Raw genomic sequence first — 72,089 nt, forward strand, 5'->3', positions numbered from 1 at the left:
TTACCTGCTCCAGGCAGCATCTCCGGCGGCTGCACCTCCCGTTCTCCGCGGTGGTGGTGGCGGTGGCAGGATCATCATCTCACATCTTCCTCGGCGGCGGCTCCATGTTCCGTCCTCCTCTGCGCGGCGCTGCTGTGACCTCTGCACAGTGAGCGCACGGCAGCACGTCGGGGCGGGGAGCTGATTACAGCTCCTCTGACCCCGGAAGTGCCGGCACGCTCACAGTTTCATTTATATTCGCGTGTTATAGACGCGACTATAAATGACTGCGGCGCCCCCTCCCTCCTCCAAAAAGGCGCCGGATTTAATAAAGAGTTTGGAGGAGGGAGGAAGATTTAAAATTTTTTTTTTTTTTTTTTTAAGTTTTGGTTTGGGCGCCGCCCCCCTAGAAGGCGCCGCCCCGGGCACGTGCCCTCAAGTACCTAATGGCAAATACGGCCCTGGCTAGGAGATTAATCTGTGCAAGTGTCGGCTGAGGTGAGAATGGAGCCAACTTTACAACAGGAGGCAGAAGCAGATACAAGAGGCCAGCGGAGGGGCCGGGGAGGAGCCAAAGTCTATACCCACAATCCCGCCCCAATACATTATTCCCGAACTTCAAATGCGGCTTAAACAACAACCACCATGCAGATTTCTTTACTAAGGCCAAAACGAGCAGTTAAAAATACAAAAGTGGTGCACATGTTTCTATTATACTTTTTCTCGCATTGTTCCACTCTTGGTTTTGGCTTACAAATAACTCACTAAATACTCAACATGTGCACATGGTATAAGACTATGTTCCCATGATGAGGTTTTGTTGAGTTTTTGATGTTGAGAATCTCTGCACCATTTCAGCACGTATTTGGTAAGTTAGGTTACTTGCATTTTTGTGTGCATTTTTTATTACAAGCGTTTTATTCTGTTTTTTTTGTCTCTGGTTAGGATGTCATGTTTTAAACACGTTTGCATTTTTTACCTACATTTTTCTGCATCTTATGCAAGTGTATGGGGATAATCTGCACATAAAACTTAGCGTAGCTGAAAAACAAATTGACATGTGGTAGATTTATAGCACGCACAGCAGGTCAGTATACGCTGAGTAAAAAAGAAGCACAGTGGGCAGGAGATTTCTATAAATCCCATCCACTTTGCTGCAACTGTAAAGCCAGGGTCAGATGAGCATATGACTTTGGATGCGAGATGCTAATGACACGGCTCAAACTCTGCTGCGAGCGTGAGCCAAGTGTCATTATATTGTGATCTGATTCCCTCGCACATGAGAATTGGATCACAGGGGCAAAGAAGATGGAGAGATTGGCCAGTTCCACATTTTCTGTCTGAGCGGACTGTACTGATGTCATCCGAGTGCAGTCCGATGTGTCAAACGCACCTATAGAACTATATGGGTGTGAGTGATCCAAAATACGCTGCAATTTTTCTCTCATGACTAGGGCTGAGCGGATTCGGACTGTAAAAGTCCGGATCCGCGCGGTTTCAATGATATCTAGGTGCCAGACCCGGGCGCGGGATTTCGGGTGCACGATTCGGATTCGGCAAATAAAGTAAAAATAAACAAAACAACAAATAAGTGTCAGTTTCATACTTACCGAGACTCGGTGTCATGGTGGCACACTGCTTCCGGGTCGCGCTTTCACTTCCTGTACTGTGCACGCAATCACACAGCTGTCCGTGTTTTCCCCGCCCAACAGCCTTCCTCTCATCTGTGATTGGCTACTGGCTGATGCGCCCCCCAGCCTGTGACAGTCTCTGCTGCAGTCATCGCTTATCGCGGCTCAGGCTACACTCAGAGTTGGCAGTCTTCTCTATGGCTGTTCACTCTGAGATATAGCAGTGCTGGTTGTGTCGTCGTGGGACGTCGTGTGGATTACGCCGGAGCTGGAGGGCTGTGTTGGGGGTTAATAAAGTGGTGAAGGAGGGCGTGTTTTGTATTTTATTTCAAATAAAGAATTTTTCTCTGTGTCTTGTTTATTTACTGTTACTTACAGGTTTGTGTGATGCAGGTATCTGATAGACGCCTGTGCCATCACAAACCTAGGGTTTAGTAGCAGCTGTGCGCCGCTCTTAACCCCTGCTATTGCCCTGATTGGCACTGCATCAGGCCATCGGGAAGACCTGGTAATGCAGTGGGATTTTCACATCTAATAGATGCGGCAATACTGGGCGCCTGCGGGCTAAGAATATACCAGCCCCCAGCCGGTATTATCATGGCTGGGGATGAAAACTGTTTTTTTTTAAATTATTTATTTAAATAAAAATAAGCTGCATGCGAGGGACTCCTGCGAGTCTGACATCGCAGCACAGCCGCACACTTCTGACATCAGCATGCATGTGTTTCTAGGTACATGCACGCTCATGTTCAGAGAATGGCAGGCTGCAAAAAAAAAATTCCCTGCCAGCAGGTGGAAATTTGATGCTGAAATCTAGTGCAGACTATTTCAGCATCAAATGTGCACCTCCTGGCAAAACAACGCTGCAAAAATTGCAGAAAAATAACCACGGCAAAAAAACGCTGCAAAAATGCGTCAAAACACTGCAGTTTTTTGCCAGGAGGTGTAGATTGGATGCAGAAATATGGTGTAAAAATTTCAGCACCAAATTTGTATCCCTTGGCCCAGAAAAAAAATAAAAAAATTCTGCCAGCAGGTGGAAATTTGGTGCTGAAATCTGGTGCAGACAATTTCAGCACCAAATGTGCACTTGCTGGCAAAAAAACACGGCAAAAATTGCGGAAAAATAACCACGGCAAAAACTGCTACAAAAACCGTGGCAAACAAAATGCGTTAAAGCACCACAGTTTTTTGCCAGGAGGTGTAGATTGGATGCAGGAATATGGTGTAAAAATTTCAGCACAAAATCTGCATCTCTTGGCCAAACAAAACTGCGATTTTTCTGCTAGGAGATGCAGGTCTGTGAACTCAGTGACCTCCACCTGAGGTCAGGTTACCTGCGATCACAGGTGAAGGACCGTGGGAACCTCCAGCTGTGACCGCAAATGACCTGAGTGACGTCACCACTCATTGCACAGCTCATTCATTTGTCTGGAGCTCACAGAGAGCGGTCGTGCTCCATGGCCTCTCTCTGTGATATTCAAATGTAGCAGAGCTGAAGCGGCGTGGGACCACCTGTGGATTACGTCAGACCTGGAGGGCTGTGTTGGGGGTTAATAAAGTAGTGAAGGAGGGGGTGTTTGTATTTTATTCCAAATAAAGAATTTTTCTCCGTGTCTTGTTTATTTACATTCACTTACAGGTTTGTGATGCAGGTATCTGATAGACACCTGTGCCATCACAAACCTAGGGTTTAGTAGCAGCTCTCATTACCCCGATTGGCATCACATCAGGCCACCGGGAAGAGCCGGTATCACACCGGGATTGTCACATCTAATAGATGCGGCAATACAAGCCACATGCGGTTTCACCAGAATCACACAGGCGAGGGACTCGCGCGAGTCTGCCATGGCATCACTCTGCAAAGCCTCGCACATGTGACTGGATACACAGCACAGACACAGCCCGACAGCTGGGGCTGCAGCCGCGAGCTATATCTGTGCTGCCGATTGTTAATTTTTTACCTCCATGCTGACCGGCAGACACTTGCACTGCATTCCCCACCCACCGGCCATCCTGGCGCCTGTAATTGGTTGCAGTCAGCTGACACGCTGCTGTGGCGCCCATGACCTGGTCAGGCACCACTGAGTACTGCACCCATGCTGGGGGCAGTACAACACAGGTAATCCAGAAGGCTGACTGGGGTGTGGACACACAGGCGCATAGTAACAAGGTCTCCCACATTGACCTTTGCAGGGACCCCTGGGGAATCCAGGATGGGGCGTGGCCTCCATCTCCACTCAAGGGGTGTGGTAGAGAGTCTGGTTGCTAAGTTGTGGAGGCAGGCACAGAGGGGAGGGAGTAGTAAGCCGAGTCAGTCACTGAAGCTGAGGGAGAGAGAGCAGTTGCAAGGAGGCTCCCTGCAGCTGTCACTAGTCAGACACCGCAGGTGCAGTGGTTACTGGCGGGAGGGAACGGTCACTTGGAAGTGCCGCCCGAAAACTATCCGAGGCCGGAGCGCACAGGGGTGGCTGAGTACGGGGACTGCCAGGTGAACCAGGCCCGCACGGGGTTACAGGTCCCCAGAGCAGGGGCCCATTCAGTTGGCCTGCTCAACCTGCAGGTGAGGGCACTTCATGCCCTTTGTCAACCAAAACACAGAGTCCGCAGCCACATAGCAACGAGAGGGCCCATAGGTGACAAGAGGCAAGCAGCCGGAGTTTCCTGGTCCAGGCTACAAGCAAACGGGCCGAAAAGGGGAGAACAGGCGGAAGCAACTTCCCTGGGTGACCCCGTAGGACTACAAGTCTGGGTCACCACAAAAACAAGAGGGCTAGGAAGGTGAGTTAGTAGCCACCCCCTAAGTCAGCCTGAAGGAGCCTGGTTCCCTACTTGGAGCATCACAGCATCACCCGGGTTAACTCACCACTGCCACCAGAAGTGAGTAAAAAACCCTGAAAGACATTCCTGCTGTGCGTGTGAGTTCTTCTGCGACCTGTGGTTCCACCCACCTACATCGGGCCCTGGAGCCAGCCTCACTCTCGTGAGGCCATCACATCTAACTGCACCTACCATCAGCCCTAGGCGTCCCTTAAACTGCAGTGGCGGTTGCCCTGACCGCAATATCGAGAGTGGCGTCACGAATCCATAGAAGTCAACCTACCTGTGACCAGAAGGACCAAGGACGCGCCGTCCCTGAAGACCCTGAGACGACCTGAAGGTAACGGGGCCAGGGGGCGGCACACTGCCACTCAGGGTGGGGGCGCGTCTAGCTGCAACCAATTACACGCGCCGGTGGGCGGGCACAACAATGAATTGAATTGTCGACTCCGGAAGGTAAAAGTGTGAGCCAGAAGGAGTGTGCCGCCATGACAGCGCCTCGGTAAGTATACCGCGCTCACTCCTACCCGCCCTATCCCCTTCACAAACGTTTTTAATCTTCGGATTCCGGTCCCCATTGACTTATATGGGCACCGGATTCCGGAGCGGATCAGACTCTTTTTAACATCTGACAGTGATCCACCGGTCTCGGATTTTTGGGCGTTCGATCAGCTCTACTCATGCGATTTGTCACGGGAAAAAAATCGTAGATTTGCTCTGCTTTATTGAATAACATTGGAGCAAGTGCAATGCGAGTTTTTCTTGCGTTGGACACATCCAACTCATACGGTTGTCTGACCTGTTCTAAGACGATGTAGTTTGGACACAGTGAAAATATGTAGCATCAAAAATTCACCGTGGGCACACAGTCTAAGGGTGGCTTTACACGCTGCGACATCGCTAGCCGATGCTAGCGATGGCGAGCGTGATAGCACCCGCCCCTATCGTTATGCCGATATTTGGTGATCGCTGCCGCAGCGAACATTATCGCTACGGCAGCGTCACACGCACTTACCTGGTCGTCGTCGTCGCTGTGACTGCCGAACAATCCCTCCCTCAAGGGGGAGGGACGTTCAGCATCACAGCGACGTCACCGCGACGTCCCTAAGCGGCCGGCCAATCAAAGCGGAGGGGCGGAGAAAAGCGGGACGAACATCCCGCCCACCTTCTTCCTTCCTCATTGCTGGCGTGTGGCAGGTAAGGAGAGGTTCCTCGTTCCTGCGGCGTCACACGTAGCAATGTGTTCTCCCGCAGGGACGAGGAACAACTTCGCACACACGACAGCAGCGATAATTGGGAGCGGACCCCCATGTCAACGAGGAGCGATTTTGGACGTTTTTGCAACGATCCAAAATCGCTCCTAGAAGTCACACACAACGAGATCGCTACAGCGACCGGATGTGCGTCAAAAAATTCGTGACCCCCAACGAGATCGCTGTAGCGAAATCGTAGCGTGTAAAGCCCGCTTAAGGCTATGTTCCCATGATGAGGTCTCAGTGAGTTTTTGATGTTGTAAATTTACTGCACTTATTAAGTAAATTAGGTTACTTGCATATGTAGAGCCCCTTAGGTCATCAGAGAGCTACAAGGTACTGCATCCCTACCAGGATGCAGGGCCTACCCCCTAGGGACCCAGAAGACCAGTGCCGGTAACAACCAAACACTCCAGATAATCCCTGTTTTTCCCTAAATACGCCCATAGAATGGTACCAGGCTGGGGTTGGACAAATGGATGGCCGCCTAGAGGTGGAGCCAATTCAATCCACTAGACGACCAGGTGGGAGGGGCAGATAGTGGACAGACAGTGTGAAAGACAGTAGTTAGTAGGTGACACTGAAGGAGAAAGGAAGGACTGTCAAGAGTGTAACAGTAACCTGAGGGCCCAGGTGGTTAGTTTCTGGTGGAGTACAGTGGGGTACTCCCGAAACTACGAACCAATGTGGTACAGAATCCTATGTCAGGCAAATGCTCCAGGCAGACCTAATAAAATCTGCACAGTGAGGGACCATCAAGGACCTCACTGACCTTGAAGTTCTGGACACAGTAGCAACGGGAGAACCGGGGACAGGACCAGAGACTCCAACCCCACAGGGTTCATGCTACCGTCATACGAACTGCTGTAGAAGACAACCAGGATGGGACCCCCAGCCGCTCCAAGCCACGGGGACCCACCAACCAAAGAGAGGTGCAAGGGAGAGAAGCCACCAGGTCACTAAACCGGCACGACCAGTTACCAGCTTACTGTGAGTAAAGGAACCAGTTGCACTGCAACCCCTTGTGTGGCCTACCTTCTTTCAACACCCTTCTACGTCACCTATCCTCTGGGGCCTGGCCCTGCTTGCGGAGGGCCTAACATCCAGGCTCCATCCCTATAGCCGCAAAGCCGCAAGTGGCGTCACATGTGAACTTTATTCAAACATCCCCTGTACATACAGTCATGGCCAAAAGTTTTGAGAATGACACCACAATTATATTTTCACATGATCTGTTGCCCTCTGGTTTTTAATTGTGTTTGTCTGATGTTTACATCACATACAGAAATATAATTGCAATCATATTATGAGTACCAAAAGGTTATATTGACAGTTAGAATGAGTTAATGCAGCAAGTCAATATTTGCAGTGTTGACCCTTCTTCTTCAGGACCTCTGCAATTCTCCCTGGCATGCTCTCAATCAACTTCTGGACCAAATCCTGACTGATAGCTGTCCATTCTTGCATAAGCAATGCTTGCATTTTGCCAGAATTTGTTGGTTATTGTTTGTCCACCCGTCTCTTGACCCAGGGCACGGAACCGGGCAACGGCCACCAAAGTGACATTCTTCCCAGTTACACCACCCAGAACCGAGTACCTTATAATCCTGGGCTACACAGCTTTCTCCTGCAGTCACAAAGAGGACTGAACTTGACCCGGTCAAACGGGTGACGTGTGCCTTAAAGACTGTATTTTATGGACTGGGTTTTACTGCTTGAAATCCGCCGCCATTTTGGTAGAAAAAGTAACTGCTCCACATCAGTGAGAAAGGCCTGAAAAGGAAGCCCTGCCCCCTGGGAGTGTCAAGTATGTAAAACAAAACTGGAAGCAGGGAGTCCAGAGGCCCTGCCACAGAATGCCTCCAGGACTGTATCAAGAAGCACTATGTCCACCCCAGGGGATTGTGCCAGTGAACCGGGTCACCCAGGGACCTGGACCGCCGAGAGGCTAGAGGTGGAGGTCCAGCAGCTGAGCTGGACTCTGCATGCGCAGCAACTCCAGCGCATCAAGGAATGGTGAGCAGAGATGATGGGAGTGGTGGCGAATATCCGGGCCCAAGAGAAAGGAGCGCCGCTTGTCCAGGATGCACCAACCAGGCTGCAGGAGTCCAACCTCCACCAGGCTGTATCAACGCCTGACCCCGTGAGACCAGAAACGGTCACATCACCTTCTCCGCTGGAGAAGGACCAAGCTGCACCACCGTCCGACTCAGTGATGACAGCCCATATTACAGCGTCATCACGAGCCACGGAGGAGGCTACCGCCATCGCTGATGACTACTCCCAGGTACTGTGCCCAGTCGCTGTCGGGGACTCCGGCAGCAAGCTACCCTGAACCAGGTAGCGGGAGAGCAGCAGTCGTCACCTGGGAGTGGGCGTGAGTTGAGGAGGACACCCATGGGGTATGCCAGGCCATCATTACAAAGCAGGCTGGGGAGCAGGAGCAGCAGGAAGCCCGGCGGGTGCAGACGTAGGCCAGAGAGCTCCAGGAGAAGCAGCTCCTGCGGCTTGCCAGCTACCGAGCACGGGGCCTGCTGTACCAGGGAGTGGTGAAGCACTTCAGCATCAAATGGGGATGGGGTTTCATTGCAGAGCCCGGCCTGAAGGAGTGAGTCTTCATCTCCCGCCAGGATGTGAGACCCCATCTCCCCAGAGGACACCCTGACTGGGATCTGCATATAGTCGACAAAGTCACCTACACCCGGCACTATGGAAAGCGGGGCTGGTACGCCCTAGATGTGGAGGTCGTTGCAGAGAAACCAGCCCCCGCTCCCACTTCAGCACCACTCCCTCAGCTACCACCAGGAGGCAGTACAGGTGCATGGGACCAGTGTACCCAGACTGTGAGTGCTGATCCCAGGAGGCCAAGTGAACCAGATGGCCCCTTTCCAACACCCTGGAAGCTATGACTTGTTGTGCTACCAGCTGTTTGTTTGATAGTTCAAGTTAATGATGTTTGCTGAAAATGTTGACTTTTGCATTTACCAGTTTTCAAATTTTATATAAAAATGGACCCAGGCTGCATTACTGGCAGTAGCCAAAAACTCTAACATGTAAATAATTGCACCAGTTGTGCATCACCAGAGTACAACCAGTAGACACTGTTTAACACCAGTTGAAATGTTAAAGTCTGAATCTTTCCTGCGTGGGAAGACTGTTTCTGTTATGTTATGTGTGCACAATAAAAAGTGTTAACCTGTATCACTATGCAGCCCAAGGACGTGCTGGAATTTACCAAGGGGGAATGTAGTGCTCCTGAGGCCATCAGAGAGCTACAAGGTACTGCATTCCCACCAGGATGCAGGCCTGCCACCTAGGGATGCAGAAGACCAGTGACAGTAACAACCAAACACTCCAGATAATCCCTGTTTTTCCCCAAATACCCCCCATAAAATGGTACCAGGCTAGGGTTGGATTAATGGATGGCTGCCTAGAGGTGGAGCCAATGCAGTCCACTAGACGACCAGGTGGGAGGGTCAGACAGTGTGAGAGACAGTAGTTAGTAGGTGACAGTGAAGGAGAAAGGAAGGACTGTCAAGAGTGTAAAAGTGACCTGACGGCCCTAGTGGTTAGTTGCTGGTAGAGTATGGTGGGGTACTCCTGGAACTACACACCAAAAGGGTACAAAATCCTAGGTCAGGCAAACACTCCAGGCAGACCTGATAAAATCTGCACAGTGAGGGGACCATCAAGGACCTCACTGACCTTGAAGTTCGGGACACAGTAGCAACGGGAGAACCGGGGACAGGACCAGAGACTCCAACCCCACAGGGTTCATGCTACTGTTATACAGACTTCTGTAGAAGACAACCAGGAGGGGACCCCCAGCTGCTCCAAGCCTCGGGGACCCACCAACCCACCAACCAAAGAGAGGTGCAGGAGAAAGAAGCCACCAGGTCACTAAACCGGCACTGGAACTATGAGGACCTGTGGTTAAGACCAGCCAACCTTGGGTGACCAGTTACCAGTTTACTGTGAGTAAAGGAACCAGTTACACTGCAACCCCTTGTGTGGCCTACATTTTCAACACCCGTCTACCTCACCTATCCTCTGGGCCTGGCCCCGCTTGCGGAGAGCCTAACATCCAGGCTGCCACTAACACCAGCCCCAATAGTGAACATTGTGCAGCAGCGGCTCCATCCCTATAGCCGCAAACCACAAGTGGCGTCACGTATAATCTTTCTTCAACAATCCCCTGTACATATTCCCCTTTTCAAAAAGCACCCAGGGCACGGAACTGGACAACGGCCACCAACGGGACATTCTCCCCAGTTACACCGCCCGGGACAGAGTACTTCATAACCGTGGGCGACACACATTTTTTTATTACATGTTTGAATGCTTTAGTTTCTGATATTGGACTGACAAACCTTATTTTGCATATCACATGCAGTTTTTACCTGCAGATTTACCGAATTTAATGTGATTCTATAGGGAAAATTCGCACTTAAACCTCCGTGTACTCTCAAGAGAAATTGACATGTTGTGGATTTAAAACACGCCCGCAAGTCAGTTTACACAGCGTAAAAAAGAAGCACAGTGGGCAGGGGATTCCTATAAATTCTATCGCCTTTGCTGGTACGTTCCCATTATCAGGATCAGTTGAGTTTTTGACACTGCAGAATTTCTGCACCATCTTCGCACCTTATGCTCGCTTTACACGCTGCAATATATCTTACAATGTGTCGGCGGGGTCACGTCGTAAGTGACGCACATTCGGCATTGTAACTTACATTGTAGTGTGTGACAGGTACGTGCGATTGCGATTGAACGGTAAAATGTTCATCGCACGCACGTCGTTCATTCCTCATGGATTGAACGTCAGGTTGTTCATCGTACCCGGGGTAGCGCACATCGCAGTGTGTGACGCCCTGGGAACGATGAACAGCTCTTACCAGCGTCCTGCGGCTCCGGGCCCACAATGCGGAAGGAAGGAGGTGGGCGGGATGTTTACGTCCCGCTCAGCTCTGCCCCTCCGCTTCTATTGGCCGGCTGCCGCATGACGTCGATGTGACCCCGAACGTCCCTCCCACTCCAGGAAGTGGACGTTCGCCGCCCACATCGAGGTCGTATGGACGGGTAAGTACGTGTGATGGGGGTTAATCGTATGTGCGGCATGTTCAACAAATTGAACGTGCCGCACATGCGATGGGGGCGTTGCAAATTGTATACGATATTGTATGCAAAATTGCAACGTGTAAAGCACGTTTTAGTCTACTTGTGTTTTTGTCATTGCATTTTTTAAGCTGCTTTTTTTCTTCTTTGATGCGAAGTTTTTTCTGTTTGGTGTGTCATCCTTTAAATAAAGCTATTTTGTTTTGAAACTTACTGGTATTGTGCGTTCCCACCACATAAATGCACCAAAAATATGTGTGCTGTTTACCTGTGTTTTTTCTGCATCTAATGCAAGTCTAGGGGGAAAATTGGCACAGAAAATTGAGAGTACCGCAAGAGATATGGACATCTTGCGGATTTTATAAACGCACTTCAGGTCACTTGCCACAGCGTAAAAAAGAAGCACAGTGAAAATGAGATTTCTATTAATCCCATCCATTTTGCTTCTACTGTGTTTTGGATGCAGCGAAAATACGCAGCGTCAAAAACACAAGCAATGCTGATCATGGGCACGTACCCTTAGATGCTGCGCTTTTGATGCAGCAAAAACTCATTATGGGCACACTGCCTAAAGGTATCAATTTAATCAGTATAACAGTGACATTATAGCCATGGCTTTATTACATGCAAAATCGTGATGACGAGTTCTCTTTAAAAGGAACCTGTCACCAGGTTTTTCCCTTATGAGCTGCGGCCACCACCAGTAAGCTCTTATATACAGCTTTCTAGAATGCTGTACATAAGTGCCCAGGCCGCGCTGTATAACATAAAAAAACACCTTTATAATACTCACTTAGGGGGCGGTCCAGACTGATGGTTGTTGCTGGTCGTGAGTCTGGCATCTCCTCCATCTTGTGCGATCACCATCCTCCTTCTCTTCAGCTCAGCGTGGATGATGTGTCCAACGTCATCCACACTGGCCAACATTGCGCTCCTGTGCATGCGCACTTCGATCTGCCCGCTGAGCTCTTTAACCTTTCCGTGTATCTGCACATTACAGTACTTTGATTTGCACTCAGCAGGGCAGATCAAAGTGTGCTTGCGCGGGACCGCAAGGCTGGTCTGTGTGGATGACATAGGACATGTCATCGACACTAAGCTGGGAAGGAGGATGGCGGTAGCAGCAGAGAGGAGGCCCTGTACCTGCGACCCCCATCGGACTGGACCACCGCCTAGGTGAGTATTATAAAAGTGTTTCTTAGTTTATGCAGAGTGGCACGGACTCTTATATACAGTATTCTAGAATGCTGTATATAAGGGCTTACTAGTGGTGACCGCAGCTCATAAAGGAAAAACTGGTGACAGATTCTTTTTAAAGAAAACCTACTAATACAATGTTAAAAGATAAAGAGGCAATAAGATGGTGCTACAATATAGATTAAATTTATACTACTTGATGGTTCTTCTTTAATCAGCATTTAAAGTTTTCTAGTAATTGGACTTTGTTGCATAGCTTCGGGACTCTGCATTTTAATGACCTGTCTCAAGTTTTAAATTTTGCTGATTTTCCAACTGCTCTTCAATAAAAATGGAATTGTAAAGCAATTGTAACGTGTCAACTTTATTTGAGTGATGTGACTACAGTTTAGTACACTTTCACAGATAGGTGACCGTATGGTGCATTCAGAGGCTGAATTAAATGTCCATGTGCTGTTCATATGTAAAACAGGTAGCATATGGACAGGACAAGGACGAACTGAAGTCAATGTGGTAGTTCACACTAATGTTTTTACACACGAATAGTGATGAGTAACCCCGAACTGTAAAGTTCAGAGTTTGTACTGAACATTGGGTGTTCGGGTCTTGGACTAGAACACAGGTGTAAAAAAATAAAATAAATCCGTATCCGAGATTGACATTTGGGTGCTGCTCCATTTTACAGCACACAAGTGATTTATATAGCTTTCAAAGTCCAGGTCCAACTTCGGGTCCCGAACCGAACTTTTTTTTTTTTTCTAAAAAGTCCCGTGAAGCCGAATATCTACGGGTCCACTAATCACTACATGTTCTGTATGTAAAAAAAAAAAAAAAAATAAATAAAATTGATGCATGCACTGATTTGATCCTTGCTCCTGATCAGATTCAACTACAACCCCTGGCAAAAATTAAGGACTCACCTGGCTCTGAGGTTGTTCATTCAGTTGTTTACTTTTGTTTAAAAAAAAAGCAGATCACAGACATGGCACAAAACTAAAGTCATTTCAAATATCAACTTTCTGGCTTTAAGAAACACTAAAAAAATCATGAAAACATAATGTGCTAACCAGTAACGGTTACTTTTCAAAACCAAACAAGGGGAAAAAATTATGGAATCACTCAATTCTGAGGTAAAAATAATGTAATCACCCTGTAAAATTTTATTCCCAAAACTAACACCCTGCATCAAATAAGATTTGCTCGTTAGTCTGCGTCTAAAAAGGAGTGATCACACCTTGGAGAGCTGTTGCACCAAGTGGACTGACATGAATCATGGCTCCAACACAAGAGATGTCAATTGAAACAAAGGACAGGATTATCAAACTCTTAAAGAGGGTAAATCATCATGCAATGTTGCAAAAGATGTTGGTTTTTCACAGTCAGCTGTCTAAAAACTGGACCAAATACAAACAACATGGGAAGGTTGTTAAAGGGAAAAATACTGGTAGACCAAGGAAGACATCAAAGGGTCAAGACAGGAAACTTAAAGCAATATGTCTCCAAAACAGGAAATACACAACAAAGCAAATGAGGAACGAATGGGAGGAAACCGGAGTGAATGTCTGTGACCGAACTGTAAGAAATCGTCTAAAGGAAATGGGATTTACATACAGAAAAGCTAAACAAAAGCCATCATTAATACCTAAACAGAAAAAAAAGGTTACAATTGGCTAAGGAAAAGCAATCGTGGACTGTGGATGACTGGATGATAGTCATATTCAGTGATGAATCGCGAATCTGCATTAGGCAAGGTGATGATGCTGGAACTTTTGTTTGGTGTAGTTCCAATGAGATTTATAAAGATGACTGCCTGAAGAGAAGATGTAAATTTCCACAGTCATTGATTATATGGGGCTGCATGTCAGGTAAAGGCACTGGGGAGATGGCTGTCATTACATCTTCAATAAATGCCCAAATTTACATTGAAATTTTGGACACTTTTCTTATCCCATCAATTGAAAGGATGTTTGGGGATGATTAAATCATTTATCAAGATGATAATGCATCCTGCCATAGAGCAAAAACTGTGAAAACATTCCTTGAAAGAAGACACATAAGGTCAATGTCATGGCCTGCAAATAGTCCGGATCTCAATCCAATTGAAAATCTTTGGTGGAAGTTGAAGAAAATGGTCCATAACAAGGCTCCAACCTGCAAAGCTGATCTGGCAACAGCAATCAGAGAAAGTTGGAGCCAGATTGATGATGAGTACGGATTGTCACTCATTAAAGGGGGCTTTACACGCTACGAACTCGTTGGGGTCACGGAATTGGTGACGCACATCCGGCCGCATTAGCGATGCCGTTGCGTGTGACACCGATGAGCGATTTTGCATCGTTGCAAAAACGTGCAAAATCGCTCATCGGTGACATGGGGGTCCATTCTCAAAAATCGTTACTACAGCAGTAACGAGGTTGTTCCTCGTTCCTGTGGCAGCACACATCGCTCCGTGTGGCACCGCAGGAACGAGGAAGCTCTCCTTACCTGCCTCCCGGCCGCTATGCGGTAGGAAGGAGGTGGGCGGGATGTTACAGCGGGACGCTCAGCCCTGCCCCTCCGCTGCTATTGGGCGGCCGCTCAGTGACGTCGCTGTGACGCCGCACGGACCGCCCCCTTAGAAAGGAGACGGTTCACCGGTCAGAGCGACGTCGCTGGGCAGGTAAGTATGTGTGACGGGTCTGGGTGATGTTGTGCGGCACGGGCAGCGATTTGCCCGTGTCGCGCAACAGATGGGGCGGGTACCCACACTAGCGATATCGGGATAGATATCGCAGTGTGTAAAGCCGGCTTAAGTCCATGCCTCAGAGACTGCAAGCTGTTATAAAAGCCAGAGCTGGTGCAACAAAATACTAGTGATGTATTGGAGTGTTTTGTTTGTTTGTTTTTCATGATTCCAGAATTTTTACCTCAGAATTGAGTGATTCCATAATTTTTCACCCTATTTGGTCTTGAAAAGTAACAGTTACTGGCTAGCACATTATCTTTTCATGATTTTGTTTTTTGTGTTTCTTAAAGCCAGAAAGTTGACATTTGATATGACTTTAGTTTTGTGCCATATCTGTGATCTGCTTTTTTTAAACAAAAGTAAACAACTGAATGAACATCCTCAGAGCCAGGTGAGTCCATAATTTTTGCCAGGGGTTGTATTATAAGTAAAGGGTGCAACACCCCCCCCCCCCCCCCAAAAAAAGAAAACCAAATAAAACATGTGTAACCATTTCTATGTCATGAAATTTTCACAAATCCGTTACACTTAAGATAGGAAACAATTATTAATCAAAGTGTTAATGTAAAACCTTGATGCCAGATATGAATGGGGCACAGACATGAAAACAGACGTATGGATGCAATACGGATGAGAAAAACATATATACAGAAGTGGGGAAAAACAAAAATGTTTGGGGTATTTTTTTTTTCAGGACAAACCCCCCCCCAAAACCAGACTATTTTGCAAACGCTTGTCTAACTCTGCCGTAAGACTTGTGTGCGCTTTCACGTTCTAAACAGATTCTCTGGAAAAAAAAACGCCTGCAGCCAAAAATGGCAAATTGGAACATTGGGGCCACTGGTCTTTGTTGTGCAGCCTTTGCCATGTTACTTGGGCACAAGTGAGATCCTGTTAGTCTCTGACCTTTGCCGCCAGATACCTTCTGGTTCGGTTTGCAGATGGAAATACACCTTTATCCTTTTGCTACTGGTAGTCTGTCTTCTTTTTAGCAGCTTCTGAGGCATCAATATGAGGATGTTTTGTGTGTGAATATAATAGCAGGTCTGCTAAGCAGAAGATGTAATGCCCAATAGTCCAAAGATTAATAGAAATACAGCAGGGACTAAAACTTAACTTTTACTGATGGCTAGATAAAATCAATAATAATAACAATAATAGTAAAGTGCTAGTGCATAAAGTGTTCAAACAACAAAATGCCACATGGCAACGCATAGGCTTGATCTCACCCAAGCTTCATCCATGAGCTGGACTGCACATCGGTCCCAAAATGAGAGGTCACAGGCCGGAAGGATAAGGTGGAAGGGTATACTACAAACCCTGTCGTGCCCCGTGAATAAACTTCCGCCCTGACAAGGGCAGCACCCAAATAGAATGTCTGCCCCACAACCAAAAAACAAACAAATAGTTCCTCCCGACGCGTTTGCCTCTCAGTAGTGAGAGTTCCTCAGGGGAGACGGAGGAAAAAATTGGGAAAGATCGACCTGCAGTGGCAGGGATCAGCACAGGCCAAAAAGGTGATGGACCTATGTGTGCTGGGCAAATTGTGTGTGACCTTCTTCACTCGTTACGTCAATGCTGGGGGTTTTTTTCTGCTGCTTTTTAGCTGCACCATTATATGTAATAACAATTTTATCTTTTTTTCTTGCTGTTTTCCTTTTTTTTCTTACCACTGAAAAGCTTTTATTCTACATTTCAAAACGCACAGTTCAACAATGTCTTTGGAAGCACTTTGTTCATGAGCTTTCAAGAAAATATATCCACTTTGGTTGGACACCTAAATACAAAAACACATTTTATATTACATGGGAACATGGGCCTAAAGAAACCTCATCTCCAAGAACTCCTCATGTTGGCCATCAACTCTCTCATACCACTGTTTTCCCCTCACCCATGACAGCACCACGTGAGAGAGGGATCCGCCCAGCAAGGACAGGAAACCATTCTGAATAAAAGGGCGGTACCTCTCCCCTTCGTCAGTTGGTTTCCTGTCCTTGATGGGAGACCCCTGTTCTGAGAACCGGCGGTAAAGAAGAAGAAAAGAAAAGAAAAGTCGCATACTTACCCAGCCCCGTCCGGTGTCTGGAAGAGCAGGGTGAGTCCTTTAGCACCGTTCTTCGGGGCTGGAAGCGCCGTCCACCTGCCCGGGGGGGTCCTGGTGTCCGTGCGGGAGCGGGCGGCAGGAACCGCTGGGGGGCTCCCGGTCCGCCGCTCCTTTCCCCCCGCCCTGCGCTCCATGCTGCTGGGAACTTCCGGGTGCGTGCACACACGACGGGCACGCTGGGAGATGGAGGCGGGCCTTCCGATGACGTCACCGGATGAAGATGGCGGCGCCCATGCAACGCTGCGGTGCATGCGGCCTGCCATTCCGGTTTACAGGCACTCCTGGCCGTGCACCGTGGGGAGCGGGGAGGAGCCTCACCTGGGACCGGAAGGCAGAGGATTTGGTGTAAAAACGACTCTCCTGGCGCTGTCAGAGGCTGGTACCTGGGCTCTGCAATGGACACGGATGAGCAGCAGCGCTCTCCCGTGCGTCGTCAGCAGGGCAGGAAAACGGATGACCGGAGCGACACTGGTCAGACGGGCCGTGGCAGCCATGACAGCAGATCCTCCCATGACTCTACAGCTCCTGTGAGGCTTGTGGATGTTCCGAAACAGCCTTCAAAACCGGTATCCTTCATTCCATTTAACGGCTTGGAATTTGAAAGGTCGCTGTTGAGGAGCAAAGGTTTTTCCCCTGACCTTATTTCTACTTTGTTGAAAAGCCGAAAGCCTGTTACCACCAAAATATATGGGAGAGTGTGGCAAAAATTCCTGCAGTTCTCTGATGGTCTCTTGGGTCCGGAGGCTCCTGTTGAGTGCATTTTAGAATTCCTTCAGAAGGGGTTTGATCTGGGGTTAGAGGTGAACACTCTCAAGGTTCAGGTCTCTGCCTTGGGGGCCCTGTACAATTGTAACCTGGCGGCCAACAAGTGGATTAAACGATTTATTATGGCTAGTGGTAGGACTAGGCCAGTGGTCATACCAAAGGTTCCTCCCTGGGACCTGAACTTGGTCTTGGATGCCCTCACGGGACCCCCCTTTGAACCCCTGACTAAGCTTTCCCTGAAATTGCTTACCCTGAAAACCGTATTGCTAGTCACATTAACCTCGGCACGGCGGATCAGTGATTTGCAGGCCCTGTCAGTTGTGCAGCCTTACACTCAGGTCCTTGAGGATAGAGTCATCTTGCGACCGGACCCAGCGTATCTCCCGAAGGTCGCTTCTCATTTTCATAGAACGCAAGAAATAGTCCTGTCTCATTCTGCAGCCGTCCCACTAATGAGGGGGAACGTAGATTTCACACCCTAGATGTACGCAGGGCCCACCCTACACTATCTTTCGGTCACACAGGCAGTGAGGAAGACACAGTCGTTATTCATCTCCTTTCAGGGTAGTACCAAGGGTCAGGGGGTGTCCAAGAGTACTATCGCTAGGTGGATTAGGGAGGCCATTACTTTAGCCTACTCCTCCAGTGGAGCGCCTGTTCCGGAGAACATCTGGGCCCATTCCACCAGAGCGGTGTCTACCTCCTGGGCTGAACGTGCACAGGTATCTATTGAACAAATTTGAAGGGCCGCTACCTGGTCCTCACAATCTACTTTTTTCCGGCACTATCGGTTGGACCTATCCTCCTCGGCTGCGCTTTCGTTTGGTAGACGGGTGCTTGAGGCGGTGGTCCCTCCCTAAATGGGTTTCTCTGGAAATCTCTCACGTGGTGCTGTCATGGGTGAGGGGAAAACACAATGGTTACTTACCAGTAGCCGATTTTTCCAGAACCCATGACAGCACCCTTATATTCCCTCCCTTTCTCATCCTTGGTGTGCACTTTTTCGGTGTGCTTGTGGGTGTTTAGTGGTGGTGGAGTAAGTTCTAACGATTGTTGGAGGTCCTCTCATTCTCGGTAATCAACTGACAAAGGGGAGAAGTACCGCCCTTTTATTCAGAATGGTTTCCTGTCCTTGCTGGGTGGATCCCTCTCTCACGTGGTGCTGTCATGGGTTCTGGAAAAACCGGCTACCGGTAAGTAACCGTTGTGTTTTTCACTCACAGCCATTAGGAGTAGGTGAATTGCAGAGGTGAAAAAAAAGAAAGCACTGAAAAATGCTTGTGAAATATACAGTATGTCACAAAAGTGAGTACGCCCCACACATTTTTTTGTAAATATTTGAGTATCTTTTCATGGGACAAAACTTAAGATATGACACTTTGATCCAATGTAAAGTAGTCAGTGTACAGCTTGTATAACAGTGTAAATTTGGTGCCCTCTAAACAGCACACAGGCATAAATGTCTAAACTGTTGGCAACAAAAGTGCGTACACCCTTAAGTGAAAATGGCCAAATTGTGCCCAATTAGCTGTTTTTTTTTTTCCCTGGCGTCATGCAACTAATGAGTCTTAGAGTCTCAGGTGTGAATGAAGAGCGGGTGTGTTAAATTTGGTGCTATTGCTCACACACTCTCATACTGGTCACTGGAAGTCCAACATCGCACCTCATAACAAAGAATTCTCTGAGGATCTTTAAAAAAAAAAAAAAAAAAAAATTATGAATTGTTGCTCTACATAAAGATGGTCTAGGAAATAAGAAGATTGCCAACACCCTGGAACCTGCAGCAAGGTGGCGAAGACCATACAGTGGTTTAACAAGACCGGTTACACTCAGAACAGGCTTCGCCATTGTCGAACAAAAGTTAAGTGCACGTGCTCAGCATCATATCCAGAGGTTGTCTTGTCAAAATAAATGTATGAATGCTGTCTGCATTGCTGAAGAGGTTAAAGGGGTGAGGGGTCCACCAATGCTCAGATCATATGCGGCACACCAATTTGTCTGAATGGTTGTCGCCCCAGAATGAAGCCTCTTCTAAAAGATGGTTCACAAGACAGCCCGCAAACAGTTTGCTGAAGACAAGCAAACTAAGGACATAGATTACTGGAACTATGTCCTGTATTCTGATGAGACAAAGAGAAAACCTTTTTTTGGTTCAGATGGTGTCAAGCATGGGGTCTGCAACCAGGTGATGAGTACAAAGACAAGTATGTCTTACCTACAGTCAAGCATGGTGATGGGAGTGTCATGGTTTGGTGCTGCTGGCTGTGGAGACCTACAGTTAAGTGAGGGAACCATGAATGGCACTGTGACATATTGAAGCAGAGCATGATACCCTTCCTTTAGAAACTGGGCTGCAGGGCAGTATTCCAACAGGATAACGACCCCAAACATCTCCAAGATGACCACTGCCTTGCTAAAGATCCTGAGGGTAAAGGTGCTGGAGTGTACAAGCATGTCTCCAAACCTAAACCATATTGAGTATCTGTGGGGCATCCTCATATGGGAGGTGGAGGAGTGCAAGGTCTCCAAGATCCACCAACTCCGTGATGGCTTCATGGAAAGTGGAAGAGGATTCCAGTGGCTCCTGTGAACTACATGCCCAAAAGAGTTATGGCAGTGGTTGAAAATAATTGTGGCCACAAAATTTGGGCACAATTTGGCCATTTCAGTAAGGGGTGTACTCACTATTATTGCCAGCGATTTTGACATTAATAGCTGTATGTTGAATTATTTAGATGGCACACCAGACGTTTTCACTGTTATACAAGCTGTACACTGACTAGGACTACTCTACATTCTATCAACGTGGTATATATATTCAGTGTCTTCTAAGAAAAGAGAAAAAAACTTTTTTACAAAAAATGTGAGTCGTGTACTCGCTTTTGTGATATACCGTATATATATCATACACAACCTATATAACGCTCAATAAGTCTTGAAAAAAAAACCCCAAAACTTTTTGGGGTGAGATTCTGATTATTGAACTGTATTAAGCTAGGAATAGATTGTAGTTTATTAGTAACATTTTATTACACACTTAATTTGCCATCTATTGTATATTTACAGAGGAAACTGTGGTAAAAAAAAAAAAAAAAAAAATATATAAATAATTCCGGCAGCCCCAGGTCTAACCACTTAGGCCGGTTTCACATTTGCGTCGTTTTGACAGAAACGGAATCCAGCACAGATGCAGTACAGTTCATGTACAGTGGAAGCGCAACACCATGTAGACACATGCGGTTGTGTATGAAGAACACAACCGCATGGTGTCGCGCTTCCACTGTAAATAAATGAGCTGTACTGCATCTGTGCTGGATTCTGTTTTCCGTCAAAATGCAGCAAATGTGAAACCGGCCTTAGAAGTTAGGTCCCCAGTTGCATCTTACCAATTAAACTACATCTTATGGAGCCAGCTTCAAATCGCTGCAAACCAAGGCATGTATAACAGCTATCGCCCACCTTATGCGGGTCATTCTACGCTCCTGAGCCTACGCCATATATCGAGATGCAACATGTGATACTTTCCAGTTGTGACGTACATGTGCACTAATAAGATACATCATCGAAAAGGGTTATCCAGGATTAGAAAGGAAAAAAAAAAAAAACACCTTTCTTCCAGAAATTGTGCCACACCTGTTCACATGTTGTGGTATGATATATAAACAAGCCCCTGAAGAGAATGGGACAGAGTGGCAGTAAAACCATAGACATACACTGAGGAAAGCTTGAGTACAAAGTCAAAAAGCGTTGCCATTTGTGACTGCTGAATTTGAAAAAAGTAAAAATAAATTCTGATAGACGATAAAGAAAATGAGTGCCGATCTTCTATTGTTGCTATCCCGTGAATAGGCGACATCTCATTTTCACTAAGCAGATTGGTTTGGTTTTCCACAGAAGCCAGTATTTCATTTGGCCCCTACAGAAGTTAATTGCCCACCCATGGTAAAGTTTTATCTAATGGTTTTTATCTATTGCTGGAAAGGTTACAAAGTAAAATCAGATTCATATGTTTTTCATTGTTTTATTCTTCAATCAACCCCTCAGGCAATAAATTAAACATTTTAAATATCAGAAAACATATATACAATATACAGCTGCCCTCATACAGAATAAAATAATCCACTTTAAAATGATGACAGGATATTTACAATAAAAATTATAGAAATACAATATTGCATTGATTTTAGAATTCACCCTTCCAGTGGAAAAGACTATCCTCCCCCTCCCTCCCACACGAACGCCAGCCAACATGTTATGATGCATATTAGATTCCTCTACTTTAAGGTTGTGGGAAAACAAAACAAAGACCACAAGTAGAAGATTACATTGTCTAAAACTAAACTCTCTCTATGATACTTCTTGGTAATAAATGGACAATTCATATAAACAATGCTACTTCATGGATGGTACAGGTGAGAAATTCAGAAGTTGTATTTGCTAAATAATGTATTATTGGGGTTATCCACTAGTGAAAAACCTGTTCTAATAGCTAAAGTGCCCCACATAAAATATAAAAGTCTATACCTACATAGACTGGGACCGCTTCCCTTATGTTGGTGCTGTCTCTCCTGACTATAAAATCACATTGTTATGCCAGATGACCAATCACTTGTCACTGATTAGCTGCAGCCGTCACTCTTCAATCAGACTGGATTTCCATTCTGACAATCTTGAAAGGCTGCAGCTGATCAGCAAATGCCGATTGGCTGTTGCTGACACATGACCATTAGGATACACAGAACCAACAGAGGAGTTGAGGCACTGGTCCAGGAGGTAGGTGTATAGATAGATTCTATATGTGGATCTCTTTAGCTGTGAAACTGCTGAGCAGTAGGAGACAAGCCCTTTAATGATTAGACAGGGAGCCCTTTTTCATTTTTATATACAACCATGCAAGTGTTGCATTCAGATTTTTTTTTGGGTGGGAGGGGGAATGGGTGAGACATTTTGTCTATGAATTTTGTGAAACTTGCATGTAGTTCAGATGCTCAGTCCCCTTGAAGTAATACATAGGCTTAGAAGTAACTACACTCATTTTTGAAAGAAAGTGTAAACTTTTAGAATTTGAAACAAAACCTTATATATATATATATATATATATATTATAATTGTGGTCTGCTAAAATGAAATGTGTGACTCACGGGTAACCTATGCCATCATACTTTGAGAATCATTTGGATAACTAACTCCACAGGAACTTGATAATTTCAAAAACTAGCACGTCTTTATATATGGAAGGCAGTGCCTAAGCCACCTAGTCTCATCTCTCGTTCACTGAGGGGACTGCTAGAGTAATGGAAACCCATGAGCAGATTAGTGTATTTACTTGCGACTGTTGTTCTTTGAGAAGAAAATATACATGCTAGATGTTTCCAGTTGGATTAGTTAGGCAATTGTTTCAGAATATGGGGGGGTGACCACCAAAATATTTATTACAATGATACATCCGCCCATTATGAGGACTTTATATTGCTGCTACCTAGCTGTTCAGTATAGTTGTAACTGCAGAAACTGTCACCACAGTGGAAGTAGAGCTGTAATGGCTTCTCAATTATAAAGGCTTTCATTAGAACTGGAATGAATGATTAATGACTTGTTAATTGTACAATTTAGACGCTTCCTCTGGCATTTCCGAGATGAATTCGGAGTTATATTTATCAGCTTACTGAAAACAATGCTGTCAAAATGAAAGCAATATTCATAGTGAAATAAGAAGACAAAATTTTGTGAAACGTCACGGAAATGTTCCCCACTAAGTTACAGGCGCTAGCCACAACAGAAAGAAGTTTCTGGCTTTCTGACTCAACATAAACCATTAGATTTCAAACATACAAATCTTAGGAGGTGATAAAAGAGAAATATTACTTCTAATAGTGAAGGTGACAACTTTGACCTTAGGTCTTGAAATTTTAGTGTGAGGTTTACATCAGTTATTAAGTGCCGTGTAAAACCTGCTCCAAAACAAAAGTAATAAAATGTGTTTTTTTTTGTTCTTTTTTAAAAACAATACTGCTTGAAGAAAAATGCAACTAATTAAACACGAAATGCAAGGTTAGGAACTGTTTATAACAGGCAAAAACGTTACAGAAATAGTTGATTAAAATAGAAAAAAAGCGCCAATTGATTAAAAATAGAAAAAAAAACAAAACATTGAAATCTATTTTGTGCAGAATTACCCACTGAAATGAGAAAATGGTCCTGTATAAGTCACCATGTATGAATTACACATGCCACAGCATGATGATCAAGGAGTTAACATATGTGTATGAGTGCGTAAAATTGTGCAATTTGTTATTTATTTTTTTTAGACTATAATCTTCAGTTAGTTTTTAGAATTATACATTTGCTGGCCCTATAAATAATATACAAAAGGTGGAGACTAATAGGGCATCCAAAAAGATGCCCAATTAATATAGGCCAAAACGAATGAGACAGTTGGTTTAAAATGTGACTATACCGAATAGATAATTACAGGTCTGACAATGTCGGACACATGCCAATACTGAACCTGGTAGAAACTATGGGGACATCATTTTTGTACATGGTCAACCTGCTTGCCCTTGCCAAGATAGGTATCAGAAGGGTCATGAATACCGAGATCACTCCTACATTATCGTAACCAAGAATGTTTAATCTGCCATATACAGTGTAAAGTAGGAAGGGGTCATACCTAACACTATGTTGTACAGCTTGCTATAAGTTTCAATGCAACACAACCAGTATACTGCAAACTTATGTCATGAGACTATTAAATATAGTGCCATATTTAAATCCCAACAAATACCTTGGGTATCTGGGTAAAACACTCAAAACATTAACATTTATCTTCTTCAGTAAGAAATTCTATAATGGTGCCTAAATAACGCCATTCTACACAACAGTGAATTGCTGCCATCTCACGTCCAGGGATGAAGGATAATGCCAAGAGTTCAATCTAACCTTTTCTTGTGCTCTTGATTAGATTATGTAGTTAAAAAAAAAAAGTTGCTTTTTTTTCCCTTTTATTGCATTTTGATACCTTGGAGGACAAAGTTTTCAAATACAAAACATTTAAAAATTGTAGTTGGAGGGGAGGAAAAAAAAAAAAAAAAAAAAAATTTAAATAAAAAAATAGGCACTTTGGGAAAACTCAAAATTTCCCAAACTTTCTTACTTAAAACGTAAAGCTGCCCTGAAGCCACTTTGTAATAAAAAAAAGTAATAAATACAAAGTTGAACATGAAATATCAATGTTTATATATATAAATATTTATAAAAGCAAAAATAAGAGAAGGGGAACAAATAAAATCTACAAATAAAAAGCAAAAACACTACAAGCTCAAATGGCTTTGGAGATGGAAAACTTAAATTATTATTGCTTATTGGGTTTTACCCTTTGATTATTTCAGAATTTACATTTTCTTTGATGAAAGTTCAGCTTTTTATAGAAAAGATGTTTTGGCTTAAAATAGCCAACATTATTGGGTAAAGTCAGTTGCTTTACTTTCCACACTTAGCAACTGGGCGAAGTTGTGATGGGACTATGAAGATAAGGAAGGTTGCTGGTAGCCGCTACTGATACTGGAAAGCTGAAGACAAAAGGAGATGTGGGCGAAGAGGAATTTTTACTGCGTTCTAATAGAGTAGCCGAAGGGCTAGCAGCTTCTGTAGCGCACGTAGTGGTCAAGACCTGAGATTCAAACTGTAACAACTGTCCCATGAAACTGAAGTTCGGAGAGATTATGCTCCTGCGCTGTTTCACAAACTCAAAGGCTTCTTCCAGCTTTACTCTTTTCTTCATCATTAAGTAGGCCAAACAAATTGTGGCAGAACGAGAAATGCCAGCTTGGCAATGCACAAGTACACGTCCATGATTCGTTTTCACTGAATCTGAAAAACAAAATAAAAAAAAAAATTAAATCATTGGCAAAAACAACCGGCAATGAGCTGACCTTTTCCAATAAACTTTTCTATGAATTTTCTTTGTAGACATTCATTAAAATATTAAGAAATGTTTAGCAGCATTGGTGTAGCAACCATATTAAACATTAACAGTGAAAGGAATTTTGTTATTTTGAAGGGACTTTTACTAATCAATCTCCTGCACTTTACTATACACTTACAGCAAATTCCTTTATGAACTTGTAATCTATCATATTTAGATAGCAGTTTGCAATAAGAGATTAAGTATATACACTATTTACATTTTCTACATATGTTACACAATTGTATTTTTAATTTACAAAATAGAAAAATCTTTTCGTAGATGGTACTTCAAATAAACACATTCTATGAAACTGAGGGAATTGCTCCCATTTCTGTCTATAATTGATGACTTAATAAATTTAAAACAGAAAAAAAAAAAAAAATCTTATTGTAGCAAATTGAAAACAATTTTTATAAAAAACACTTACCAATATATTTTATTGCTTCCATGAACCAAGAGCTAATATCCGCTTTATGATTATCCTCTACCGGTATGCATTTATACTGAAAGTGACCTTCAAAATGGTTTGGACAATCGGAAGATACATTCAGTAAGGCCGTGATACCTAAGGCATCCAACATGTCTCTTCGAGCAGCGTGATATGCACTGCCAAGGTAAAGGAAGGGCAAGATCTCCACTGGACCACCCTGTTCCAAAACAGATAAAAAAAAAATAGAATATTAATGAGATCTCAGTCAACCATGTTGCCTATAAAAGTCATTAAGGTTTCCTTAAATTGTTCCTGACATGCTAAGCAACATGAAACCTAAACGAGAATAATTCAAGCAAATAGTCTTCTACCCTACAGAAAATACAGGAGTACTACTGGCTATACACATTAAATAGCAGTTGGCTATTCGGCGGATAACGCTCTTCCAAATTCCTCAAAACACAGGAATACTTGGCTGAGCGCCAATAAAAAGGCTAGAACAGATTAATTATAACTGCATGAATCTTACATATGTCACAAAACTTGTGAAGGAATAGTTAGGAGGCCCCCTATACACATAAGAAGGTTGGCTGATGCCATCCAAATCAGGGTGTTCTTCCGCCTTCTAATTCGTATAGGGTCCTTAACCCCTTCACCCCCGGGAGATCTTCAGTTTTGTTTCTTTTTTTTTGCTCTCCTTCAGAGAGCCGTAAATATTTTTTCGTCAATCTTGCCATATAAGGGCTTATTTTTTGTGGGACAAGTTGTACTTTTAAATGAAACTATGAGTTTTACCATATAGTGTACTGGAAAACTGCAAACAAATTCTAAGTGCGGAAAAATTGTGATCGCACAATTGTTTTTGGGATATTTTATTCACTGAGCTCACTATATGGTAAAAACTGATGTGTCTGCGTGATGCCTCAGGTCACTACGAGTTTGTAGACACCAAACATGTATAGGTCTACTTTTATTTAAAGGGGAAAAAAAAAAACAAAAAAAAACCAAGTTTGTCCAAAAAAAAAAAGTGGCATTCTTTTTGCGCCATTTTCCAAAACCCCGTGCTTTCACATGTTTCGAAATCTGGAGCTCAGTGACTGCTTACTTTTTGCATCTTGAGCTGACGTTAACGGTACCATTTTTGCACAGATGCTACCTTTTGATCGACTGTTATTGCATTTTGAGCAAAATTTTCGGTGACTAAAAATAAATTAATTTTGGGGTTTGGAATTTGTTTGCGGCTATGCAGTTTACCAATCAGGTTAATTGATTTTTTTAATATTTTGATAGATCGGGCGCTGCTGAACGTGGAGATACCAAATGTGTATATCTTTTTAACCCCTTAATTTTCAGTGGAGCAAATGGGGCGGGGGTGTGATTTGAACTTAGGTTTTTGTAACTTTTTTTTTTTACTTCATTTTATTTTTTTACTAGCACTCCTAGGGGACTATAAGAATCAGCAGTCTGATTGCTTGTGCATTTCTGTAGATCACAGCTGATATCTGCTGAAATGCTGCTGTCCTCTCACACAGCGCTCTGTCGGCAGAGAGAGGAAGTGACTCATGATAGCTACAGGCATCCTCACATGACCCTATGCTACCATGGCAACCATCGACTCAAGGTGATCACGTCACACGACTTCTGATGGCAGCCGGTGAGTGCACGCTTACAGAGCTGGGCATGTTTATTGGGCTGTCACAATTTGACAGCCCGATGTAAAGGGTTAACAGTTGCGGGAGGATCGCAAATCCACTCGAGCCTGGAAGGCACACATATTAGCTGTTCAAATCAGCCGGCACAAATTACCCTGACACGATCCATGACGTACCCAATACGTCATGTATCATGAAGAGGTTGTCTACTACTTTAACATTGATAGCCTATTCTTAGGATAGTTAATCAATGTCTGATCAGCCGGGGTTAGACACCCGACACCCCTGCTAATCAGCTGTTATGTGACGATAGCAGGCATTCGGAAATGCTTAGGTTTTTGTATATAGTGGCCACAGCCAGGTACTGAACATTTACCTCCTATTGATTTGAATTGAAGGCAGATGTGCAGCACTAGGCCGCTGCTGCCATCAGAAGACTGGGCAGGACCAGAACTGAGCATTTCCGGCCACCTGATACTGCTGCTGGGACTGTGAGCAGCTGATCGGCGGGGGTGCTGGACCCTGGCCAATCAAACATGACCTATCCTAAGGATAGGCCATCAATGTTAAAGTAGTGGATACTTTAAGTATTTTGTCTATTTAGCAGACATGAACTACAGCTCTATGGATGTAAAAGGTGTTCAGTGTATTCCATTTTTACCATTTCACAATTTTTAGTTTTAACAATTCCATTAAATGTGCAGAACATTTGTGCATACGGTACTTAATTATTCATCATGGTTACCTGATCATGTAGTGGTGTTGTACATGAACTGCAGCTCATTTCAGCATGTTCAATGCTGGTGGAGGCAGGTAGTGAAATACTGTTTATGGATTTGGATTTTGCACAGAACTCTGGATATTCAGAATGAAATCTCTCATATCCTCCTACAACAAGGAAAGAGGGGGAAAAAAAAAAAAAAGCGTAAATAGATATTGCAATTCAGAGGGAACCAAACTGGATGAGTCAATACAGGTTTATTGCATAGAAATAGCAGAAACTGAAACAGCGTTCAGTACCAAGATTATCTAATGACAAACAGAGCTCTAATGTTAGTCATGAATGAAGGGTAAATGATCTTAGAAAGGTTGAACTGCATAAACCTGCGTCTCTCCTTTTTAAAGCACCACACCAAGGTTTGTTTTGTTTTTTTTCCCCCCAGCGCTCGAGTGGCACTTTAAAATCTAAGTTCCTACCCCTGATTTTATACTGGCTCTCCAATGGTTTCACCCTTTTTCAGTGGCTGGTCGCACGGTGCAACGTTTTGCCCTAAACTTATGATTGACTGGAAGTCAGAAGTTGCATCACAAGTTTCCAAGGAGTCTAGAAGAAAGCCAGAAAGAGGGTCTTCGAGATGTACTGATTTGTAACCTCCAGCGCGCCATGAAATACTGGAGCTGCCGGCAGGTCACAAATCATCATAGACTGACTAGAGCAACAGAGCAACACTGGAAAATGATGAAGATGGCGGCAGGTGAGTATAAGACAGGGGGCTACACTCAAAGCATCACTCCAGCGATGAGATAAAAACCAAACGCTGGAGTGCTGCATTACAGTAACCTTATTTAATGACAAAATTATACTACCAAAATACAATATGAAGCCAAAAGGTCAGGTATTTTTTGAAAGCTGCATAAGAGCATGAGAGGGAAACAAAAAATAAAAAAAAAAAAAAAAAATAAAAAAAATCACAAACTAGAGTTATGGAAAAAAGGTAAACCGTATTTGTGGAAGCCATAAGAAGAAATGATTTGTGGCTACAGTACATACCAAAATATTTTAGTAGTCTCTCACCAAAAGAGGAGAAATGACTACTCACACTGTCCATTTGGGGATTTTAATAAAAAGTCCTTTGTTGCTATAATATATATATATATATATATATATATATATATATATATATATATATATATATATATATATATATATATTATAATATAATATATATATATATATATATATATATATAATATACATATACACACACATATACATACATATATATATATATATATATATATACACACACATATACACACACACACACATATAAATATACATATACACACACACACACACACACACACACACACACATTTATATATATATATATATATATATATATATATACATATATACATATATACATATACATATATATACATATACATATATATATACATACATATATATATACATACACATATATATACATATACATATATATACATACACATATATATACATACACATATATATACATATACATATATATACATATACATATATATACATATACATATATATACATATACATATATATACATATACATATATATACATATACATATACATATATATTATATATATATATATATATATATATATATATATATATATATATATATATATATATATATATATATATATAAATTTCAGAGGCTACAGAATTGCAAAATTGTTAATGAAACATAATTACATTTATTTTTAATCTCAAATACATGAGATAAAGATACAAGATAAAACACTCCAACAGGTGAACAACCCCTTTAAATATTAGAGGCCAACGTTGGTCCATGCATTTGACATGAACACGTTAAAAATAGCTATACCAAAAATGTAATATTGCGCATCTGCCATCATCACAAAAGCATCAAACAACATGTATATATATTGTACATCCAAATGGGGCTGTTTGGTTTCTAATAAAAGCTGAACTTGAGCTGCAGATAATGCAAGGAAAGCTGTGTGCACATTTGTGAATGAACTGTAGGGAAAATCTGAGTGGGAGGCAAGATTAACACCTCAGCTACAACTGGAAACACAAGCTCAGGAAGGAAGCAAAGCAGCTGCCTGGTTTTAATTTCCCAAGGGAGGCTCAGAATTTTCTGAATGGACCCAGGTTGCAACTGCATCCAAGGAAAGACTTCCCACGTCCATTAATTATCATCAACATGCCTGCAGCGAGAAGCTTTGCTGACAATTTTATCTAACACTGAAATGATTCATATTAATTGCAAAGCTGCGCAGAACAGTATCAATGAATATACCAATTGCATGGATCAGTTTCTATGGCAGCAGGCAGTATATATCAGCAAGGGGGAAGGACCGAGCGAGCATGGAAAGGAAGAGATTAGGTCATCTCAGCTGGTTAATAATTGGATATTGCCACTAGTCTGTTTTATGCAGATGGACAGCTATCATTTTGCTTACCAAATGCATTTTAACAATAAAATGGTAATGAAATGATGCCTGTGAATTATGCCTTTGGTGGGGGGTGGGGGTGTAACGAGAGAGATAGAGATATGTCTTATACACACACACACTCTCACTCACTCTATATGACTTGCGATGGCTGGTAAAAAGAAAAATATAATTAGGTTACTACTGGTAGCAAACATTCATGCAGAGTTTTCACAATTTCTAGTGTGAAAATTGTACATTTCATTTAAATTTCCACCGAAAAAAAAAAAACAACCCAGGAGCCCCAAGCATCATTGATGTTCGTATACTCACATTCCCAAACCATCTCTACAATTCTGTTACTTATGGATGTGGTGGTAGGCATGAAATATCTGCAGCAGAGAGCTGATGACTTTCACAACGTGCACTTTAAGTTGCTATGTAAATGTACCCTTTAAATATAGTCTATATTTTCTAAGCGGTCATAACAGATATTGGATGGTGAGGACATGTACAGATTCCTTACCACATTGGGTTTCTAGTGCTGAAATCAAGGCAAAGCAATTGGAGTTTGTGCGTTTGGTGCAGCCCTTGGCCTACAACATAAGTCATGAACTGTAATTTCAGAAGTGACTTGGGGGGGGGGGGGGGGGGGGGGGGGAGGGGAACAAAAAAAAAAAAAAACAACAAAAACCAGAAGGCAAGGTGAACATATTATTTCAACAAGGCCAACTTCACCCTTCATGAGTTTTTGGGCAACAAAACATTTTAATATTTTACTGGCATCTACATCTGTTTATTCTCAGCAGTGACCAGTAAGGTCCCAAGTGCTGTTAAGCCACCACCCTTATGTTGTACATTATTCCATAATTAAAATGTGTTGCTTGTACTGTACTAATGTACAAATTTGAGCAAAATCAACTTATAAACTGTGCCTCAGACAATAAGTAAATTAATGCGGACTAGTCTGGTGGGTCATATCCTCCATCAGACTAACCCTTCCCCAGTAGCTTCATTCATGCCTCCGCGGGCATGACTGAAGTTCCTACACGGCCTGGATCCTCTTGTTGGCCCCCTGAACTCTCACGTATACACACCATCTTCGATATTAGGGCTTATGCAGTGAAGCAGGTGTATATCTCCATCAGCACACAGTATGCCCCGGAGGCGGTGCTTTCATGCCATATGACTGCCATGCAGGAGCTTTTGCTGAGAGGCCAAGTTCTAATAAATCTGACCTTGTACCACCAATAGATATATATATATACATAGAAAAGCAATACATATAGTTAATGATTATATAATGATACATAATTATATACATAAGAAGGAACCTCAAGACCCACCTCTTCCAACAAGCCTACAACCTACAATAGCCCTCAGTCCAGTAGACCACTGCGCAACCAGCTCTGTCCTCACCTATTGTACCATCACCCATTCCCTGTAGACTGTGAGCCCTCGCGGGCAGGGTCCTCTCTCCTCCTATACCAGTCTGTTTTGTACTGTTAATGATTGTTGTACGTATACCCTCTCTCACTTGTAAAGCGCCATGGAATAAATGGCGTAATAATAATAATAATAATAATAATAATAATAATAATAATAGTGGGTAAGGAGACAGATTTATTAAAATATATTTTTGGCCATGTGCTGAGCAACTCTGCAACAGTCTTCTGGGCGGGAAAGCATTTCCTCCGGTGCATGTGCAGTACGCAAGCCCGCATGAAAGATGACACGCATGCATCAAAATTGAGCGACTGATGAGTTGTTGGGGGTAGTGTAGGGAAAACCAATCATGCCTACAGATGAGTGATTGAAGTTTCTAAAGGAAAATTAGTCCTGGGGAGTAAGTGCCCCACCGGACTAGTCCTTGTTCATTTTCATATTGCTTGTGACGATCTAGAAGTTGATTTTTAACAAATACAGGACTAAGATTATAAATACATAATTGTGAAAGTTTAAAAGGGAAATTGTCCCCTTATTGTTGTTACCTCATCTGAGAGCAGTGTGAAGTAGGGAAAGAGACTCTGAATACATCCAACTATGCATCACTGAGATTACTGGCTGCAGCAGTTCTGACAGTTTTTAGCTTTAACAATGCAGCAGATGTGAGAAAGCTAGCTCTAGGCTCTCTGTGTACAAAGTCTATAGAGAGAGCTTATCAGAGGAGAAGGGGGGAGGGTGGAGTGTCAGACTACCTGGCCTCTGCTGCTGTAATCCAAGCAATGAAAATCTGATCCTACAACAAAAACAATCATTGAAATTGCATTGTTAACAGCAGCATCGACCTTGATAAGAGAACCATTGCTGAAATCTGTTTTAACTCCTACAGCATGCGGTCTTCAGATTACATAGCAAAAACCTGCTGACAGTATTTGGGGGACCTGACAGATTCCCTTAAATATTTCAGTTGGTCTATGAGAAGTTTTCACAGTTGATAGAGGTGTTGATGCCTTAATACACCAAACAGAAAAAAGGAAACAAAAAAAAAACAAAAAAAAAAAAAAAACAGGACTTCTCTATCATAATTTTCCCTCAACCATTTTATGTCGTCAGTGGAACTGAAGAAAGACTTTTCAAGTTGGCACTTTGAGATAAAAATCCTATTATGCATATGCTGGCAAAAAAAAAAAAAATAGATTTGAAAACATGCATTACCATTTTGAATGAGTCACCTGGAAACACTCATAACAGAATAATCTACTTCACTGGATCTGACAATGCAAACAAATACAGCAAAATGTTGCAGTTGAGTATCTTCCCGTCATACGTACACATTATGAACAATGACTAATACTACTGTTACGTACTTACACATTATGCTACCAAAAGAAGAAAAACCTAAAGTGTTTTCTGAATAGTGTTCATATTACTTTGCCCTTAATTAGAATAACCTCAGAAACCAAATGGTGAAAAACTATGAAACACTGAGGGTAGGTTTCCACAGAAAAGGCAGCAAATCTTGTCTCTGTAAATACTGCTGCAAATTTCATTGCAGAAAATATCTGGATTTGCTGCAGTTTTCACCCTGAAATCCATAGCAATAAAAAGGCACTGACATGCTGCAGAATTCAAATTTGCAGTGTCAGGCAATTTATACAGCACAAGCCTCCACTACCTGGAGCAAACAGCAAGACACAGGAAGCCTCCTCCAATCAACCGTCCAGAACATAAAAAAATAATATTAAGGGAGTGAAAGGTAAAAATTGTCTGGTTTCCTATTTTTTACACATTGAGAACATCTGTTTTGAACACCCAATCATTTAAAAGATAAAACGACACATACCATACTATAACTGTGTTGTACCTAGTGTAAAAGGACTTCAAGGGATTGTCCGGGACCTAAACATTGATGATCTATCCTTAGGATAGGTCATCAAATGTCTGATCGAAGGGAGCGCGATAACCAGGGCTGACTCCCGGAACTACTCAGCAGTGATTTGAATAGGGAGTAGATGTGCCGTAGCCAGTCGTGGCCACTATACAGTTGACTAAGCTGTGCAGATCCAGCCGGTGGGGGTGCCAACACTTCTAACCTCTCACAAGAATAGATCATCAATATAAATAAAATGGACAACCCTTTAAGACCCCCATAAACATTAAGAGTCGACATACCAACTAATGGGTATGGGGGGCCTCCTGACCAACCACCGACAGATTAGGTCAATAGACTTAAGAATTAGACAGTTGGAATTCAATCGCTCAATACTTTTGTTCGGCAGAGAGATAAGTTGCTTCCAGAGGTGTCTAACAGCAGCTCTGAGTGCACAGTAGTCTTTGGCTAAGGCTGGTGTCACACTTGTGCGTATCTTACGCGAGTCTTGCATCACCCGGCATGGTCGCACATTCTCCTGACAGGAGCAGGTCGGCTGCATGTATTTCTATGCAGCTGAGACGCTCCTGTCTGGACAGCATCAGGTTGTGGTGGGTGATGTGACGCCGTGCGCGAGATACGCACAAGTGTGACTCTGGCCTAAAGCTAAGAGTTCTTCTTGTGTATGGGGGAGTCGACTGTAAGCTGATTGCTCATTTGGGCAACAGCTATGCAATTTGTAGAAGGCAGAGAACAAGATCTAATTAACACTAAAGAGAGTGGGCTATGCACAAATCATAACACAATGTTGAAGCACCTTGTACATTTTACCATTTTACCATATTTGTAATTTTTCTTTTTTTTTTTTCAATGAAGAGGTGGGACAGATTGATTTACTATAATTTACACTAGAAATTGGCATCCTTTATCAAGCTTTTGATTTAAGATGGAGTATAAAAATGGCAGTCTTTGTAAATGTTCCTGAATATCTGTTTTCTTTAAAAAATTATTTGTCCTCAACCCCATCCTTCTATTACAAAAAAAAAAGTCAATATATTGAAGATTTACTAAATCTAATGTTTCAACAGGTTTAAACAGAATCAACAGTCTAAAGGCCGCTTTACACACAACGACACCACTAACGAGATGTCGTTAGGGTCACGGAATTTGTGACGCACATCCGGCCTCGTTAGCGACGTCTTTGCGTGTGAAACATACAAACGACCGCTAACTATCAAAAATACTCACCTTATCGTTGATACGTCGTTCTAATCTCAAATACCGTTGATGGTGCTGGACGCAGGTTGTTCGTCGTTCCTGAGGCAGCACACATCACTACGTGCGACACCCCAGGAACGGCGAACAGCACTTTACCTGCGTCCTCCGGCAACGAGGTGGGCGTCACTTTCTTTCGGCTGTTCTCCGCCCCTCCGCTTCTATTGGACGGCTGCCATGTGACGTTGCTGTGACGCCGCACGAACTGCCCCCTTAAAAAGGAGGCATGTCGCCGGCCACAGAAACGTCGCTAGGCAGGCAAGTCCGTGTGATGGGGACTAACGATATTGTGCGCCACGGGCATTGATTTGCCCGTGACACATAAACGACGAAGGCGGGTGCTTTCACGAGTAAACCGTGTAAACCGGCCTTTAGGTTGGTGAAGCACCCTCAACTTTATTTTTTTTTTTACTTTCAACTTTTTTTTTTTTTAAACAAAGAAGAACCTTAAAATAAAATTTATACTTGTTGTACTTGGTAGAGTATATGAATTATTTGCTTATATAACAATGCATAATTTCTATATATTCTTTTCTATACCTTAACCTGTCCTCCAGATATAACCTTTAGGCTATATGTGCATGCTGAGTATATGCTGCATCAAATCTGCAATTTCTGGTGTAGAAAGCACCAAAAGACATGTTTTTTTTCCTAATTAAGTCAAATGGTTGGAAGGCCTGAAAAATGCAGGCAAAAAAAAAAAAAAAAAAAAGACACCAAGAATTGACAGGCCGCAGATCATTTTCTGCACCAGATCTGCAAAGAAAAAAAAAAAAAAAAATACTGAACGTGTGCACAACATTTCAGGATTCTCATGGACTTTGCTGGCAAACTGCACCAAAAAAAAACAACCCAAAAAAAACCCAAACACAACAGAAAACAAAAAAACGCATTCTCCCTTAGTGGAGAATCTATTTTAGGTTTACTATTAAATATTTTATCTGTAACTGGGGCTGTCATAGTAGGACAAAAAGTTCCTGATGTGAGAGTTGTTACAATCAGGGCTGTGCCGAGTCTAGATGATAGTGGCATTATGCGATTTCTGGAACTATCGGATTCAGTGTTTTTTGGCTTGAAATGGCAGAAACGGTTTGCTTTTTTTTTTTTTAGTGCCTAGCTGTCAAAGACCCTCCATACAGGTACTACTAGGTTGTGCCATGTTATTAACAGCGGTTCATTGATGAAAAAAGTCATACACAATATGCATCATTAAAATGTATGCAATCTTTCTGCCTAACAAGTAACTGATTGACACCTGGTTGTGCTGTATCATCATGCTGAAAGACCCAGCCACATTTCATCTTCAATGCCCTTGCTGATGGAAGGAGGTTTGCACAGAAAATCTCATGATACATGGCCCCATTCATTCTTTCATGTACATGGATCACTCTTCCTGGTCCCTTTGCAGAGAAACAGCCACAAAGCATGATGTTGCCACCCCCATGCTTTACGGTAATTATAGTCTTTTTTGGATGCAACTCAGCACTATCTCCTCCAAACACAATGAGTTGTGTTTCTACCAAACAGTTCTACTTTGGTTTCATCACACCATATGACATTCTCCCAATACTCTTCTGGATAATCCAAATTCTCTCTAGCAAACTTCAAATTGGCCCGGACATGTACTGGCTTAAGCAGGGGAACACGTTTGGCACTACGGGATCTGAGTCCCTGGCAGCGTAGTGTGCTACTGATGGTAGCCTTTGTTACAGTGGTCCCAGCTCTATGCAGGTCATTCACTAGGTCCCCCCATGTGGTTCTGATATTTTTGATCAGCATGCTTGTGATCATTTTGACCCCAAAAGGGTGAGATCTTGCATGGAGTTCGAGATCGAGAAAGATCAGTGGTCTTGTATGTTTTCCATTGTCTTATTATTGCTCTCACAGTTGATTTCATCACACCAAGCTGCTTGTCCATTGCAGATTCAGTCTTCCCAGCCTGGTGCAGGGCTACATTTTTGTTTCTGGTGTCCGATAGCTCTTTGGTCTTCATTATAATGGAGTTTGGAGTGTGAGTGAGGTTGTGGAGAGGTGTCTTATACTGATAAGTTCAAACAGGTCCCATTACTACAGGTAATGAGTGAATGACAGAGAAGCCTCTTAGGCTATGTGCGCACGTTGCGTACAAGCCCTGCAGAAATTTCTGCAGCGATCTGAAGAGCACATGTGCGCTTTAGATCGCTGCAGAAATGTCCGTAGTGAGCGCCGATTCCATGCGCTCTGCCTGCAGCTCCTGCCATAGACAGAGCAGGAGCTGCCGGCAAAGCGCAGGAAAGAAGTGACATGTCACTTCTTTTTGCGCAGCGCTTCGGCAGTAGCCGAAGCGCTGCGCTCTTAAACGCCACGTGCGCACGGCCCCTGCACAATCTCCATAGACTGTGCAGGGGAGGCAGGACGCATGCAGTTACGCTGCGCTACAAAGCGCAGCGTAACTGCATGTTTTTACGCGACGTGCGCACATAGCCTTAAAGTAGAAGCTACAAGTCTGTGAGAGCCAGAAATCTTGCATTTTTTAGATGACTAAATATTTATTTTCCACCATAATTTGCAAAAACAAATAAATCTTGCCAAATCAGAGAAGGTGATTTTCTGGATTTGTCTTCTAATTCTGTCTCTCATAGTTGTGGTCTACCTATGATGTCAATTACAGGCCTCTCTTATCTTTTTAAGTGGGAGAACTTGCACAATTGGTGGGTGACTAAATACTTTTTCCCCCCACTATATATCGGCACGCAGGTCACAGGAAGATGAATAAAATGATATCCTGATATCTGTGATCTGATGTCTTATTTCAGAGAAATTCATGTTTTTCTTGTATCTAAGTGAGAAGTTCCGGGCTCTGGGCCAGACACTAATCTGTATGTAAATTTGTATTCAGAACTTATTTTTAACCCTTCACTTCCAGGCAATTATCAATTTTTCGTTTGTTTTCCTTCCTTTTATTCCAAGAGTATAATGTTTTTATTTGTCCATCAATGTAGTCATATGAGGGCTTGTTTTTTGTAGGGACAAGTTTTACTTTTCAACTGCACCATTCATTCTGCCACACAGTGTACTGGAAAATGGTAAAAATGTAAAATGCTGTGAAAAAAAAAATGCAATTCCACAAATTTTTTTTTTTATTTTCATTTACAATGTTCAATATATGTTAAAACTGGAAATTCAGAAATTTGTCAAAACAACACTTTTGCTTCCATTTTTCCGAGACCCCTAACATTCTCATTTATTGGGATATGGGGCTATATGAAGGCTTATTTTTTTGTGCCGCGAGCCGACATTTCTACTGATACCATCTTGGGATAGAGAAGATGTTTTACTCACCTTTTATTGCAATGTTGCTGTAACCCAAAAAACTTAATTCTGTAGTTTTTATATATTTTTTTCCTCATTATGCAGTTTATCAAACCCTAAAATAAATTAATTGATCGATTGGACATTTCTGGACGCGGCGATGCCAAATGTGCATTTGTATTTTTTTTTATATTATTTTTAAATGGGGCAAAAAGGGAGTGATTTGAACTACGGTATTTTCTTTTTATTTTTACACTTTTGTTTTTACATTGTATTGTATTTAATAATCTCATTAGGGGACTTGAAGCTACGATCGCACGGCTTTCAAAGAAGGATCATGATGATAGGAACGGGGGTCATCAGCAGATCCCCAGCTATCATGACAACCCATTGGCACCCCGCGCGAATATGACCGGGTGCAGTGATAAATCCCAATAACTCTGTACCTGCCCATATCTGTATTTTTTTTTAAAATAAAGTTTGGGTTTGAATGAGAAGCGAGTTAATAAAACTACGTAAAACTACATTACGAGTATGGAAGAGTCATTTTCAGCAGCGTGGTTAACGTTAAACACCTAAATCACCTATATAACATCCTAAATCCATTGTATGCAGAAAAAGGGGATCTTCTATCCTCTGGTGCAACTGCAGCCGCTTTTTTTCACACATTCTTTTATTGGAGGTGTGACAATCACAATTCCACCAGGTTAGCAGCATTTCAACCCCCAACGCTTTATTCAGTGCCACCCTATGCATGCTTATCTCCTTTCTTTCCTTAACAAAAACAGATTAGACATAATTTTAGACTAAAAGGCACCCATGCATTAAGGCCTTGTATACACGCTGCTGGTCACCACAAAGATGCAGTGTGCGCACATAGTCTTAGTCAGATGTCTACTGTGACTTTAGGAGAAATATAATTGTTTACTCAACATTTTTGATCAAAAGCATCAATACTATTGGTTTGAAAAAATACTTTACAATTTATGACTTATCCCTAAAATAGGTCATTAACATGCGATTGCTGTAGTGGATACACTGAACTCTGACCAGCCGACAATTAGAGATCATCTTTCACAGACACAAGGAACAACAATATGTTCACTTGTAATCATTTATTAAAGAGGTTGTCCAGGATCTTACAATCAATGACCTGCCAGAAAGGTACGTCACGAATATGAGACTGTTGAGTGTCTGATAGCTGGCACCCAGTTTGGAATAAGCTGTTCAATTTCGGCAGTGGGCAGAAGTATTATGTAGGATGGAACAAAGCAACCCCGTACATTGCTTAGTGGCAAGTATTGCTGCTTATGTCTCATTCAAGCGTAGTGCTCGATGGCAGCCTCTAAGGCTGCTTACAAACTTGAGTTGTTTTGCATCAGTCACAATCAGTTGTGTGACTGATGCAACGGATCCGCTGCAGATAGAGGCACAACTGATGTGACTGATGCTGCAAAAAACGATCCATTGTTTTTTTTCTTTTACTGTTTTACCAGCGGCCGGCTTTTGTGAACGATCAGCTGATCGTTCACAAAAGACGGCCGATCAGCTGATCGTTCCGGCCGCTGGAACTGAATTTACAGTAGATCATTGTTTTTACTGTGCGCATGCTCACAGTAAAAAAAACGATCCGCCGCACACAAAAAAAACGTTACATTCAGTGTTGCTCCCGCCCGACGGTCAGTCAGTAAATGACTGATCCGTCACGCGGTGGATGCAACGCAGGGCCATCAGTCACAATCCGTTGCTAAAAGAAGTCTATGGGGAAAAAACGGATTCCTGCAAAATATTTTGCAGGATACTGTAATTCCTCAAGGCGACTGATTGTCACTTATGCAAAACAACGCAAGTGTGAAAGCAGCCTAAGCAATTTATGAGTCTACTCTGTTGCGTCCTGTACATCGATTAGCTCCAGCCACTGCTAGAGCACTTCTGAGCTGATCGGTGGGAGTGCCAATTGTCAGACATCTAATGATCTCATACTCATGACCTAACTGTGATAGGTCTATAAGTGTATGTTTCTGGACAACCCTCTTAATAAAATATTCACAATCTTGAACATTTTGTAGATGTTAATTGCCTGTTTCTCAGATAAATCAAGTCAACAGTAGATACACTGAATCCTGTCTTAGCCATCCAGTCTTCTAAGGGGTGCTTCACACATAGCGAGATCGCTATCGAGATCGCTGCGGAGTCACGGTTTTTGTGACCACATTAGCGATCTCGCTGTGTGTGACACTGAGCAGCGATCTGGCCCCTGCTGTGAGATCGCTGCTCGTTACACACAGCTCTGGTTCATTTTTTGGATGTTGCTCTCCCGCTGTGAAGCACACATCGCTGTGTGTGACAGCGAGAGAGCAACGATCTGAATGTGCAGGGAGCTGGCGTCTGGCAGCCTGCGGTAAGCTGTAACCAACGTAAATATCGGGTAACTAAGGAAAGCCCTTTCCTTGGTTACCCGATATTTACCTTCGTTACCAGCGTCCGGCACTCTCACGCTGCCAGTGCCGGCTCCCTGCACACGTAGCCGGAGTTACACATCAGGTAAATAAGCAAATGTTTGCTTATTAACCCGATATGTACTGTGGCTAGGAGTGCAGGGAGCCAGCGCTAAGCGGTGTGCGCTGGTAACCAACGTAAAGATCGGGTAACCAAGCTCTTGGTTACCCGATATTTACCTTAGTTACCAAGTGCAGCGTCACCTCCACACGTCGCTGGAGGATAGTCACTGGTGAGATCTGCCTGATTGACAGCTCACCAGCGACCATGTAGCAACGCACCAGCGATCCTGACCAGGTCAGATCGCTGGTGGGATCACTAGTGCGTCGCTAAAGTGTGACGGTACCCCAAGCCTGCCACACATGCAGGAAGAGAACAATGACGTATATATTAGTAAGGGTAACTGGGTTCTTTGCGATTGTGTTTAATCTATTATCATTTACTATGTCTTCATTTAAGTCAATGATTGTGGAGGTCAGAGTATATAAGCAGTGCTTTACATAGCACTAAAGGATCCATCAAGAAAAATATATATCAAAAAATAACTCAAAAAGGTAGCTTCTGAAGAACAGAATCAGAATCAGCTGTGTTATTGATGAAACCTCATTAAGTCATTGGAGATCCCTTTAACTAAAAGTCTAACATAAGACTTCATACAATAGAGCAAATGAGAGTTACATAGTACAGATAAAGAACAGTTATGTGTATTCCCTTAAATAGAACATTTTCCTAGGTTTAAAGTGCCTAACCACTTGCAAATACTAGATCCTGAAGGCTAGCAAACAGGCAGTGACAACTGCCAGAAAATTACCAAACCAAAAGCAGCTGACTGCTCAAATGTCCAAATAGGAAATGCAAGATACAATATCAACCAGGATATTTTTGCAGCTTGACATCACTAAACTGCTTACATATTAATGCTGGGAGAAATGGGAGGAAAAACACCATTAGGACTGTCCATTGTCCAGAGTGGAGAGTAACTTTCCAGTTAAAGTTGTCCAAATTTTATTCTTCATAGATTGATATTGTAAAAACAAGCATGTTTGATTTATGCTGCCTGCCAATCTTGAGATATTTTCCTTAGTTTACAGCTCCTTACCAGGTTACCGACCACCGCCTTAGCCTAGCCTGTAAGGGCTGGACGGAATTAGGAGTTAACCGCACACGCCGGCAGTTCTTGCCAGCTTGAAAACAGTGTTTACAAGCTCAATAGAAAAGAACTTGTAAGCACTGAACAGGTTATACTGCCTACCAGCGATGGTCAGTCTCCAATGCACAAAGCTGTAAACAAGAAGGAGAAAAAGAAAAAAATAAAATTGTTAATATCTCAAGTATAGCTAAAAAATGTTAAGCAGTAAATTGGTTATATTTAAAAGCACCATCCAAAAATACCCATTCATAACAGTGGGAATAACTACATAAATAGCATCCTTATGTTTACACACCTTTTATTCTTTTAACATTTATGACCAGAATTTTATTTCCACATAATTTTCAAACATTCAACAGACTGTTTAAACTTCAATACTCCAAAAACATACAGTTAGGGACCTTAGATTGTGAGCCCCAATGGGGACAGTGTTGCCAATGTATGTAAAGCGCTGTGGAATTAACAGCGCTATATAAATGAATAAAATTATTATTATTATAGATGGCTGGCCAAAAAGCATTTAAAAGGGAACCAGTCAACAGATTGTCCGACTATAAGCTGTGGCCAATACCACTGAGCTCTTGTACAGCATTGAAGAATGCTGTATAAGAGCCTAGGCTGTGCTGTAAAGCGTAAAAAACACTTTTATAAAACTCCCTTGGGGAGAAGGGGGGAGGGCCGGTCCGATCGGTATCGCTGTTCTCAGGTCCGGCGCAGTCCTCCTTCCTCTGAGGCCTGTGTGCATGACGCATCCTACGTCCTGCACAGGTGCATTTTGATCTGCCCTGCCCTACTATTGTAGTGCGCATGCACGGGCAGTCTATAACCTTTCCTTGCGCCTGCGCATTCCAGTACTTTGATTTACCCTCAGCAGGGCAGATTAAAGTGTGCCTGTGCAGAACTGCAATGCCAGCCTGCGCTGGATAGAAGAAAAACAGATCACAGTAGAGAGGAGGCGTCTGACCGGACAGCAGCGACACACATCGCATCGTCCCCCTAGGTAAATATTTTAGAAGTGTTTTTTACGTTATCAAGCGCGGCCTGGGCTCTTACATACAGCATTCCAGAATACTGTATATAAGAGCTCAGTGGTGGTGGCCGCAGCTTAGAGTCGCCAAATCTGGAGACAGGTTCCCTTTAAGCTTGCAGCAAACAAAACGACCTAAATATTGTAGTGAAAGTGACAGCTGATTTGTGCTGCCCACCCCACTTACAGCATTCAAAGCAAGAAGGCCTGCGGAGACACTATCACATGTTTCTCAACGCTGGCAGGAAACTAGCCAGGTCTTTCACCGGGAAGGAACAACCACGGGAAGGGCAGTCTCCAGTCAAGGAGACCACCTATGCCAAACATGGTATCCATCCACAGACAGCCGTTTCGGGGTATTTGCCCCTCATCAGTGTGGAGTAGGAATCTGGCTAGTGGGACATTGCCTAGTAAAAGACTATGTGAGCAAGGATGGTTGACCTTAGGGAGATCAACATCCACCACTGCGGAGACACCATCACGTGTATCTCAACGCAGTGATTCTAGAGCAATGCCCCCTGGGAAATATTCAAAGCAAGAAGGCCTGCGGAGACACCATCACGTTTCTCAACGCTGGCAGGAAACTAGCCAGGTCTTTCACCGGGAAGGAACAACCACGGGAAGGGCAGTCTCCAGTCAAGGAGACCACCTATGCCAAACATGGTATCCATCCACAGACAGCCGTTTCGGGGTATTTGCCCCTCATCAGTGTGGAGTAGGAATCTGGGTAGTGGGACATTGCCTAGTAAAAGACTATGTGAGCAAGGATGGTTGACCTTAGGGAGATCAACATCCACCACTGCGGAGACACCATCACGTGTTTCTCAACGCAGTGATTCTAGAGCAATGCCCCCTGGGAAATATTCAAAGCAAGAAGGCCTGCGGAGACACCATCACATGTTTCTCAAGGCTGGCAGGAAACTAGCCAGGTCTTTCACCGGGAAGGAACAACCACGGGAAGGGCATAATACCCCGAAACGGCTGTCTGTGGATGGATACCATGTTTGGCATAGGTGGTCTCCTTGACTGGAGACTGCCCTTCCCGTGGTTGTTCCTTCCCGGTGAAAAGACCTGGCTAGTTTCCTGCCAGTGTTGAGAAACATGTGATGGTGTCTCCGCAGGCCTTCTTGCTTTGAATATTTCCCAGGGGGCATTGCTCTAGAATCACTGCGTTGAGAAACACGTGATGGTGTCTCCGCAGTGGTGGATGTTGATCTCCCTAAGGTCAACCATCCTTGCTCACTTACAGCATTCAGAGACTAGCTCAATTACAGCCATGTATGGGTTCCTCAGAATGACTGCATTTCAAAGAAAGCATACTTTTAACAAAGGACCATGCGATTAGGATGACTAGTCCAAGAGGCACACTCCCTTCTTGCTCAACTTGACTGACATCTCTCTCCTGGTGTGACAGGTTTCTCTATATACCGTATAGGGGAGCAAGAAGGGAACATGCCCTTGGACTAATCACTAGTGATGACGAGTGAGCACTACCATGCTCGATACTCGAAACGTGCAGGTCAGACGCTAGGACGGGCTTGATTTTAGTATGGAGTATAATAGAAATCAATGGAAAATTTGAGCATATTTCTGGAAGATCTTCCAGAAAAATGCTCGCGTTTGCCACAGACTTCCATTATACTCTGCAGCCGTGCCCGTCCGACCTATTCATTTCAAGTACTAAGCACTTGCGCATGGTAGTGCTCGCTCTTCACTCCTAGTAACCACTATGCTTTCTGTAAAAGGCCAGAGCATTTCTGAGTAAAACAAATATGGCTGAAATAAAGGCAGTGTCTGATTCACGCTGTTCATGGTTCGGTCAGCATGAATCAGAAATCAGGTTCTGTTTAAGACAGATAAGGTATCCTGTACCAAGTCCCTAACAAAACTTTAAGAAGTCCATGAACAATAATTAACATTTTTTTTGCTTCAGAGCCTTAATGAAAATTCTAAATTACAAAAAAAAAAAAGAAAAGTCCTGTGCAAAACCTACACATATGAATGAATCTCACTGATAAACATTAACCAAGCTAATGCAGAATTGCCTTTGCCAAGTTCTAACCCGTTTAAAGACCAAACTGTAGCAGAAAAGGCAAAATAAATGGACATTGAAAGGGTAGACAGAAGAGTAACACACAGGAGCCTATAATTATTAGGCTAGGTTCACATTTCCGTTAAAATGTATCAGTCACAATCCACGGCTATGGTAAACAACGCAATCAGTTTAGCGGATTCCGTTGTGCCCTATACACCTGTATTAGTGGCAGATTGCGACTGATTACCTTGCGTTGCATCCGCTCTGTCGCGGTCAGTAGTTTGACTGACCGCCGGGCGGTAGCAACGCAGAATCTAACGTCTTTCGGGCTGTCAAAATTAACGCACCGCGCAGGCATCCGTCACGCTTGTAATGTATGTCTATGGTGCTGGATTCCGTCGTAATCAGTCTTATGACGGAATCCAGCGCTGGATTCCACCATGCTCTACTGAGCATGCCAAGCATGTTTGGCACACCCACTGGGGTGTCCCAAACACAAACGGATCATGACTGATCCGTCAAAAGACGGACGCACAGCGGATGTAACGGACGCAACGGATCAGTTTTTTCACAGGATTCCAGTGAAAAGAATCCTGTGAAAAACACATCCGTTGCATCAGTTGACATCTAAAAAATGATTGATCCATTGCTAACGGACCTGACGGATTTAAAACAACGGAAATGTGAACCTAGCCTTACTTCACAGCGTGCCAAATGTTGCTATTTGAGTTGAGGTTACAAAATGGCTACTACTCGAATTCCTGCTCATCAAATAGAGATGTCTTAATGCTTTCACTATGGGCTGCAATGCCATTGTGCAATTACATTGCACCTTAATGTAAAATCCGATTGTGATATCTATCCCTTAAAAAGGTCATTTCCAAATTTAGTTTCCTTCTTAGATTTCTCAGTGACAAAAGAAGGGTCAGTGGTCTGGGATCCTATTCCTAGAACGTAGGGTTTGAGCTTATTGGTGATGCACCGAGCAATGGAAAATGTTTATTTCAAATCAGAAATTATATATTATATATGAAAACACTACAATAGGAGTCTTGCCTTCTTTCACATGCATATTACCAACTACTATAGGCATACATTCCAGTTATTGGGTCTTGGTCAACATATCCCACATGTTATTTAGACTTGACAGATGGTAATATAAAGGTAAAAAAGGATGTCTTGTGTGAGAAGGTACTGAATGTTACGTACAAGAAATCTGTATGTAGACAATAGAAAAAAACGTTTTTCAAAAGCGAATAAATCTATAATTTTAACATAAACAACACGCAAAAATGGCGGTAATCTAAAATTAAAAAAGAAATTCAGGGGAAGACAAGAAAGGAAGTGGCTCGCCACACACACACGCGTACATCGCTGCCATTACCGCATGACTCCTTATCTCTCCTGCTTCTTCTACAGTTAATGTCTGTCATAGATGAGCAAAAGGGTTTCATTTTCCCAGGCCTCTAATCTATATGACACATTTTCATACGTAGCATGCCCCAACAGACAATTTATTGGTTTCCGCATTTTGACAATGTATTCTAATACCCATTCTGTAAAAAATAAAATTACATGCACAGCACTGTCATAAAGACACTAGGACAGGCTTGTCTGTTTCTTTGTTCTCAGAAGTGTATTATTTAATTCAATAAATGAATAATCAAGACGTCCCACACTAAATATTGACCCCCCGTGACACTAAACCGCGATTTAATTCTACAAATAAGTAAATCCGAGTGAAAAGCCTTAACAATGTGGCATTGTACGTTACAATAACAGGAGGCTAATTGCTATTGAGGGTTTCCTCAATTGTCAAGAAGGCGACAGCCCTTGTATCTTTTCATTGGATAACACGAGGCTGAAGGTGTGGGGGTAGTAAAGAGCTGTTAATACTCATTCAGACGTTAGGAATTGTAAAATTGGATGGTAAATATTTCACGTCGGGGGGAGGTAATGAAACATTAACAAAAGGCCCTACTAGGGAAGAATTTATACAATTTATCAAAAGCAGTGACAGACGGAGGGAAAAAAATAGGTCAATGTTATGAACAATGGCTGATATATGGAAAAGGAAATTATGAATGGGAAGGACTAGTTAGCATCAAGAAGTTGTGAATGAAAGATGGCTATAGACAGAAAGCCTTCCGAGTGGCAAAAAGGTAATGTGCTACTATGTTTATTACCTTAGCTATATCGAATTATCCACATTATGTCCATGTACACAAGGTAGTGAGTAATGGTAGAGGATTTATGTAACCAGATCAGTCTCAAATTGACAGTGCGGTGTTTGGGCATTTAATAGGATACAGCATTGTGGGCCACTGCACATGAAAGGATCAAACCCGGGAATAACATCAGGCATTTTCTCATACCGTGCAGGAAAAGGGGTCAAGGCCGAGACCGAAAAGAGGATAAGGAAAGAACAGGTGTCTTACTGTTCAGATTAGACTATATTGAAAAAATATCACTGGTCAGCAATATACCACAGCCCTCCAAATGTAAGCCATATTACAATTCAACGATTCCCAATAGTGACACCACTCCAATGTTACAGGATACTCAATATGCTATACGCTATGCAATGTGACAAACGTAGTCACAAATTGGATTTTTCATTTTTACTAATTCTATAAATATAGAAATTATATTCTATAAAACCCCCTCACTATATGGATAAATAATACACTTGCATATGTAGTACGGCACAAGGTTATGTTGCTTATTAGCAAAGAGCTACATCTATTTAGTAAAAAAAAAACAACAAAAAAAAAAACCCCCTATTGTTTGCTCATCTATTCCAATTATTCCTGCAGGTAAAACGATAAGAAAATACACTGAAGGAGCTGATGATATGCCAAATAGATACCATGACAGCGACTGCGAATCCTGGCTACCCTATAAAGTGAGCATATATGTAAGGCAGGAGAGATTTTGGCCTTTGGTATTCGGCCTGGACTGACAGTTCGGTCAGCCATCAGTGCAGGTCCTACACCTTGGGTACCAGGTAGAAGGGTCCCTGCATGATACAAGTCGTCCATCACCTGCTCTGAGATAGATATATATAGATATATATATACACACACACACACACGATGTCAGCCTGGCTGGGAATTGTTGGAGGCCCCCTGAGTCGTGGTGCGTGTCCTGTGCTGACAGCTCCATTACCTTTCAGCAGGCAGATGTCAGCGCTGTCTGCGCCCTTCCGCAGAGCCCGCACCACCAGGCACACGGTGCTGTCCTCCCGCAGGCACTCGGCTCGGGGGCTCCTCTCGTCGTACACGATGATGGCGGAGTACAGTCCTGACCGCAGCCTGCTCAGCACCTCTTCCTCGTCCTTACTGCCCGCTGGCAGCATCTGCTCCAGGCTGACGGAGCCCTTGGCCCTGCGCCTCACAATGGTATTACAGCGCACGTTTACGGAGCCCTGGATGAAGCCTGCGCTGTGTGCCAGGAAGGGTCTGCAGTCCAGGAGCAGGCAGGTGCCGGTCACATTGGCAGAGCTGCCCGAGTGGTGCTTGCTGGGGGGGTACATGGCTTCCCTCTTTAGCAGCCTCTTCAGTACACTGCAATCCATCTCCCTCAGCTCCTCCATGATCAGCATAATACTATGCGGGCAGCCAGCACACCGCGGACTCGCACACAAACCTGCGCCGGAGTACGGAGCTCACTGACGTGCTGTCTGCTCCACCGGCGAATGAGTGACACGGCTGAGCTACACGTTGTGCTGGCCCCGCCCACAGCGGTGACGGGGGGGGCAGGAGACAGAGTGGAAGGGGGAGGGGATTTATCAGCTTGACCCATACCCTCTCTACATCCTGCCTTATCACACGGCGCACACCAGACCCACAACCACCATCATGGTTGCTATGGATAACCTCTCCAGTCTGCATGGCAGTGCTGTCCTAATGCTGGAAGAAAGGAGGGGACTACTAACTTAAACTGGTTGTCTCCTTTTGGGAAATGTTGGTACCTTATACAAAAACAAACAGCGTTTTACTCCACTACTGTATCTGTCATGGTAGCACTGATGACTAGTGATGAGTGAGCACTACCATTCTCGGTACTTGTAATGAGTTATAAGCGAACAGTACCATGCACAGGTGCTCTGTACTCGTAATGGCTAGTGATGAGCGAGCACTACCATGCTCAGGTGCTCTGTACTCGTAATGACTAGGGATGAGCGAGCACTACCATGCTCAGGTGCTCTGTACTCGTAATGACTAGTGATGAGCGAGCACTACCATGCTCAGGTGCTCTGTACTCGTAATGACTAGTGATGAGCGAGCACTACCATGCTCAGGTGCTCTGTACTCGTAATGACTAGTGATGGGTGAGCACTAACATGCTCAGGTGCTCTGTACTCGTAATGACTAGGGATGAGCGAGCACTACCATGCTCAGGTGCTCTGTACTCGTAATGACTAGTGATGAGCGAGCACTACCATGCTCAGGTGCTCTGTACTCGTAATGACTAGGGATGAGCGAGCACTACCATGCTCAGGTGCTCTGTACTCGTAATGACTAGTGATGAGCGAGCACTACCATGCTCAGGTGCTCTGTACTCGTAATGACTAGTGATGGGTGAGCACTACCATGCTCAGGTGCTCAGTACTCGTAATGACTAGTGATGAGCGAGCACTACCATGCTCAGGTGCTCTGTACTCGTAATGACTAGTGATGGGTGAGCACTACCATGCACAGGTGCTCGGTACTCGTAATGACTACTGATGAGCGAGCACTACCATGCACAGGTGCTCGGTACTCGTAATGACTACTGATGAGCGAGCACTACCATGCTCAGGTGCTCTGTACTCGTAATGACTAGTGATGAGCGAGCACTACCATGCTCAGGTGCTCTGTACTCGTAATGACTAGTGATGGGTGAGCACTACCATGCTCAGGTGCTCAGTACTCGTAATGACTAGTGATGAGCGAGCACTACCATGCTCAGGTGCTCTGTACTCGTAATGACTAGTGATGGGTGAGCACTACCATGCACAGGTGCTCGGTACTCGTAATGACTACTGATGAGCGAGCACTACCATGCACAGGTGCTCGGTACTCGTAATGACTAGTGATGAGCGAGCACTACCATGCTCGGGTGCTCTGTACTCGTAATGACTAGTGATGAGCGAGCACTACCATGCTCAGGTGCTCTGTACTCGTAATGACTACTGGTGAGCGAGCACTACCATGCTCGGGTGCTTGGTACTCGTAATGACTAGTGATGGGTGAGCACTAACATGCTCAGGTGCTCTGTACTCGTAATGACTAGTGATGGATGAGCACTACCATGCACAGGTTCTCGGTACTCGTAATGACTACTGATGAGCGAGCACTACCATGCACAGGTGCTCGGTACTCGTAATGACTAGTGATCAGCGAGCACTACCATACTCGGGTGCTCTGTACTCGTAATGACTAGTGATGAGCGAGCACTACCATGCTCAGGTGCTCTGTACTCGTAATGACTACTGGTGAGCGAGCACTACCATGCTCGGGTGCTTGGTACTCGTAATGACTAGTGATGGGTGAGCACTAACATGCTCAGGTGCTCTGTACTCGTAATGACTAGTGATGGGTGAGCACTACCATGCACAGGTGCTCGGTACTCGTAATGACTACTGATGAGCGAGCACTACCATGCACAGGTGCTCGGTACTCGTAATGACTACTGATGAGCGAGCACTACCATGCACAGGTGCTCGGTACTCGTAATGACTAGTGATGAGCGAGCACTACCATGCTCAGGTGCTCTGTACTCGTAATGACTAGTGATGGGTGAGCACTACCATGCACAGGTGCTCGGTACTCGTAATGACTACTGATGAGCGAGCACTACCATGCACAGGTGCTCGGTACTCGTAATGACTAGTGATGAGCGAGCACTACCATGCTCGGGTGCTCTGTACTCGTAATGACTAGTGATGAGCGAGCACTACCATGCTCAGGTGCTCTGTACTCGTAATGACTACTGGTGAGCGAGCACTACCATGCTCGGGTGCTTGGTACTCGTAATGACTAGTGATGGGTGAGCACTAACATGCTCAGGTGCTCTGTACTCGTAATGACTAGTGATGGATGAGCACTACCATGCACAGGTTCTCGGTACTCGTAATGACTACTGATGAGCGAGCACTACCATGCACAGGTGCTCGGTACTCGTAATGACTAGTGATCAGCGAGCACTACCATACTCGGGTGCTCTGTACTCGTAATGACTAGTGATGAGCGAGCACTACCATGCTCAGGTGCTCTGTACTCGTAATGACTACTGGTGAGCGAGCACTACCATGCTCGGGTGCTTGGTACTCGTAATGACTAGTGATGGGTGAGCACTAACATGCTCAGGTGCTCTGTACTCGTAATGACTAGTGATGGGTGAGCACTACCATGCACAGGTGCTCGGTACTCGTAATGACTACTGATGAGCGAGCACTACCATGCACAGGTGCTCGGTACTCGTAATGACTACTGATGAGCGAGCACTACCATGCACAGGTGCTCGGTACTCGTAATGACTAGTGATGAGCGAGCACTACCATGCTCGGGTGCTCTGTACTCGTAATGACTAGTGATGAGCGAGCACTACCATGCTCAGGTGCTCTGTACTCGTAATGACTACTGGTGAGCGAGCACTACCATGCTCGGGTGCTTGGTACTCGTAATGACTAGTGATGGGTGAGCACTAACATGCTCAGGTGCTCTGTACTCGTAATGACTAGTGATGGATGAGCACTACCATGCACAGGTTCTCGGTACTCGTAATGACTACTGATGAGCGAGCACTACCATGCACAGGTGCTCGGTACTCGTAATGACTAGTGATCAGCGAGCACTACCATACTCGGGTGCTCTGTACTCGTAATGACTAGTGATGAGCGAGCACTACCATGCTCAGGTGCTCTGTACTCGTAATGACTACTGGTGAGCGAGCACTACCATGCTCGGGTGCTTGGTACTCGTAATGACTAGTGATGGGTGAGCACTAACATGCTCAGGTGCTCTGTACTCGTAATGACTAGTGATGGGTGAGCACTACCATGCACAGGTGCTCGGTACTCGTAATGACTACTGATGAGCGAGCACTACCATGCACAGGTGCTCGGTACTCGTAATGACTAGTGATGAGCGAGCACTACCATGCTCGGGTGCTCTGTACTCGTAATGACTAGTGATGAGCGAGCACTACCATGCTCAGGTGCTCTGTACTCGTAATGACTACTGGTGAGCGAGCACTACCATGCTCGGGTGCTTGGTACTCGTAATGACTAGTGATGGGTGAGCACTAACATGCTCAGGTGCTCTGTACTCGTAATGACTAGTGATGGATGAGCACTACCATGCACAGGTGCTCGGTACTCGTAATGACTACTGATGAGCGAGCACTACCATGCACAGGTGCTCGGTACTCGTAATGACTAGTGATGAGCGAGCACTGCCATGCTCGGGTGCTCTGTACTCGTAATGACTAGTGATGAGCGAGCACTACCATGCTCAGGTGCTCTGTACTCGTAATGACTACTGGTGAGCGAGCACTACCATGCTCGGGTGCTTGGTACTCGTAATGACTAGTGATGGGTGAGCACTAACATGCTCAGGTGCTCTGTACTCGTAATGACTAGTGATGGGTGAGCACTACCATGCTCAGGTGCGCTGTACTCGTAATGACTAGTGATGAGCGAGCACTACCATGCTCGGGTGCTCTGTACTCGTAATGACTACTGGTGAGCGAGCACTACCATGCTCGGGTGCTCTGTACTCGTAATGACTAGTGATGGGTGAACACTACCATGCTCGGGTGCTCTGTACTCGTAATGACTAGTGATGAGTGAGCACTACCATGCTCAGGTGCTCTGTACTCGTAATGACTAGTGATGAGCGAGCACTACCATGCTCAGGTGCTCTGTACTCGTAATGACTACTGGTGAGCGAGCACTACCATGCTCGGGTGCTCTGTACTCGTAATGACTAGTGATGGGTGAACACTACCATGCTCGGGTGCTCTGTACTCGTAATGACTAGTGATGAGCGAGCACTACCATGCTCGGGTGCTCTGTACTCGTAATGACTACTGGTGAGCGAGCACTACCATGCTCGGGTGCTCTGTACTCGTAATGACTAGTGATGGGTGATCACTAACATGCTCAGGTGCTCTGTACTCGTAATGACTAGTGATGGGTGAGCACTACCATGCTCAGGTGCTCTGTACTCGTAATGACTAGTGATTAGTGAGCTCTACCATGCTCAGGTGCTCAGTACTCGTAATGACTAGTGATGAGCGAGCACTACCATGCTCGGGTGCTCTGTACTCGTAATGACTAGTGATGAGCGAGCACTACCATGCTCAGGTGCTCTGTACTCGTAATGACTACTGGTGAGCGAGCACTACCATGCTCGGGTGCTTGGTACTCGTAATGACTAGTGATGGGTGAGCACTAACATGCTCAGGTGCTCTGTACTCGTAATGACTAGTGATGGGTGAGCACTACCATGCTCAGGTGCGCTGTACTCGTAATGACTAGTGATGAGCGAGCACTACCATGCTCGGGTGCTCTGTACTCGTAATGACTACTGGTGAGCGAGCACTACCATGCTCGGGTGCTCTGTACTCGTAATGACTAGTGATGGGTGAACACTACCATGCTCGGGTGCTCTGTACTCGTAATGACTAGTGATGAGTGAGCACTACCATGCTCAGGTGCTCTGTACTCGTAATGACTAGTGATGAGCGAGCACTACCATGCTCAGGTGCTCTGTACTCGTAATGACTACTGGTGAGCGAGCACTACCATGCTCGGGTGCTCTGTACTCGTAATGACTAGTGATGGGTGAACACTACCATGCTCGGGTGCTCTGTACTCGTAATGACTAGTGATGAGCGAGCACTACCATGCTCGGGTGCTCTGTACTCGTAATGACTACTGGTGAGCGAGCACTACCATGCTCGGGTGCTCTGTACTCGTAATGACTAGTGATGGGTGATCACTAACATGCTCAGGTGCTCTGTACTCGTAATGACTAGTGATGGGTGAGCTCTACCATGCTCAGGTGCTCAGTACTCGTAATGACTAGTGATGAGCAAGCACTACTATGCTCAGGTGCTCAGTACTCGTAATGACTAGTGATTAGCGAGCACTACCATGCTCAGGTGTTCTGTACTCGTAATGACTAGTGATGAGCGAGCACTACTATGCTCAGGTGCTCAGTACTCGTAATGATTAGTAATGAGTGAGCACTACCATGCTCAGGTGTTCTGTACTCGTAATGACTAGTGATAAGCGAGCACTACCATGCTCAGGTGTTCTGTACTCGTAATGACTAGTGATGAGCAAGCACTACTATGCTCAGGTGCTCAGTACTCGTAATGACTAGTGATGCGTGAGCACTATCATGCTCGGGTGCTCTGTACTCGTAATAACTAGTGATGAGCGAGCACTATCATGCTCGGGTGCTCTGTACTCGTAATGACTAGTGGTGAGCGAGCACTACCATGCTCGGGTGCTCTGTACTCGTAATGACTAGTGATGAGTGAGCACTACCATGCTCGGGTGCTCTGTACTCGTAATGACTAGTGATGGGTGAACACTACCATGCTCAGGTGTTCTGTACTCGTAATGGCTAGTGATGAGTGAGCACTACCATGCTCAGGTGCTCTGTACTCGTAATGACTAGTGATGAGCGAGCACTACCATGCTCAGGTGCTCTGTACTCGTAATGACTAGTGATGGGTGAACACTACCATGCTCGGGTGCTCTGTACTCGTAATGACTAGTGATGGCTGAGCACTACCATGCTCAGGTGCTCTGTACTCGTAATGACTAGTGATGAGCGAGCACTACCATGCTCAGGTGCTCTGTACTTGTAATGACTACTGGTGAGCGAGCACTACCATGCTCGGGTGCTCTGTACTCGTAATGACTAGTGATGGGTGAACACTACCATGCTCGGGTGCTCTGTACTCGTAATGACTAGTGATGAGCGAGCACTACCATGCTCGGGTGCTCTGTACTCGTAATGACTACTGGTGAGCGAGCACTACCATGCTCGGGTGCTCTGTACTCGTAATGACTAGTGATGAGCGAGCACTACCATGCTCAGGTGCTCAGTACTCGTATCGGCTAGGGAAGGGCAAGCACGACCATGGGCGGCATGGTGGCTCAGTGGTTAGCTCTGCAGTCTTGCAGCGCTGAGATCCTGGGTTCAAATCCCACCAAGAACAACATCTGTAAGGAGTTTCCTCCCACACTCCAAAGACATACGGATTGGGAATTTAGATTGTGAGCCCCAATGGGGACATTGTTCCTGATGTATGTAAAGTGCTGCGAAATATGTTAGCGCTATATAAAAAATAAAGATTTTTTTTAATGCGCAGCTGCTCGGTACACATAATGAGCAGTCGGATGCTCAGATGGATGCGACTTGAGCACTGAGTATAATAGGAGTCAATGGGAAGATCTGGAAAAATGCGTCTTCATTGGCTTGTTGCGACACATCGACAGTGCTGCAGCCAATCAATGAGCTCAGCAGCTCTTTAGGTATAAACAGATCGCTCTGCATACAGCCGCTGAGCTCACTGATCAGTGCATTAAATATCAAACATCGGGAGCAGCTGCTCAGTGCTGGACCAGGGGAGAGTAAATAAAGCACAGGGTTTTTTTTCCTAAGAAACTGCATCCTGGGATCAGGATTTTCCGAAAGAGGGCAACTCCCTCTAAATGGAGTGTCCAGCGTTAGACCTCTTCACACGTCCATGAAAATCACGCACATTTTTCACGGACGTGTCAAAGGTGCATATTGCCCTCTGTGTGCCGTGTTTATGGCACACTTGTGTTCTCCGTGTGCTATTCGTGATAACACATGGAGAACGGGAACTTTCTGCTCACCTGTCCCAGTCGTTGCTGTCCGTGGTGCTGAGCTTCGGTCTCCAGTCCTACCGACTCCGCGCTGCTGCTTCTTCCGGCCGCAGTGAAGTGAATATTCAATGACCATAATGAGCGGGGGTCGGAAGCAAGTGACAGCAGCGGCAGAGACAGCAGGGCTGGAGAAGGTGAGTATAGAAATTCTTTTTATTTCACAGGCACGTGTGTTTTCTACGGTGCGTGTCACACGGATCACATCCGTGCGGTCCGTGTAACACCCGCGATTCCGGAAAAAAACGGACATGTCTACGTGTGGAGCACCCGGGCACACGTACGCTCCACACGGACACATGGTCCATGGCAAAACACGGACGTCAGCGCAGACCCATTTATTTTAATGGGTCTATGTGTGCCCGTATCTCCGGCACGTGAGGAATGGACCAAACACGTACCGGAGGCACGGACGTGTGAAAGAGGCCTTAGAAAAATGGCTGTTTTATTCCAGAAACAGTACCACACTTTGTTCATGGGGCTAGTGTGGTAGTGCAGCTCAGCTCTATTGAAGTGGATAGGGCTAAGCTGTTATACCACCATCATCCTGTGGACAGATGGCCCACTGTTATTGGATGAAAGCAGCCATGTTTTCCTAATAATGAACAACCCCTCACATCCGACATAAAATTACCTGCCATTTTTACTGACCCATCTATCATGCCACTTCTGAATGTGTTACCTACTTTGATCCATTTCTGTAGATTACAAAAGTATCTGGAAAGTTGCGCTTGGTGATAAAGGATTGGGGCTTTTCAGCAACTGGGTGGGAGGGGGGAATGTCTCATTGGGAAATGTCTAGAAACCCAATATAGCACTTTAGGGAAACTGATGTTCACACCTTACCACTCCAGAATTGAGTTGTTTTCTCTACCTGGCTGGGAACCACATGATGACTTTGGCCATGACAGTCGTGGATGACTTTGGCTATGTCAGTGGTAAATAACTTTGGCCATGACAGTGGTGGATGACTTTGGCCATGACAGTGGTGGATGACTTTGGCTATGCCAGTCGTAGATAACTTTGGCCATGACAGTGGTGGGTGACTTTGGCCTTGACAGTGATGGATGACTTTGGCTATGCCAGTCGTAGATAACTTTGGCCATGACAGTGGTGGATGACTTTGGCCATGACTGTGGTGGATGACTTTGGCTATGCCAGTCGTAGATAACTTTGGCCATGACAGTGGTGGATGACTTTGGCTATGCCAGTCGTAGATAACTTTGGCCATAACAGTGGTGGATGACTTTGGCCATGACTGTGGTGGATGACTTTGGCTATGCCAGTCGTAGATAACTTTGGCCATAACAGTGGTGGATGACTTTGGCTATGTCAGTGGTAAATAACTTTGGCCATGACAGTGATGGATGACTTTGGCTATGCCAGTCGTAGATAACTTTGGCTATGCCAGTCGTAGATAACTTTGGCCATGACAATCGTGGATGACTTTGGCCATGACAGTTGTGGATGACTTTTGCCATGACAGTGTTGGATGACTTTGGCTATGACAGTGGTGGAGTAGTCAGAGATCACTGTCTGACGCTGCTACAATGTGGCACAATGAAAGTGCCACTGATACCTAGTGACCCAGAGATGACATGACATGCAAGTCCCAAAAAACGAAACTGGCTCCTACATTTGTCTCCTTGCTTGTCACAGACCTTGCCCCATTTTGTCACGCTCCCCGGGTCCTCACCCCCGTTCCCCGGCTCACCTGCCACGCTCTCCGCTCCCCAGTCACCGGATTCCGTCCGTCCCAGGGCTCCGGGCCCCCGATCCCGGCGCCCGACAGCTTCCCTGGACCTGGCCGGCTCCCCTGCGTCCTCCTCGCAGCCTCCTTCCCTGGCTTCTGGCACCCGGGCGGCGCGCATGCGCATTAGGGCGCGCGCAGCGGTCACTGACCCTTTCTTAAAGGGCCAGCGTCCATTAACAGGAAATGAGGTTGCACAGGTACAGGGTATATAAGGGGTCATTGTCCAAGGGGGCGGGGCCTGATCTTCGTGTTCCCTGAGCTAGGAGTCAGGTCTCCTGGTGTTACTGTGCTCGTACTCACCTATCTCTCTTTGTAGAGCCGTGCCTGCTTCGCCATCCAGTCTGCCGTATCCTGAAACCCGAACGCTGTCCATCTGCCATCCTGACAGTCCGCACCACCTCGGATCCCTGCGGTGACCCGTCTTCTTGCTCCCAAGGTTCCGGACCCCGCCTGACATCATCTCGGCTTCCGAACCTGAGCTGCGTCACCCGGACTACCACCCGTAACTCCGTAGTCCCAGGGACTTCTCCGCTATACCTGTGTGCAAGGACTGCTCTGCTGTTACTAGTGCTCCAGCTGCCGGACTCTTTGCTACCATCTAGGAGTTCGGTCCAGTGGATCCACCTCCTGGGCCTGCCCGTACACCTGGCCGTGACAGTAAGATCAGGCCATGGATCCCGCTGCAGCACTATTGGCCCTGCAAGAGGAACTCCAACGCCAGCGTGAAGTCCAGACCCGCATGCTGCAATTTATGACCTCCGTGGACACCCGCCTGTACACGTTACAAGCATCCATGACGCCTGCGGCACCCAGGTCCTCCAATGGACAATCCACGGCTCCCGCACCAGTGGCAGCCTCGTCGGGTGCTTCCCAACTCCGGTTGGCTTCACCACCTCGTTATTCTGGAGATCCCAAGACCTGCAGGGGCTTCATCAACCAATGTTCCCTTCATTTCACGCAGCTGCCACATCTATTCGCCTCCGACCAAGCCAAGGTCGCCTTTATAATGTCCCACCTAGAGGGCGAGGCACTGGCGTGGATGAACCCCTTGTGGGAGAAGGAGGACCCCGTGACCAAGAACCTTCGAGAGTTCCTGCAGGCCTTTCGCAGTACCTTTGACGAGCCGGGACGCGCCTCTGCGTCTGCCTCATCACTTCTCCGCCTACGTCAAGGAACACTGACGGTGGGCCAATACGCCATCCGTTTCCGCACTTTGGCTTCTGAACTCGGGTGGAATAATGAGGCCCTGACAGCCGCCTTCTGGGAGGGACTCTCGAGTCGCATCAAAGATGAGTTGGCGGGTCGTGACTTGCCCTCCACCCTAGATGCCCTGATTGCCCTGGCTACTCGAGTGGACATTCGTTTTCAGGAGCGCTCTAAAGAGCTGTCTCGTGAGAGACGACCGGTACGGCATTCCTCACCTCCCCAGAAGCCCTCCGCACCTCAGTCATCAACAGCTGGGATTCCCGTCCACGAGCCCATGCAGATTGACCGAGTACGACAGTCTGAACAGCGTCGAGCAGAGCGGCTCGCCAAGGGCCTCTGCTTTTACTGCGGAGAGGGCACACACCTGCTACGCGCCTGTCCAGAGAGGCCGGGAAACTCCAAAGCCTAGGGTTGGTAGGAGAGGCCACCCTAGGTGCTGGGACTCTCTCAGACCCGGTTATGTGGACTGTGCAAGTGTCAACGGGAGAGACACGGTTCACGGCTGAGGCATACCTCGATTCCGGGGCAGCAGGCAATTTCATTCAGCAGGCCACGGTGGACAAGTACCAGCTGCCTGTTACTCCACTTGACAAACCCCTCGTGATAGCCTCTGTGGATGGGAGACCCCTCTCTGATACCATCTCCTGGGTCACCAGACCAGTCGAACTACGTATCGGTGCCCTGCACACCGAGAACATCTCTCTCTACGTCCTTCCACACATGTCCCATCAAATCCTGCTGGGACTTCCCTGGTTGCGGACACACGAACCCTCAGTCAGCTGGGGTACTGGCGAAATCACCCGATGGGGTCCTTCTTGTCATGAGAAGTGTCTGAAGTCCATACCACACATCCGACGACCTCCGGTTCCAGAGAACCTACCGGAACTGCCCTCGGCCTATTGGTCCTTCGCAGACGTTTTCGACAAGAAGGAGTCTGAGGTACTTCCGCCACACCGTCCCTACGATTGTGCCATCGACCTGCTCCCAGGAACAACACCACCTCGAGGACGGATATATCCGTTGTCCCCAGCCGAAACCAGGGCCATGTCTACCTACATCACAGAGAGCCTGGCTAAGGGATTCATCCGGAGATCCTCCTCTCCTGCGGGAGCGGGCTTCTTCTTCGTTAAGAAGAAAGAGGGTGACCTACGCCCCTGCATCGACTACCGGGGTCTGAATCAGATCACCGTAAAGAACAAGTACCCTCTGCCGCTCATCCCCGAATTGTTCGACCGGCTCAGAGGAGCCCGTGTGTTCACCAAACTGGATCTTCGGGGTGCTTACAACCTAGTTCGTATCCGCTCTGGGGACGAATGGAAGACCGCGTTTAATACTCGCGATGGGCACTATGAATACTGCGTGATGCCCTTCGGCCTATGTAATGCACCAGCAGTCTTCCAAGAATTGGTGAACGACATCTTCCGGGACCTCCTCTACGTCTGTGTAGTAGTGTATCTGGATGACATCCTTATCTACTCTCCGGACCTCCAGACCCACAGAGAGAACGTCCAGCTGGTCCTACAACGACTGAGAGAGAATCGTCTATACGCCAAATATGAGAAGTGTGTCTTTGAGCAGTCTTCTCTCCCTTTCCTGGGATACATCATCTCGGGTACTGGACTGCAAATGGATCCTAAGAAGGTGTCCTCCATACTCAACTGGCCTCCCCCTTCTGGACTAAAGGCAATCCAACGGTTCCTGGGATTTGCCAACTACTACCGCCAGTTCATCCCTCACTTCTCTGCCCTGACTGCTCCTCTCTCCGCTTTGACCAAAAAGGAGGCTAATCCAAAGGACTGGTCACCTGCGGCCGACGCCGCGTTTTGCTCACTGAAGCGAGCATTTGCCTCCGCTCCTGTACTCCACCGTCCGGAGTTAAACCGCCAGTTCACCTTGGAGGTGGATGCCTCCTCCTCGGGAGCCGGAGCAGTGCTCATGCAAAAGTCCTCCTCCGGGAAGATGGTTACATGCGGTTTCTTCTCCAAGAGCTTCTCTGCACCTGAACGTAATTACACCATCGGTGACCGAGAACTATTGGCGGTCAAACTGGCTCTGGAGGAATGGCGCTACCTCCTGGAAGGAGCAGTGTACCCCGTGATTATCTACACGGACCACAAGAACCTGGAATACCTACGGTCCGCTCAGCGACTGAACCCACGGCAAGCCAGGTGGTCCTTATTCTTTGCCAGGTTCGACTTCCAGCTCCATTTCCGACCCGCAGACAAGAATGTACGTGCGGATGCCTTGTCTAGGTCTTTCATGCCCATGGAGCAGGAGGAAGAGACTACCCAACCTATCATCCCTCCTAGCAAGATTATTCCGGTGGCCCCTGTCACCCTGGCCCAGATACCGCCCGGAAAGACCTATGTCTCTGAGACTGACAGGCAAAAGGTGTTACACTGGGGTCATGCCTCGAAAACAGCCGGTCATGCAGGCCAGAAGAGAACATGGGGTGCGATTGTACGCCATTATTGGTGGCCATCCCTTCGCACGGACGTCGCTGCTTTTGTCTCTGCCTGCTCCTCTTGTGCCAGGAACAAGACGCCCAAACACCTGCCCTATGGCCGTCTTCTGCCTCTGCCGATACCCACAATTCCGTGGCAACACATAGCGATGGATTTTATTACGGACTTGCCATTATCCTCTGGACACACAGTCATATGGGTCGTGGTGGACCGGTTCTCCAAAATGGCTCACTTCGTCCCTATGGCTGGACTGCCCTCTGCTCAGGAACTCGCGGAAGCCTATATACATCACATCTTCCGCTTGCATGGTTTCCCATCCCACATCGTGTCCGACCGAGGAACTCAGTTTACCTCCCGCTTCTGGAGGGCGCTCTGCAAACATCTGGGTGTGACTCTGGACTTTTCTTCTGCTTACCATCCTCAGTCTAATGGCCAAGTGGAGAGGGTCAATCAAATCTTGACCTCCTTCTTACGTCACTACGTCAACGCCCATCACGACGACTGGTCCACGCTTCTACCTTGGGCTGAATTCTCACATAACCACCACATCAGTGAGTCGTCCTCCAAATCTCCCTTCCATGTAGTTTACGGACTTCAACCCTCCGTCCCGTTGCCTATATCCCCTTCATCGGATGTTCCGGCTGCTGATACTGCAGTTCGTGACTTTGCTACCATTTGGGACTCTGTCAAAGCGTCCCTTGGGCGCGCTTCCCAGCGGATGAAGAAACACGCTGACAAGAGACGTCTGGATCCTCCGTGTTTCTCTCCTGGTGACCTGGTCTGGCTTGCTTCCCAGTACATCCGATTGAAGATACCTTCCTACAAGCTGGGTCCTCGCTACATCGGGCCGTTTAAGGTCCTCAGCAAGATCAATGAGGTATCCTACAAGCTACAGCTCCCGGCCACGATGAGGATACCCAACTCCTTCCACGTCTCTCTGCTCAAGCCGGTTGTCCTTGGTCCCTTCTCCGCTGCTGCCAGTCCGGCCCCTCCTCCTATTGCCGATGATGACATCTATGCGGTAAGGGATATCGTGGCCATGAAGACCGTACGAGGTCGGCAGTTCTTCCTGGTGGACTGGGAAGGGTATGGTCCTGAGGATAGGTCTTGGGAGCCCAGGGAGAACGTGGGCACTCCTCTTATCCGTGCCTTCATGTCCCGGTTGCGGGGAGGGGGGCGTGGGGGGGGGGTACTGTCACGCTCCCCGGGTCCTCACCCCCGTTCCCCGGCTCACCTGCCACGCTCTCCGCTCCCCAGTCACCGGATTCCGTCCGTCCCAGGGCTCCGGGCCCCCGATCCCGGCGCCCGACAGCTTCCCTGGACCTGGCCGGCTCCCCTGCGTCCTCCTCGCAGCCTCCTTCCCTGGCTTCTGGCACCCGGGCGGCGCGCATGCGCATTAGGGCGCGCGCGCGGTCACTGACCCTTTCTTAAAGGGCCAGCGTCCATTAACAGGAAATGAGGTTGCACAGGTACAGGGTATATAAGGGGTCATTGTCCAAGGGGGCGGGGCCTGATCTTCGTGTTCCCTGAGCTAGGAGTCAGGTCTCCTGGTGTTACTGTGCTCGTACTCACCTATCTCTCTTTGTAGAGCCGTGCCTGCTTCGCCATCCAGTCTGCCGTATCCTGAAACCCGAACGCTGTCCATCTGCCATCCTGACAGTCCGCACCACCTCGGATCCCTGCGGTGACCCGTCTTCTTGCTCCCAAGGTTCCGGACCCCGCCTGACATCATCTCGGCTTCCGAACCTGAGCTGCGTCACCCGGACTACCACCCGTAACTCCGTAGTCCCAGGGACTTCTCCGCTATACCTGTGTGCAAGGACTGCTCTGCTGTTACTAGTGCTCCAGCTGCCGGACTCTTTGCTACCATCTAGGAGTTCGGTCCAGTGGATCCACCTCCTGGGCCTGCCCGTACACCTGGCCGTGACACATTTATTTGCACCATTCCATGACCTTGTTGTGGCCAAAGTCAGTATGTACCTCTGCCTAAAACGGCAGGAAGACAACGAAATGGAAGCAATATCCCCCATAATGGGGCAATTTATCAAGCCTTTAGGGAACACATTGGTACCCCCGATGCAGCTGGGCACACTTCCCTGTAGGACAGCCGTATTTCTAGCAGCTTCCATGAGCCATGTTCTACATATCATAGGAAGACATGCCACACAAATCTGACAGAAAATTAACGTGCCCTGCTCCATCTGTACAGAGAGGTTTATAAAATGGGCATTGGCCGCCAATACAGTGTCCTTACTGGTGGCTATGAGGCAAACTGCACTTATGACTACCGGGTAGCCCAGCTTACATAAGAACTGAGCACAGCCATTTTCCTAGCCGCGCCTTGTTTGTAGTTGTTAGTGTGCAGCAGCTATAGCGCTCTGTTACTACTGAGAACGCCATCCTTTGTCTGCCACACGGCCGCTTTGTCCTCCTCCGTCTTTATTCGCGTGCTTGTCGCCCCTCCTCTCACAATAATTTGGGACGCGCCCATCTTCCCTCGTTTACTGAATGGAGGGGCAGTGGAGGCAGCCGTATGCGCCATTAATGAGGTGTGACGTCACCAGGAGCAGGGCTGGCCATGAAGCCGGCCCAGCGCGCCCATTCATAAGAGCGGAGAGGAGGAGACGTGTGTGAATGGAGGAGACGGCTCTGCAGTAGCTTCCTGCCATTGACAGAGCGAGAGACAAAGAGAGTAGAATAGAGGGAGACATGAGCTGTTCTGTGACCTGCTGGTCCACAGGCGTGGATCAAATTCCCGCCCGTGTAAAGAATACGTCAGTGTAATGTAATACTAGACATACAGTGTATGGTCCTCAGCCGCTGCTCTGAGGTAAACACGGCGCTGTGGTGACAGGAGAGCGCCTCACTTTGCATACAGTCCCTATTTTTATCTGGAGCAGTTTTGCATATAGTAAAATCTAATATGAAGCTCCTCACTGATAACACAGCCTCCATGAACACGGCGAGGTATGTGACACCATAATAGAAGGGAGACCTCCATTATGTCTTCCAGTCACACACCGTAAAATCGTTTTACATAAAATTTCCACTTTTTAGTGAACCTTCCAGGCTGCCGGCACCATTTTTTCTTTTTTTTTTAAAAAAGGTCAATATCATCCAGTAAAAATGTCAGCTAAATGTTATATGCTTTTTTAAACAAAAAACACTTGATTCCTGTAGTGACTGATGCCACTATACGGCTTAGGCTACTTTCACACATCCGGTTTTTGCTCTGCGGCACAATACGGCGCTCTGCAGAAAAACCGCAACCGTTTTTTTGTCTAGACTTACATTAGTGCCTTATTGTGCCGCATGGGCTTGCGTTCGGTTCGTTTTTTGCCGCATGCGGCAGATTTAGCCGATGCGGCGGCCGGATGGAACGTTGCCTGCAACGTTTTTGCTACGGCAAAAAAAAACCGCATCGCGCCGCATCCGGCCGCTGCAGCGCATTTTTCAATGCATGCCTATGGACGCCGGATGCGTCGTGATGCGGAAAAAAACGCATCCGGACACCGCATGCGGTTTCTTCCACTGCGCATGATCAGTAGCGTGCCGCAACCGGAAAAAAACGGACGGGCCGCATGTAAAAACTTATGCAAAGGATGCGGTGTTTTCGCCGCATCTGTTGCATAGGTTTCACAGCCGGATTAAGCCGCACTGCAAAAACCGGATGTGGAAAGTAGCCTTAGATCACAGGGGTCTCAAACTCGTCTGGGGGTATAAGGGCCGCACATTGAAAAAATATTATTTGGGGGGGGCGCAGTTTTTGTGAGACAAAGTGACATTGTTAATAAATACCATATAAATTTTTCTATACACCTTAGGGTCACTTTTCTTAGAATTTTTCACTTTTTATTTTTAAAGTCATTCATCGTATGGGGTATGGTAGGGTTTTATAGCTTGAATTGTTATGGATGTGACAATAACATGAGCTTTTTTGTTTATTTTAGTTGATATATAAAAAAGCATTTTTATTGGTAAAAAGAGTTTTCCGTGCTTTAATTCAGATTTGTTTTTCCTAACATTTTATCTTTGTTTTGTAAGTAATATTGTTTTACAATTCACACTATATAGTAATTTTGGCCAATGTCTTGTGGTTATTTTCCCATGGGATCCTCATCTTGTAGTAATGTTCCCTTCTTGTAGTAATGTGCCTATGCATGTCCCTGTAGTAATGTGCCCATCCTAGTTCTCATCTTGTAGTAATGTGCCCATCCTTGTTCTCATCTTGTAGTAATAAGCCCATCCTTGTCCTCATCTTGTAGTAATGTGTCTATCCTTCTTCCCTTCGTATAGTAATCTGCCAATCCTGCTCCCCTTCTTGTAGTAATGTGCCCATCCTTGTCCTCATCTTGTAGTAATGTGTCCATCCTTCTCCCCTCCATATAGCAATGTGCACATCCTACTCCCCTTCTTGTAGTAATGTTCCCATCCTTGTCTTCATCTTGTAGTAATGTGCCCATCCTTCTCCCCTTTGTTTAGTAATCTGCCAATCCTGCTCCCCTTCTTGTAGTAATGTGCCCATCCTTGTCCTCATCTTGTAGTAATGTGTCCATCCTTCTCCCCTCCGTAAAGTGATGTGCCCATCCTGCTCCCCTTCTTGTAGTAATGTTCCCATCTTGCACTCCTTCTTGTAGTAATGTCCAAATCCTGGTCCCCTTCTTGTAGTAATGTGCTCATCCTGCGCCCCTTCTTGTAGTAATGTGCCCATCCTGGTTACCTTCTTGTAGTAATGTACCCAAACTTATACCCTTCTTGTAGTAATGTCCCCATCCTGATCCCCTTCTTGTAGTAATGTGCCCATCCATGTCCCTGTTGTAATGTGCCCATCCTTGTACCCTTCTTGTAGTAATGTCCAAATCCTGGTCCCCTTCTTGTAGTAATGTGCCCATCCTGCACCCCTTCTTGTAGTAATCTGACCATCCTGGTTACCTTCTTGTAGCAATGTGCCCATCCTTGTACCCTTCTTGTAGTAATGTGCCCATCCTGCGCCCCTTCTTGTAGTAATGTGCCCATCCTGGTTACCTTCCTGTAGTAATGTGCCCATCATGCACCCCTTCTTGTAGTAATGTGCCCATCCTTGTACCCTTCTTGTAGTAATGTGCCCATCCTGGTTACCTTCTTGTAGTAATGTCCCCATTCTGTGTATTATGCCCATTCTGGTCCCCTTCCTGTAGTATCGTGCCCATTCTGGTCCTCATCCTGTAGTATTGTGCCCATTCTGGTCCCCATCCTGTAGTTATGTGCCCATTCTGGTTCCCATCCTGTAGTATTGTGCCCATCTTGGTTCCCATCCTGTATAAATGTGCTGTCCTGGTCCCCATCGTATAGTAATGTCGTATCCTGTAGTAATTTCCTCTTATAAGCCGTTCTTCATATATACATACAATGGGGAAAAAAAGTATTTAGTCATCCACCAATTGTGCAAGTTCTCCACTTAAAAAGATGAGAGAGGCCTGTAATTTACATCATAGGTAGACCACAACTATGAGAGACAAAATGAGGGTACGCTCACACGAGCGTCTAAATCGAATGAGTGCAATGCGAGAAAATCTCGCATTACACTTGGCCCCATGTTAGACAATGCTGCAGCTCAGATCAGCGTTTTTTTTCTCAGCCCTAAATGGACTAAAGAAAAAATCGCAGCATGCTGCAATTTTCTGCGAGAGCCGTATCACTCGCACCCATTCAAGTGAATGGGTGCTAGAGAAACATTGGACTGTACTCCGAGTTTATCCCAGTGCAGTGCGATATACGCACAGGCTGACAATGAAGGAGATGGGGGGGCTTAACCCCTCCCTCTCCTCTGCAGCGCCCGCCCTCTGTTTCGCAGCTGTGACCCGATCACAAGATCTGGTCACAGTTGCATGACACTCGGCTCACGCTCGCAGCAGAGCCTGAGCCAGGGGTCATTAGCATATCACATCCGTTGCTCTCGCATCAGATGCCATACGCTAATGTGTCTGCAGCCTGAGAAAACAAAACCAGAAAATCACCTTGTCTGATTTTGCAAAAATAAAATTTCCCCCACTGTAAAAAAACAAAAAAAAGATTCTTCTCACCTGTCCTCCTTTCCCTCGTGGTTCTCTTCCCTACGTCTCGTGGCCTGTGGACCCCGTGACGATTGCGACAGGTGCCGGGGGCCGCACTAGTCAGCACTTAATTTAATTTGAATGAACTTCAAGCGCAGCGCACAGCTCTCTGCAGCCATAAACCACTGGCAACCACTGACCAATCAGAGTCGAGCACTTGACGTCATATCTCTACATCAGCTGCTGGCCTGCTGTGATTGGCCGACGGCTGCCTTAGCATAGTTCTGCAGAGAGCAAATAAAGCGCTGACTACTGCGACCGTCACGGGTTCCATGGGCCTATGGGTCGCAAGAAGAAGCATGAGGGACCATATGCTGCCCATGGGCCACGTGTTTGAGACCCCTGGCTTAGATGATAGGTGCAGATCAAGGAAAGGGTTAAACGCCATATTGCCAGTGAAGAAAATCCAAGACAAAATTAGATCGGAATCGTGACCTTTATTTGTCTATGAGCTTGAGAGATTATTCTCCTTCAGGACCAAAAATGAAAAACGATTCTTATTTTTGGTCCTGAAGAAGGAGAATAATCTCTGAAAAGCGTAGGCTAATTATGGTCACAATTCATATATATTTGGTCTTGGAATTTCTTCAATGGCAGCGCGTCGTTTAACCCATTCCGTGATCTGCACCTATCATCTTCCACCAGATAGCTGCAGCTGCCATTGGTACACATTTATACAGTGGTTATGACTTTCACAAGTACTATAGATGAACCTTCCTGATCCCTACATATCCACTACTCTATTCGGGTAAGACCCTATCTGTGCTTTTTGTTTCGTTCAATTTGTTTTTAATTATACAGCTGAGGAAAGTGTCACATGGCCAGATAACTCGGACGAGGATCGCAAAACAATGCAAGGACTGGCTGGCAGCTCCCCTGACCCAAGCATGACAGCTGCTGAAAATACATGCACATGCTATGGTCGGGATATACGTGCACATGCTGTGGTCGGGATATATATGTGCATGCGCTGTGGTCGGGATATACATGCACACGCTGTGGTCGGGATATGCGTGCACGCGCTGTGGTCGGGATATACGTGCACGCACTTTGGTCGAGATATACGTGCACACGCTGTGGTCGGGATATATATGTGCACACGCTGTGGTCGGGATATAAGTGCACACATTGTGGTCGGGATACATGTGCACGCGCTGTGGTCGGGATATACGTGCAAGCGCTGTGGTCGGGATATACGTGCACGCGCTGTGGTCGGGATACATGTGCATGCGCTGTGGTCAGAATACACGTGCACGCGCTGTGGTCGGGATACACGTGCACGCGCTGTGGTCCGGATACACGCGCAGTAGTGCGGGATATACGTGCACGCGCTGTGGTCCGGATACACGCGCAGTAGTCGGGATATACGCGCACGTGCTCTGGTCAGGATATACGTGCACGCGCTCTGGTCGGGAAATACGTGCACGCGCTCTGGTCGGGATATACGTGCACGCGCTCTGGTCGGGATATACGTGCACGCGCTCTGGTCGGGATATATGTGCATGCACTTTGGTCGGGATATACGTGCACGCTCTGTGATCGGGATATACGTGCATGCGCTGTGGCTAGGAAATATGTGCATGCGCTTGGGTCCTGAAATACGTGCAATTGCTATGGTCATTAAATGCGTGCATGTGCTTGAGTCAGGAATACGTGGACGCACTCGGGTTGGAAAGTGCGTGGACTCGCTCGGGTCTGGAAATACATGCACACGTTCGGGTCGGAAAATACATGCACACGCTCGGGTCGGGAAATACATGCACATGCTTGGATTGGGAAATGCATACAAGAGAACTAGTGGCCAGTCTGAGCGTTGCGATCCTCGACCGACTGTGTGACTCTTCCTATGGTCACATGTCAATGTTTGTCGGAGTTCAGAGGATCGTATGGAAAAACATCCTATTTTCATCCAGAAAACTTGCATGATTTTCATCAGTGTGCTCATATTTTACGTTCATCTGAATACAATATGTTTTATGAAGCTTTTCACATGGCTGTTTTTGCGGACTGCTGGTGTTCATAAAAAACTGATAGAGACCCGTGCTACTCCTACTTGTCCGTTTTCCATAGAGGACATAGGCTTAGTCCATACTACGTTTGTGACCACTGACCACATAAAACTCATCAGGTATGCACACACCCAACGATGGCCATAATCATCTTTTTACCATAAGGACCCATTGTAAAGAAATGTATAATGCATGGTCTGCTGCACTTTTCTAAACAGTCTAAACACTTTTGTGAATGATAAAAGGCCTATACCTGCCAAACAGAGGCTGAAAGGACACACTTTTTGCCTATACCCAGTGAGGCAATGGTACAGTACACATTGGGAAAAGGTAGTGTCTGAGCGCACAGATACAGTATGCACTTATCCATTCCTAACCCATTCAAGTAAATGGAGTAAAAGAAATGAAAAGGACACAATTGCTTGATAACTGGGAAACCTCAAGTTTTTTTCATATGAGAAAAACAAATGATAGAGGACACACAGAATGTAAATGGATAATAAATGGACTGTCACGTGAATGAAAGACTGTTAATTTTTTGTTAACGCAAATTGGACATCTCAATGTGAATAAGACCTAATGTGTAGGTTCCAGACATGCGGTCACTCAGTGTGGGGGCACGTGTGACTGCAACCAATCATAAACGCCGGTGGACGGAGGAAACAGTAAATATGTAAAAAAAACACATTGTCAAAAATGCATGTATTTTTGGATGCGTTTTTTTGAGCCCCAGGCTGCGTTTCTGTGACTACAGGATGCAATTCTGTGGTCACCACAAAGATGCAGCATGCGCACATAGCCTTAGGCACCCTTGGCCGCATTTAACTGCGTTATTTTCCGCTTTTTTTGCCCAGTGCATTTTTTAAGTCAAATCTATTCAGTAGAAGGGTTGAAACGCTGGCAAAAACACTGAAAGAATTGACATGCTGCATCTTTGGGGTCACCACAAAGACGCAGCCAAAAAGCTGCAACGTGCGGACATAAAAACTGAAATCTCATAGACTTTGCTGGGTAAAGAAATACCGGCAGTTTTGTGTCTAAAACTGCACCCAAATAACATGCAAAAACGCGACAAAAAACGCAGCGTGCGCACAAGGCCTTACAGTTGTAGGCAATGCAATTTCACCTCAGCCCTGAATCCTAAAAGGGCACAGAAGGCCTTTTGACCTGCATATTAAACCCAATACTAATAAAAACCAGTGATACTTGTGGCCCTGTAAGAGATTTTGGATTGGAGTCATGAACTTCAAGGTTCACCACTAAGTATGAGTGTCGTAAAGGGTAGTTTGTCCCTGACTCGTAATAAATGGGCAGTTTGAGGAGTGGGCAACATATCACTATTTATACTCTTACTGCATTGATCAGTACAACGGCGTTCCAGAGCCCTGTTCCTCTTTGGCTTTCTGATTCTATCCTTTCAGTTGTATTTAATACGGGCGTCACACGACACGAGCTATCGTGCGATGCATCGTCGGGGTCACGGTTTTCGTGACGCACATCTGGCATCGTTTGCAACGTCGTTTTGTGTGACACCTCTGAGCAACGCTGAATCTGTCACAAATCGTGAATCGTGTATACGTCGCTAATTTTTAAAAAATCGTTTTTTTTTCATGGCGCCGGTTGTTGCCGTGTGACACCCCGGGAACGATGAACACAGCTTACCTGCGTCCCGCGGCACTCTCCGGCTATGCGGAAGGAAGGAGGTGGGCGGGATGTTTACGTCCCGCTTATCTCCGCCCCTGTGCTTCTATTGGCCGGCGGCTGTGTGACTTCGCTGTGACGTCGAACGTCCCTCCACCTTCAGGAAGAGGATGTTCGCTGCCGAAAGCGAGGTTGCTCAGCAGGTAAGTACGTGTGACGGCGGTTTAACAACTTGGTGCGACACGGGCAGCGATTTGCCCGTGACGCACAAAAGACGGGGGCGGGTACAATCGCTTGTGCGATCGCACTATAGATCGTACCGTGTGACGCCCGCATTACTCTGTAGACCAGGTCTCACCGTGCTTCCGTTTTCCATGGCTTGTGTCATTCTTGATGATTTCCAGCCAGTGGACCTTTGGTCACCCGTTTCCTTTTTACCTCCATTGTAGTTTTATTTTGCCTTTATCAGATAACATGTTGCAGATTTGCTTTTAAATTGTCCTTAATAAATATTATGTAATTTATGAGATATATAGCATGCTTTCTGGGTTTTATTGATGCACAATGACATACAGTACTATGCAGAAGTGCCGTATT

The 72,089-nt window shown here is 45.6% G+C and overlaps 1 protein-coding gene across 1 annotated transcript; it reads right to left on the reverse strand.

Annotated features, from left to right (window-relative positions):
• Positions 1 to 21,590: 21,590 nt before the first annotated feature.
• DUSP4 (dual specificity phosphatase 4) lies at positions 21,591 to 49,097 on the reverse strand. Its single transcript, XM_075352462.1, has 4 exons — positions 48,580 to 49,097; positions 28,383 to 28,525; positions 25,983 to 26,202; positions 21,591 to 25,458 (listed from the first exon to the last, which is right to left on the reverse strand). The coding sequence occupies exons 1-4, from the start codon at positions 49,013 to 49,015 to the stop codon at positions 25,082 to 25,084; spliced, it is 1,176 nt and encodes a 391-aa protein (XP_075208577.1). The 5' UTR covers positions 49,016 to 49,097; the 3' UTR covers positions 21,591 to 25,081.
• Between the last annotated feature and the right edge of the window lie 22,992 nt (positions 49,098 to 72,089).

The sequence above is a fragment of the Anomaloglossus baeobatrachus genome, chromosome 1 (assembly GCF_048569485.1).
Source record: "Anomaloglossus baeobatrachus isolate aAnoBae1 chromosome 1, aAnoBae1.hap1, whole genome shotgun sequence".
Taxonomy (NCBI): Eukaryota; Metazoa; Chordata; class Amphibia; order Anura; family Aromobatidae; genus Anomaloglossus; species Anomaloglossus baeobatrachus.

What these genes read in the sequence shown, in the direction of transcription:
- DUSP4 (XM_075352462.1), bottom strand. Translation starts at nt 49,015, where the DNA reads ATGCTGATCATGGAGGAGCTGAGGGAGATGGATTGCAGTGTACTGAAG. An exon ending in TGACATCTGCCTGCTGAAAG is followed by an intron (nt 28,526 to 48,579) that starts GTAATGGAGCTG and finishes TCCTTGTTGTAG; the next exon opens with GAGGATATGAGAGATTTCAT. An exon ending in CAACACCACTACATGATCAG is followed by an intron (nt 26,203 to 28,382) that starts GTAACCATGATG and finishes GTTTTGGAACAG; the next exon opens with GGTGGTCCAGTGGAGATCTT.